Source organism: Pelodiscus sinensis, chromosome Z, assembly GCF_052426305.1.
Source record: "Pelodiscus sinensis isolate ZL-2025 chromosome Z, ASM5242630v1, whole genome shotgun sequence".
In the NCBI taxonomy this organism is placed as follows: Eukaryota; Metazoa; Chordata; order Testudines; family Trionychidae; genus Pelodiscus; species Pelodiscus sinensis.
Window position 1 is genome coordinate 2,819,930 of NC_143085.1, and position 72,089 is coordinate 2,892,018.

Consider the following 72,089-nt stretch of genomic DNA (forward strand, 5'->3'; position numbering starts at 1 on the left):
TGCATCACCACCCCTGTACCCCCACACTGTTCCCTGCACCCCTCTGGCTCTGCATCGCCACCCCTGTACCCCCACGCTGTTCCCTGCACCCCTCTGGCTCTGCATCGCCACCCCTGTACCCCCACACTGTTCCCTGCACCCCTCTGGCTCTGCATCACCACCCCTGTACCCCCACACTGTTCCCTGCACCCCTCTGGCTCTGCATCGCCACCCCTGTACCCCCACGCTGTTCCCTGCACCCCTCTGTCTCTGCATCCCCACCCCTGTACCCCCACGCTGTTCCCTGCACCCCTCTGTCTCTGCATCCCCACCCCTGTACCCCCGCGCTGTTCCCTGCACCCCTCTGGCTCTGCATCGCCACCCCTGTACCCCCCACACTGATCCCTACACCCCTCTGGCTCTGCATCCCCACCCCTGTACCCCACACTGTTCCCTGCACCCCTCTGGCTCTGCATCTCCACCCCTGTACCCCCACACTGTTCCCTGTACCCCTCTGGCTCTGCATCCCCACCCCTGTACCCCCCACACTGATCCCTACACCCCTCTGGCTCTGCATCGCCACCCCTGTACCCCCACGCTGTTCCCCGCACCCCTCTGCCTCTGCATCGCCACCCCTGTACCTCCACACTGTTCCCTGCACCCCTCTGGCTCTGCATCCCAACCCCTGTACCCCCACACTGATCCCTGCACCCCTCTGGCTCTGCATCCCCACCCCTGTACCCCCGCACTGTTCCCTGCACCCCTCTGGCTCTGCATCACCACCCTTGTACCCCCACACTGTTCTCTGCACCCCTCTGGCTCTGCATCACCACCCCTGTACCCCCACACTGTTCCCTGCACCCCTCTGGCTCTGCATCCCCACCCCTGTACCCCCGCACTGTTCCCTGCACCCCTCTGGCTCTGCATCACCACCCTTGTACCCCCACACTGTTCTCTGCACCCCTCTGGCTCTGCATCACCACCCCTGTACCCCCACACTGATCCCTGCACCCCTCTGGCTCTGCATCCCCACCCCTGTACCCCCACACTGTTCCCTGCACCCCTCTGGCTCTGCATCCCCACCCCTGTACCCCCACACTGTTCCCTGCACCCCTCTGGCTCTGCATCCCCACCCCTGTACCCCCACACTGTTCCCTGTACCCCTCTGGCTCTGCATCCCAACCCCTGTACCCCCACACTGTTCCCTGTACCCCTCTGGCTCTGCATCCCCACCCCTGTACCCCCACACTGTTCCCTGCACCCCTCTGGCTCTGCATCCCCACCCCTGTACCCCCACACTGATCCCTGCAGCCCTCTGGCTCTGCATCCCCACCTCTGTACCCCCGCACTGTTCCCTGCTCCCCTCTGGCTCTGCATCCCCACCCCTGTACCCCCACACTGTTCCCCCAACCCTCTGGCTCTGCATCCCCACCCCTGTACCCCCACACTGTTCCCTGTACCCCTCTGGCTCTGCATCCCCACCCCTGTACCCCCACACTGTTCCCTGCACCCCTCTGGCTCTGCATCCCCACCCCTGTACCCCCACACTGTTCCCTGCACCCCTCTGGCTCTGCATCGCCACCCCTGTACCCCCACACTGTTCCCTGCACCCCTCTGGCTCTGCATCACAACCCCTGTACCCCCACACTGTTCCCTGCACCCCTCTGGCTCTGCATCCCCACCCCTGTACCTCCACACTGTTCCCTGCACCCCTCTGGCTCTGCATCCCCACCCCTGTACCCCCACACTGTTCCCTGCACCCCTCTGGCTCTGCATCCCCACCCCTGTACCCCCACACTGTTCCCTGCACCCCTCTGGCTCTGCATCACCACCCCTGTACCCCCGCACTGTTCCCTGCACCCCTCTGGCTCTGCATCCCCACCCCTGTACCCCCACACTGTTCCCCCAACCCTCTGGCTCTGCATCCCCACCCCTGTACCCCCACACTGTTCCCTGCACCCCTCTGGCTCTGCATCGACACCCCTGTACCCCCACACTGTTCCCTGCACCCCTCTGGCTCTGCATCCCCACCCCTGTACCCCCACACTGTTCCCTGCACCCCTCTGGCTCTGCATCACCACCCCTGTACCCCCACACTGTTCCCTGCACCCCTCTGGCTCTGCATCCCCACCCCTGTGCCCCCACACTGTTCCCTGCACCCCTCTGGCTCTGCATCCCCACCCCTGTGCCCCCACACTGTTCCCTGCACCCCTCTGGCTCTGCATCCCCACCCCTGTACCCCCACACTGTTCCCTGCACCCCTCTGGCTCTGCATCCCCACCCCTGTGCCCCCACACTGATCCCTGCACCCCTCTGGCTCTGCATCCCCACCCCTGTACCCCCACACTGTTCCCTGCACCCCTCTGGCTCTGCATCACCACCCCTGTACCCCCACACTGTTCCCTGCACCCCTCTGGCTCTGCATCGCTACCCCTGTACCCCCACACTGTTCCCTGCACCCCTCTGGCTCTGCATCCCCACCCCTGTACCCCCACACTGTTCCCTGCACCCCTCTGGCTCTGCATCCCCACCCCTGTAACCCCACACTGTTCCCTGTACCCCTCTGGCTCTGCATCCCCACCCCTGTACCCCCACACTGTTCTCTGCACCCCTCTGGCTCTGCATCACCACCCCTGTACCCCCACACTGTTCCCTGCACCCCTCTGGCTCTGCATCCCCACCCCTGTACCCCCACACTGTTCCCTGCACCCCTCTGGCTCTGCATCCCCACCCCTGTACCCCCACACTGTTCCCTGCACCCCTCTGGCTCTGCATCCCCACCCCTGTACCCCCACACTGTTCCCTGCACCCCTCTGGCTCTGCATCCCCACCCCTGTACCCCCACACTGTTCCCTGCACCCCTCTGGCTCTGCATCACCACCCCTGTACCCCCACGCTGTTCCCTGTACCCCTCTGGCTCTGCATCGCCACCCCTGTACCCCCACACTGTTCCCTGCACCCCTCTGGCTCTGCATCCCCACCCCTGTACCCCCACACTGTTCCCTGCACCCCTCTGGCTCTGCATCCCCACCCCTGTACCCCCACACTGTTCCCTGCACCTCTCTGGCTCTGCATCGACACCCCTGTACCCCCACACTGTTCCCTGCACCCCTCTGGCTCTGCATCACCACCCCTGTACCCCCACACTGTTCCCTGCACCCCTCTGGCTCTGCATCGCCACCCCTGTACCCCCACACTGTTCCCTGCACCCCTCTGGCTCTGCATCACCACCCCTGTACCCCCACACTGTTCCCTGCACCCCTCTGGCTCTGCATCCCCACCCCTGTACCCCCACACTGTTCCCTGCACCCCTCTGGCTCTGCATCCCCACCCCTGTACCCCCACACTGTTCCCTGCACCCCTCTGGCTCTGCATCCCCACCCCTGTACCCCCACACTGTTCCCTGCACCCCTCTGGCTCTGCATCGCCACCCCTGTACCCCCACACTGATCCCTGCCCACTCTGGCTCTGCATCACCACCCCTGTACCCCCACACTGTTCCCTGCTCCCCTCTGGCTCTGCATCCCCACCCCTGTACCCCCACACTGTTCCCTGCACCCCTCTGGCTCTGCATCGACACCCCTGTACCCCCACACTGTTCCCTGCACCCCTCTGGCTCTGCATCGACACCCCTGTACCCCCACACTGTTCCCTGCACCCCTCTGGCTCTGCATCACCACCCCTGTACCCCCACACTGTTCCCCCCACCCCTCTGGCTCTGCATCCCCACCCCTGTACCCCCACACTGTTCCCTGCACCCCTCTGGCTCTGCATCACCACCCCTGTACCCCCACACTGTTCCCTGCACCCCTCTGGCTCTGCATCCCTACCCCTGTACCCCCACACTGTTCCTTGCCCCCTCTGGCTCTGCATCACCACCCCTGTACCCCCACACTGTTCCCTGCACCCCTCTGGCTCTGCATCACCACCCCTGTACCCCCACACTGTTCCCTGTACCCCTCTGGCTCTGCATCAACACCCCTGTACCCCCACACTGTTCCCTGCACCCCTCTGGCTCTGCATCCCCACCCCTGTACCCCCACACTGTTCCCTGCACCCCTCTGGCTCTGCATCCCCACCCCTGTACCCCCACACTGTTCCCTGCACCCCTCTGGCTCTGCATCCCCACCCCTGTACCCCCACACTGTTCCCTGCACCCCTCTGGCTCTACATCCCCACCCCTGTACCCCCACACTGTTCCCTGCACCCCTCTGGCTCTGCATCCCCACCCCTGTACCCCCACACTGTTCTCTGCACCCCTCTGGCTCTGCATCACCACCCCTGTACCCCCACACTGCTCCCTGCACCCCTCTGGCTCTGCATCCCCACCCCTGTACCCCCACACTGTTCCCTGCACCCCTCTGGCTCTGCATCCCCACCCCTGTACCCCCCACACTGTTCCCTGCACCCCTCTGGCTCTGCATCCCCACCCCTGTACCCCCACACTGTTCCCTGCACCCCTCTGGCTCTGCATCCCCACCCCTGTACCCCCACACTGTTCCCTGCACCCCTCTGGCTCTGCATCGCCACCCCTGTACCCCCCACACTGTTCCCTGCACCCCTCTGGCTCTGCATCCCCACCCCTGTACCCCCACACTGTTCCCTGCACCCCTCTGGCTCTGCATCGCCACCCCTGTACCCCCACACTGTTCCCTGCACCCCTCTGGCTCTGCATCCCCACCCCTGTACCCCCACACTGTTCCCTGCGCCCCTCCGGCTCTGCATCGACACCCCTGTACCCCCACACTGTTCCCTGCACCCCTCTGGCTCTGCATCGACACCCCTGTACCCCCACACTGTTCCCTGCACCCCTCTGGCTCTGCATCGACACCCCTGTACCCCCACACTGTTCCCCACACCCCTCTGGCTCTGCATCGCCACCCCTGTACCCCCACAATGTTCCCTGTACCCCTCTGGCTCTGCATCCCCACCCCTGTACCCCCACACTGTTCCCTGCACCCCTCTGGCTCTGCATCCCCACCCCTGTACCCCCACACTGTTCCCTGCACCCCTCTGGCTCTGCATCGATACCCCTGTACCCCCACACTGTTCCCTGTACCCCTCTGGCTCTGCATCGATACCCCTGTACCCCCACACTGTTCCCTGTACCCCTCTGGCTCTGCATCGATACCCCTGTACCCCCACACTGTTCCCTGTACCCCTCTGGCTCTGCATCCCCACCCATGTACCCCCACACTCTTCCCTGTACCCCTCTGGCTCTGCATCCCCACCCCTGTACCCCCACACTGTTCCCTGCACCCCTCTGGCTCTGCATCCCCACCCCTGTACCCCCACACTGTTCCCTGTACCCCTCTGGCTCTGCATCGCCACCCCTGTACCCCCACACTGTTCCCTGCACCCCTCTGGCTCTGCATCCCCACCCCTGTACCCCCACACTGTTCCCTGTACCCCTCTGGCTCTGCATCACCACCCCTGTACCCCCACACTGTTCCCTGCACCCCTCTGGCTCTGCATCCCCACCCCTGTACCCCCACACTGTTCCCTGCACCCCTCTGGCTCTGCATCCCCACCCCTGTACCCCCACACTGTTCCCTGCACCCCTCTGGCTCTGCATCCCCACCCCTGTACCCCCACACTGATCCCTGTACCCCTCTGGCTCTGCATCCCCACCCCTGTACCCCCACACTGTTCCCTGCACCCCTCTGGCTCTGCATCGCCACCCCTGTACCCCCACACTGTTCCCTGCACCCCTCTGGCTCTGCATCCCCACCCCTGTACCCCCACACTGTTCCCTGCACCCCTCTGGCTCTGCATCCCCACCCCTGTACCCCCACACTGTTCCCTGTACCCCTCTGGCTCTGCATCGACACCCCTGTACCCCCACACTGTTCCCTGCACCCCTCTGGCTCTGCATCCCCACCCCTGTACCCCCACACTGTTCCCTGCACCCCTCTGGCTCTGCATCGACACCCCTGTACCCCCACACTGTTCCCTGCACCCCTCTGGCTCTGCATCCCCACCCCTGTACCCCCACACTGTTCCCTGTACCCCTCTGGCTCTGCACCCCCACCCCTGTACCCCCCAAACTTTCCCTGCACCCCTCTGGCTCTGCATCCCCACCCCTGTACCCCCACACTGTTCCCTGCACCCCTCTGGCTCTGCATCGACACCCCTGTACCCCCACACTGTTCCCTGCACCCCTCTGGCTCTGCATCGCCACCCCTGTATCCCCACACTGTTCCCTGTACCCCTCTGGCTCCGCATCCCCACCCCTGTACCCCCACACTGTTCCCTGCACCCCTCTGGCTCTGCATCGCCACCCCTGTACCCCCACACTGTTCCCTGCACCCCTCTGGCTCTGCATCCCCACCCCTGTACCCCCGCACTGTTCCCTACACCCCTCTGGCTCTGCATCCCCACCCCTGTACCCCCACACTGTTCCCTGTACCCCTCTGGCTCTGCATCCCCACCCCTGTACCCCCACACTGTTCCCTGCACCCCTCTGGCTCTGCATCACCACCCCTGTACCCCCACACTGTTCCCTGCACCCCTCTGGCTCTGCATCCCCACCCCTGTACCCCCCACACTGATCCCTGCACCCCTCTGGCTCTGCATCCCCACCCCTGTACCCCCACACTGTTCCCTGCACCCCTCTGGCTCTGCATCGCCACCCCTGTACCCCCACACTGTTCCCTGCACCCCTCTGGCTCTGCATCCCCACCCCTGTACCCCCACACTGTTCCCTGCACCCCTCTGGCTCTGCATCCCCACCCCTGTACCCCCACACTGTTCCCTGCACCCCTCTGGCTCTGCATCACCACCCCTGTACCCCCACACTGTTCCCTGCACCCCTCTGGCTCTGCATCCCCACCCCTGTACCCCCACACTGTTCCCTGTACCCCTCTGGCTCTGCATCCCCACCCCTGTACCCCCACACTGTTCCCTGCACCCCTCTGGCTCTGCAACCCCACCCCTGTACCCCCACACTGTTCCCTGCACCCCTCTGACTCTGCATCGACACCTCTGTACCCCCACACTGTTCCCTGCACCCCTCTGGCTCTGCATCCCCACCCCTGTACCCCCACACTGTTCCCTGCACCCCTCTGGCTCTGCATCGCCACCCCTGTACCCCCACACTGTTCCCTGCACCCCTCTGGCTCTGCATCCCCACCCCTGTACCCCCACACTGTTCCCTGCACCCCTCTGGCTCTGCATCCCCACCCCTGTACCCCCACACTGTTCCCTACACCCCTCTGGCTCTGCATCACCACCCCTGTACCCCCGCACTGTTCCCTGCACCCCTCTGGCTCTGCATCCCCACCCCTGTACCCCCACACTGTTCCCTACACCCCTCTGGCTCTGCATCCCCACCCCTGTACCCCCACACTGTTCCCTGCACCCCTCTGGCTCTGCATCCCCACCCCTGTACCCCCACACTGTTCCCTGTACCCCTCTGGCTCTGCATCGCCACCCCTGTACCCCCACACTGTTCCCTGCACCCCTCTGGCTCTGCATCACCACCCCTGTACCCCCACACTGTTCCCTGTACCCCTCTGGCTCTGCATCACCACCCCTGTACCCCCACACTGTTCCCTGCACCCCTCTGGCTCTGCATCCCCACCCCGGTACCCCCACACTGTTCCCTGTACCCCTCTGGCTCTGCATCCCCACCCCTGTACCCCCACACTGTTCCCTGCACCCCTCTGGCTCTGCATCACCACCCCTGTACCCCCACACTGTTCCCTGCACCCCTCTGGCTCTGCATCGCCACCCCTGTACCCCCACACTGTTCCCTGCACCCCTCTGGCTCTGCATCGCCACCCCTGTACCCCCACACTGTTCCCTGCACCCCTCTGGCTCTGCATCGCCACCCCTGTACCCCCACACTGTTCCCTGCACCCCTCTGGCTCTGCATCCCCACCCCTGTACCCCCACACTGTTCCCTGCACCCCTCTGGCTCTGCATCCCCACCCCTGTACCCCCACACTGTTCCCTGCACCCCTCTGGCTCTGCATCCCCACCCCTGTACCCCCACACTGTTCCCTGCACCCCTCTGGCTCTGCATCACCACCCCTGTACCCCCACACTGTTCCCTGCACCCCTCTGGCTCTGCATCCCCACCCCTGTACCCCCACACTGTTCTCTGCACCCCTCTGGCTCTGCATCCCCACCCCTGTATCCCCAAACTGTTCCCTGCACCCCACTGGCTCTGCATCCCCACCCCTGTATCCCCACACTGTTCCCTGCACCCCTCTGGCTCTGCATCCCCACCCCTGTACCCCCCACACTGTTCCCTGCACCCCTCTGGCTCTGCATCCCCACCCCTGTATCCCCACACTGTTCCCTGCACCCCACTGGCTCTGCATCCCCACCCCTGTACCCCCACACTGTTCCCTGCACCCCTCTGGCTCTGCATCACCACCCCTGTACCCCCACACTGTTCCCTGCACCCCTCTGGCTCTGCATCCCCACCCCTGTACCCCCACACTGTTCCCTGCACCCCTCTGGCTCTGCATCGACACCCCTGTACCCCCACACTGTTCCCTGCACCCCTCTGGCTCTGCATCACCACCCCTGTACCCCCACACTGTTCCCTGCCCCCCTCTGGCTCTGCATCACCACCCCTGTACCCCCACACTGTTCCCTGCCCCCCTCTGGCTCTGCATCCCCACCCCTGTACCCCCACACTGTTCCCTGCACCCCTCTGGCTCTGCATCCCCACCCCTGTACCCCCACACTGCTCCCTGCACCCCTCTGGCTCTGCATCCCCACCCCTGTACCCCCACACTGTTCCCTGCACCCCTCTGGCTCTGCATCCCCACCCCTGTACCCCCACACTGTTCCCTGCACCCCTCTGGCTCTGCATCCCCACCCCTGTACCCCCACACTGTTCCCTGCACCCCTCTGGCTCTACATCCCCACCCCTGTACCCCCACACTGTTCCCTGTACCCCTCTGGCTCTGCATCCCCACCCCTGTACCCCCACACTGTTCCCTGCACCCCTCTGGCTCTGCATCACCACCCCTGTACCCCCACACTGTTCCCTGCACCCCTCTGGCTCTGCATCAACACCCCGGTACCCCCACACTGTTCCCTGCACCCCTCTGGTTCTGCATCCCCACCCCTGTACCCCCACACTGTTCCCTGCACCCCTCTGGCTCTGCATCCCCACCCCTGTACCCCCACACTGTTCCCTGCACCCCTCTGGCTCTACATCCCCACCCCTGTACCCCCACACTGTTCCCTGCACCCCTCTGGCTCTGCATCAACACCCCGGTACCCCCACACTGTTCCCTGCACCCCTCTGGCTCTGCATCCCCACCCCTGTACCCCCACACTGTTCCCTGCACCCCTCTGGCTCTGCATCCCCACCCCTGTACCCCCACACTGATCCCTGCACCCCTCTGGCTCTGCATCCCCACCCCTGTACCCCCACACTGTTCCCTGTACCCCTCTGGCTCTGCATCGCCACCCCTGTACCCCCACACTGTTCCCTGCACCCCTCTGGCTCTGCATCCCCACCCCTGTACCCCCACACTGTTCCCTGCACCCCTCTGGCTCTACATCCCCACCCCTGTACCCCCACACTGTTCCCTGCACCCCTCTGGCTCTGCATCCCCACCCCTGTACCCCCACACTGTTCCCTGTACCCCTCTGGCTCTGCATCCCCACCCCTGTACCCCCACACTGTTCCCTGCACCCCTCTGGCTCTGCATCCCCACTCCTGTACCCCCACATTGTTCCCTACACCCCTCTGGCTCTGCATCACCACCCCTGTACCCCCACACTGTTCCCTGCACCCCTCTGGCTCTGCATCGACACCCCTGTACCCCCACACTGTTCCCTGTACCCCTCTGGCTCTGCATCCCCACCCCTGTACCCCCACACTGTTCCCTGCACCCCTCTGGCTCCGCATCCCCACCCCTGTACCCCCACACTGTTCCCTGCACCCCTCTGGCTCTGCATCCCCACCCCTGTACCCCCGCACTGTTCCCTGCACCCCTCTGGCTCTGCATCCCCACCGCTGTACCCCCACACTGTTCCCCCAACCCTCTGGCTCTGCATCCCCACCCCTGTACCCCCACACTGTTCCCTGCACCCCTCTGGCTCTGCATGGACACCCCTGTACCCCCACACTGTTCCCTGCACCCCTCTGGCTCTGCATCGCCACCCCTGTATCCCCCACACTGTTCCCTGCACCCCTCTGGCTCTGCATCACCACATCTGTACCCCCACACTGTTCCCTGCACCCCTCTGGCTCTGCATCACCACCCCTGTACCCCCACACTGTTCCCTGCACCCCTCTGGCTCTGCATCCCCACCCCTGTACCCCCACACTGTTCCCTGTACCCCTCTGGCTCTGCATCGACACCCCTGTACCCCCACACTGTTCCCTGCACCCCTCTGGCTCTGCATCCCCACCCCTGTACCCCCACACTGTTCCCTGCACCCCTCTGGCTCTGCATCGACACCCCTGTACCCCCACACTGTTCCCTGCACCCCTCTGGCTCTGCATCCCCACCCCTGTACCCCCACACTGTTCCCTGTACCCCTCTGGCTCTGCACCCCCACCCCTGTACCCCCCACACTGTTCCCTGCACCCCTCTGGCTCTGCATCCCCACCCCTGTACCCCCACACTGTTCCCTGCACCCCTCTGGCTCTGCATCGACACCCCTGTACCCCCACACTGTTCCCTGCACCCCTCTGGCTCTGCATCGCCACCCCTGTATCCCCACACTGTTCCCTGTACCCCTCTGGCTCCGCATCCCCACCCCTGTACCCCCACACTGTTCCCTGCACCCCTCTGGCTCTGCATCGCCACCCCTGTACCCCCACACTGTTCCCTGCACCCCTCTGGCTCTGCATCCCCACCCCTGTACCCCCACACTGTTCCCTGCACCCCTCTGGCTCTGCATCCCCACCCCTGTACCCCCACACTGTTCCCTGCACCCCTCTGGCTCTGCATCGCCACCCCTGTACCCCCACACTGTTCCCTGCACCCCTATGGCTCTGCATCCCCACCCCTGTACCCCCACACTGTTCCCTGCACCCCTCTGGCTCTGCATCCCCACCCCTGTAACCCCACACTGTTCCCTGCACCCCTCTGGCTCTGCATCCCCACCCCTGTACCCCCACACTGTTCCCTGCACCCCTCTGGCTCTGCATCGCCACCCCTGTACCCCCACACTGTTCCCTGCACCCCTCTGGCTCTGCATCCCCACCCCTGTACCCCCACACTGTTCCCTGCACCCCTCTGGCTCTGCATCCCCACCCCTGTACCCCCACACTGTTCCCTGCACCCCTCTGGCTCTGCATCACCACCCCTGTACCCCCACACTGTTCCCTGCACCCCTCTGGCTCTGCATCCCCACCCCTGTACCCCCACACTGTTCCCTGCACCCCTCTGGCTCTGCATCCCCACCCCTGTACCCCCACACTGTTCCCTGCACCCCTCTGGCTCTGCATCCCCACCCCTGTACCCCCACACTGTTCCCTGCACCCCTCTGGCTCTGCAACCCCACCCCTGTACCCCCACACTGTTCCCTGCACCCCTCTGACTCTGCATCGACACCTCTGTACCCCCACACTGTTCCCTGCACCCCTCTGGCTCTGCATCCCCACCCCTGTACCCCCACACTGTTCCCTGCACCCCTCTGGCTCTGCATCGCCACCCCTGTACCCCCACACTGTTCCCTGCACCCCTCTGGCTCTGCATCCCCACCCCTGTACCCCCACACTGTTCCCTGCACCCCTCTGGCTCTGCATCCCCACCCCTGTACCCCCACACTGTTCCCTACACCCCTCTGGCTCTGCATCACCACCCCTGTACCCCCGCACTGTTCCCTGCACCCCTCTGGCTCTGCATCCCCACCCCTGTACCCCCACACTGTTCCCTACACCCCTCTGGCTCTGCATCCCCACCCCTGTACCCCCACACTGTTCCCTGTACCCCTCTGGCTCTGCATCGCCACCCCTGTACCCCCACACTGTTCCCTGCACCCCTCTGGCTCTGCATCACCACCCCTGTACCCCCACACTGTTCCCTGTACCCCTCTGGCTCTGCATCACCACCCCTGTACCCCCACACTGTTCCCTGCACCCCTCTGGCTCTGCATCCCCACCCCGGTACCCCCACACTGTTCCCTGTACCCCTCTGGCTCTGCATCGCCACCCCTGTACCCCCACACTGTTCCCTGCACCCCTCTGGCTCTGCATCCCCACCCCTGTACCCCCACACTGTTCCCTGCACCCCTCTGGCTCTGCATCACCACCCCTGTACCCCCACACTGTTCCCTGCACCCCTCTGGCTCTGCATCCCCACCCCTGTACCCCCACACTGTTCCCTGCACCCCTCTGGCTCTGCATCCCCACCCCTGTATCCCCACCCTGTTCCCTGCACCCCTCTGGCTCTGCATCCCCACCCCTGTACCCCCACACTGTTCCCTGCACCCCTCTGGCTCTGCATCCCCACCCCTGTACCCCCACACTGTTCCCTGCACCCCTCTGGCTCTGCATCCCCACCCCTGTATCCCCACACTGTTCCCTGCACCCCTCTGGCTCTGCATCCCCACCCCTGTACCCCCACACTGTTCCCTGCACCCCTCTGGCTCTGCATCCCCACCCCTGTACCCCCACACTGTTCCCTGCACCCCTCTGGCTCTGCATCCCCACCCCTTTACCCCCACACTGTTCCCTGCACCCCTCTGGCTCTGCATCCCCACCCCTGTACCCCCACACTGTTCCCTGCACCCCTCTGGCTCTGCATCCCCACCCCTGGACCCCCACACTGTTCCCTACACCCCTCTGGCTCTGCATCCCCACCCCTGTACCCCCACACTGTTCCCTACACCCCTCTGGCTCTGCATCGCCACCCCTGTACCCCCACACTGTTCCCTGCACCCCTCTGGCTCTGCATCCCCACCCCTGTACCCCCACACTGTTCCCTGCACCCCTCTGGCTCTGCATCCCCACCCCTGTACCCCCGCACTGTTCCCTGCACCCCTCTGGCTCTGCATCCCCACCCCTGTACCCCCACACTGTTCCCTGCACCCCTCTGGCTCTGCATCCCCACCCCTGTACCCCCACACTGTTCCCTGCACCCCTCTGGCTCTGCATCAACACCCCTGTACCCCCCACACTGTTCCCTGCACCCCTCTGGCTCTGCATCCCCACCCCTGTACCCCCACACTGTTCCCTGCACCCCTCTGGCTCTGCATCCCCACCCCTGTACCCCCACACTGTTCCCTGCACCCCTCTGGCTCTGCATCCCCACCCCTGTACCCCCACACTGTTCCCTGTACCCCTCTGGCTCTGCATCCCCACCCCTGTACCCCCACACTGTTCCCTGCACCCCTCTGGCTCTGCATCCCCACCCCTGTACCCCCACACTGTTCCCTGCACCCCTCTGGCTCTGCATCCCCACCCCTGTACCCCCACACTGTTCCCTGTACCCCTCTGGCTCTGCATCCCCACCCCTGTACCCCCACACTGTTCCCTGCACCCCTCTGGCTCTGCATCCCCACCCCTGTACCCCCACACTGTTCCCTGCACCCCTCTGGCTCTGCATCCCCACCCCTGTACCCCCGCACTGTTCCCTGTACCCCTCTGGCTCTGCATCCCCACCCCTGTACCCCCACACTGTTCCCTGCACCCCTCTGGCTCTGCATCCCCACCCCTGTACCCCCACACTGTTCCCTGTACCCCTCTGGCTCTGCATCCCCACCCCTGTACCCCCACACTGTTCCCTGCACCCCTCTGGCTCTGCATCCCCACCCCTGTACCCCCACACTGTTCCCTGCACCCCTCTGGCTCTGCATCCCCACCCCTGTACCCCCGCACTGTTCCCTGCACCCCTCTGGCTCTGCATCCCCACCCCTGTACCCCCACACTGTTCCCTGTACCCCTCTGGCTCTGCATCCCCACCCCTGTACCCCCACACTGTTCCCTGCACCCCTCTGGCTCTGCATCCCTACCCCTGTACCCCCACACTGTTCCCTGCACCCCTCTGGCTCTGCATCCCTATCCCTGTACCCCCACACTGTTCCTTGCCCCCTCTGGCTCTGCATCACCCCTGAACTCCCACACTGTTCCCTGCACCCCTCTGGCTCTGCATCCCCACCCCTGTACCCCCACACTGTTCCCTGCACCCCTCTGGCTCTGCATCCCCACCCCTGTACCCCCACACTGTTCCCTGCACCCCTCTGGCTCTGCATCCCTACCCCTGTACCCCCACACTGTTCCCTGTACCCCTCTGGCTCTGCATCCCCACCCCTGTACCCCCACACTGTTCCTTGCACCCCTCTGGCTCTGCATCGACACCCCTGTACCCCCACACTGTTCCCTGCACCCCTCTGGCTCTGCATCGACACCCCTGTACCCCCGCACTGTTCCCTGCACCCCTCTGGGTCTGCATCACCACCCCTGTACCCCCACACTGTTCCCTGCACCCCTCTGGCTCTGTATCGACACCCCTGTACCCCCACACTGTTCCCTGCACCCCTCTGGCTCTGCATCGCCACCCCTGTACCCCCCCACTGTTCCCTGCACCCCTCTGGCTCTGCATCGACACCCCTGTACCCCCACACTGTTCCCTGCACCCCTCTGGCTCTGCATCCCCACCCCTGTACCCCCACACTGTTCCCTGCAACCCTCTGGCTCTGCATCCCCACCCCTGTACCCCCACACTGTTCCCTGCACCCCTCTGGCTCTGCATCCCCACCCCTGTACCCCCACACTGTTCCCTGCACCCCTCTGGCTCTGCATCGCCACCCCTGTACCCCCACACTGTTCCCTGTACCCCTCTGGCTCTGCATCACCACCCCTGTACCCCCACACTGTTCCCTGCACCCCTCTGGCTCTGCATCACCACCCCTGTACCCCCACACTGTTCCCTGCACCCCTCTGGCTCTGCATCGCCACCCCTGTACCCCCCCACTGTTCCCTGCACCCCTCTGGCTCTGCATCGACACCCCTGTACCCCCCACTGTTCCCTGCACCCCTCTGGCTCTGCATCCCCACCCCTGTACCCTCACACTGTTCCCTGCACCCCTCTGGCTCTGCATCCCCACCCCTGTACCCCCACACTGTTCCCTGCACCCCTCTGGCTCTGCATCCCCACCCCTGTACCCCCACACTGTTCCCCGCACCCCTCTGGCTCTGCATCGCCACCCCTGTACTCCCACACTGTTCCCTGCACCCCTCTGGCTCTGCATCCCCACCCCTGTACCCCCACACTGATCCCTGCACCCCTCTGGCTCTGCATCGCCACCCCTGTACTCCCACACTGTTCCCTGCACCCCTCTGGCTCTGCATCCCCACCCCTGTACCCCCACACTTTTCCCCCAACCCTCTGGCTCTGCATCCCCACCCCTGTACCCCCACACTGATCCCTGCACCCCTCTGGCTCTGCATCCCCACCCCTGTACCCCCACACTGATCCCTGCACCCCTCTGGCTCTGCATCCCCACCCTGTACCCCCACACTGTTGCCTGTACCCCTCTGGCTCTGCATCCCCACCCCTGTACCCCCACACTGTTCCCTGCACCCCACTGGCTCTGCATCCCCACCCCTGTACCCCCACACTATTCCCTGCACCCCTCTGGCTCTGCATCCCCACCCCTGTACCCCCACACTGTTCCCTGCACCCCTCTGGCTCTGCATCCCCACCCCTGTACCCCCACACTGTTCCCTGCACCCCTCTGGCTCTGCATCGCCACCCCTGTACCCCACACTGTTCCCTGCACCCCTCTGGCTCTGCATCGACACCCCTGTACCCCCACACTGTTCCCTGCACCCCTCTGGCTCTGCATCGACACCCCTGTACCCCCACACTGTTCCCTGCACCCCTCTGGCTCTGCATCGACACCCCTGTACCCCCACACTGTTCCCTGCACCCCTCTGGCTCTGCATCCCCACCCCTGTACCCCCACACTGTTCCCTGCACCCCTCTGGCTCTACATCACCACCCCTGTACCCCCACACTGTTCCCTGCACCCCTCTGGCTCTGCATCGCCACCCCTGTACCCCCACACTGTTCCCTGCACCCCTCTGGCTCTGCATCACCACCCCTGTACCCCCACACTGTTCCCTGCACCCCACTGGCTCTGCATCACCACTCCTGTACCCCCACACTGTTCCCTGCACCCCTCTGGCTCTGCATCACCACCCCTGTACCCCCACACTGTTCCCTGTACCCCTCTGGCTCTGCATCACCACCCCTGTACCCCCACACTGTTCCCTGCACCCCTCTGGCTCTGCATCCCCACCCCTGTACCCCCACACTGTTCCCTGCACCCCTCTGGCTCTGAATCCCCACCTCTGTACCCCCCACACTGTTCCCTGCACCCCTCTGGCTCTGCATCACCACCCGTGTACCCCCACACTGTTCCCTACACCCCTCTGGCTCTGCATCGACACCCCTGTACCCCCACACTGTTCCCTGTACCCCTCTGGCTCTGCATCCCCACCCCTGTACCCCCAAACTGTTCCCTGCACCCCTCTGGCTGGGCATCCCCACCCCTGTACCCCCACACTGTTCCCTGCACCCCTCTGCCTCTGCATCCCCACCCCTGTACCCCCACACTGTTCCCTGCACCCCTCTGGCTCTGAATCCCCACCTCTGTACCCCCCACACTGTTCCCTGCACCCCTCTGGCTCTGCATCACCACCCCTGTACCCCCACACTGTTCCCTGCACCCCTCTGGCTCTGCATCACCACCCCTGTACCCCCACACTGTTCCCTACACCCCTCTGGCTCTGCATCGACACCCCTGTACCCCCACACTGTTCCCTGCACCCCTCTGGCTCTGCATCGCCGCCCCTGTACCCCCACACTGTTCCCTGCACCCCTCTGGCTCTGCATCAACACCCCTGTACCCCCACACTGTTCCCTGCACCCCTCTGGCTCTGCATCCCCACCCCTGTACCCCCACACTGTTCCCTGCACCCCTCTGGCTCTGCATCAACACCCCTGTACCCCCACACTGTTCCCTGCACCCCTCTGGCTCTGCATCCCCACCCCTGTACCCCCACACTGTTCCCTGCACCCCTCTGGCTCTGCATCAACACCCCTGTACCCCCGCACTGTTCCCTGCACCCCTCTGGCTCTGCATCGCCGCCCCTGTACCCCCACACTGTTCCCTGCACCCCTCTGGCTCTGCATCCCCACCCCTGTACCCCACACTGTTCCCTGCACCCCTCTGGCTCTGCATCCCCACCCCTGTACCCCCACACTGTTCCCTGCACCCCTCTGGCTCTGCATCGCCACCCCTGTACCCCACACTGTTCCCTGCACCCCTCTGGCTCTGCATCCCCACCCCTGTACCCCCACACTGTTCCCTGCACCCCTCTGGCTCTGCATCCCCACCCCTGTACCCCACACTGTTCCCTGCACCCCTCTGGCTCTGCATCCCCACCCCTGTACCCCCACACTGTTCCCTGCACCCCTCTGGTTCTGCATCCCCACCCCTGTACCCCCACACTGTTCCCTGCACCCCTCTGGCTCTGCATCCCCACCCCTGTATCCCCGCACTGTTCCCTGCACCCCTCTGGCTCTGCATCAACACCCCTGTACCCCCACACTGTTCCCTGCACCCCTCTGGCTCTGCATCCCCACCCCTGTACCCCCGCACTGTTCCCTGCACCCCTCTGGCTCTGCATCCCCATCCCTGTACCCCCACACTGTTCCCTGCACACCTCTGGCTCTGCATCCCCACCCCTGTACCCCCACACTGTTCCCTGCACCCCTCTGGCTCTGCATCCCCACCCCTGTACCCCCACACTGTTCCCTACACCCCTCTGGCTCTGCATCCCCACCCCTGTACCCCCACACTGTTCCCTGTACCCCTCTGGCTCTGCATCGCCACCCCTGTACCCCCACACTGTTCCCTGCACCCCTCTGGCTCTGCATCCCCACCCCTGTACCCCCACACTGTTCCCTACACCCCTCTGGCTCTGCATCCCCACCCCTGTACCCCCACACTGTTCCCTGTACCCCTCTGGCTCTGCATCACCACCCCTGTACCCCCACACTGTTCCCTGCACCCCTCTGGCTCTGCATCCCCACCCCTGTACCCCCACACTGTTCCCTGCACCCCTCTGGCTCTGCATCCCCACCCCTGTACCCCCCACACTGTTCCCTGCACCCCTCTGGCTCTGCATCCCCACCCCTGTACCCCCACACTGCTCCCTGCACCCCTCTGGCTCTGCATCCCCACCCCTGTACCCCCACACTGTTCCCTGCACCCCTCTGACTCTGCATCGCCACCCCTGTACCCCCCCACTATTCCCTGCACCCCTCTGACTCTGTATCCCCACCCCTGTACCCCCACACTGTTCCCTGCACCCCTCTGGCTCTGCATCCCCACCCCTGTACCCCCACACTGTTCCCTGTACCCCTCTGGCTCTGCATCGACACCCCTGTACTCCCACACTGTTCCCTGTACCCCTCTGGCTCTGCATCGACACCCCTGTACCGCCACACTGTTCCCTGCACCCCTCTGGCTCTGCATCACCACCCGTGTACCCCCACACTGTTCCCTGCACCCCTCTGGCTCTGCATCGCCACCCCTGTACCCCCACACTGTTCCCTGCACCCGTCTGGCTCTGCATCCCCACCCCTGTACCCCCACACTGTTCCCTGCACCCCTCTGTCTCTGCATCGCCACCCCTGTACCCCCACACTGTTCCCTGCACCCATCTGGCTCTGCATCCCCACCCCTGTACCCCCACACTGTTCCCTGCACCCCTCTGGCTCTGCATCAACACCCCGGTACCCCCACACTGTTCCCTGCACCCCTCTGGCTCTGCATCGCCACCCCTGTACCCCCGCACTGTTCCCTGCACCCCTCTGGCTCTGCATCAACACCCCTGTACCTCCCGGGGGGCGCCGTCTCCGGGCGCGGCTATGGGGGGGGCGCGCGGCTATGGGGGGGCCCCGCCCCCGTCCCCGCCCCCTGGTGCCCGGCAACCTCCACAGGTTGGGGACCACTGGCCTAGACTGTCCCCTATTCCGAAATAGCCATGCTACTTTCCAGCTTTGGAATAGGGAAATCCACGGGGGATTTAAATATCCCCCGCGGGATTGAAATAAACATGGCCGCCGCTTGGGGAAAAGCCGGAAAAAAAACATCTAGACTGGCGCGATCCTCCGGAATAAAGCCCTTTTCCGGAGGGTCTCTTATTCCTACTTTCAGAGAGCCTCCGGAAAAGGGCTTTATTCCGGAGGATCGCGCCAGTCTAGACGCTTTGTTCCGGCTTTTCCCCGAGTCGGAAAAAAGCGGCGGCCATGTTTATTTCAATCCCGCGGGGGATATTTAAATCCCCGGCGGATTTCCCTATTCCAAAGTTGGAAATTAGCATGGCTATTTCGGAATAGGGGTCAGTCTAGACGTACCCCAAGAGGGGTGACTCAGAGCTAGGGGCGACCAGCAGGGGATACAGGAATAAGCCGTGGGGCGGGTGACCTGGGAGACCAGGAAGGAGGGAGAAATAGGCCATGTGGTGGTCTCCATCTTGGTCCTCAGCTCAGCACGTCATCCCAGAGGCAGCACTGCAGGGATCGAAGAGCCGGAAAGACGTGTGAACCCATCCTGATCCGAGGATGCCCACCGAGGACTTTTAAACCAGCCGCTGTAACATCTCTGCTACAGCCTGCACCGAGAACTGGGAGATTCGGTGCATGTCATGTACGATTCCTTTAACAACCTCGCTCTCATAGGGTATGTCTACACTACAGCACCAATTCGAACGAACTGAGTTCGAATTCGTTAAACTAAGCTCATTCGAACGAACGCGTCTAGAACTAAAAAGTCGTTCGAATTAGCGTTTTGCTAAGTCGAACTAGCGCGTCCACACCGAGTGGACCCTGAAGCGGGGTTAAGGATGGCCGGAAGCAGTGCCGGCAGGGCATCAGAGGAGGACTTAGGGTATGTCTACACTACAACGTTAATTCGAACTAACTTAGTTCGAATTAGTTAATTCAAACTAAGCTCATTCGAACGAACGCGTCTAGAACTAAAAAGTCGTTCCAATTAGCGTTTTGCTAAGTCGAACTAGCGCGTCCACACTGAGTGGACCCTGAACCGGGGTTAAGGCTGGCCGGAAGCAGTGCCGGCAGGGCATCAGAGGAGGACTTAGGGTACGTCTACACTACAACGTTAATTCGAACTAACTTAGTTCGAATTCGTTCATTCGAACTAAGCTCATTCGAACGAACGCGTCTAGAACTAAAAAGTCGTTCCAATTAGCGTTTTGCTAAGTCGAACTAGCGCGTCCACACTGAGTGGACCCTGAACCGGGGTTAAGGCTGGCCGGAAGCAGTGCCGGCAGGGCATCAGAGGAGGACTTAGGGTATGTCTACACTACAACGTTAATTCGAACTAACTTAGTTCGAATTCGTTAATTCGAACTAAGCTCTTTCGAACGAACGCGTCTAGAACTAAAAAGTCGTTCCAATTAGCGTTTTGCTAAGTCGAACTAGCGCGTCCACACTGAGTGGACCCTGAACCGGGGTTAAGGCTGGCCGGAAGCAGTGCCGGCAGGGCATCAGAGGAGGACTTAGGGTATGTCTACACTACAACGTTAATTCGAACTAACTTAGTTCGAATTCGTTAATTCGAACTAAGCTCTTTCGAACGAACGCGTCTAGAACTAAAAAGTCGTTCCAATTAGCGTTTTGCTAAGTCGAACTAGTGCGTCCACACTGAGTGGACCCTGAACCGGGGTTAAGGCTGGCCGGAAGCAGTGCCGGCAGGGCATCAGAGGAGGACTTAGGGTATGTCTACACTACAACGTTAATTCGAACTAACTTAGTTCGAATTAGTTAATTCAAACTAAGCTCATTCGAACGAACGCGTCTAGAACTAAAAAGTCGTTCCAATTAGCGTTTTGCTAAGTCGAACTAGCGCGTCCACACTGAGTGGACCCTGAACCGGGGTTAAGGCTGGCCGGAAGCAGTGCCGGCAGGGCATCAGAGGAGGACTTAGGGTACGTCTACACTACAACGTTAATTCGAACGAACTTAGTTCGAATTCGTTCATTCGAACTAAGCTCATTCGAACTAACGGATCCAGACTAAAAAACTAGTTCGAATTAGCGTTTTACTAAGTCGAACGAGCATGTCCACACTGAGTGGACCCTGAACCGGGGTTAAGGATGGCGGGAAGCAGTGCCGGCAGGGCATCAGAGGAGGACTTCGAGCGTGGAGCTGCTGTCTCAGGCTAGCCAAGGGCTGCGCTTAAAGGGTCCCGACCCCCACCCCGGACAGACAGTTCTCAGGGGTGCCCCGCTTGAAAACCAGTCCTGGCTTGGATTGCCCGGAGTACCCACACTGGGCACATCACAGCACTCGGCCATCAGCCCGGCTGCACGTCTGTTACTTCGAATTAACTTTGTAGTGTAGACATACCCCCACTTTTCTTTATTGTAGTAATAAACCTTTAGACGTTAGATGCTAAAGTATTGGCTCGGCGTGATTTGTGGGTAAGATCCAGAGGGTAAATTGACCAGAGATCTGTGGCTGGTTTCTTGGAACCGGACAGAACGTGTTCGGGGTAGGTGGGATTGGGTGCTAAGACCCCCCCACCTGTGTATGAGGCCCGGGGTCATCTGGGGCATGGATATTGCTGGGGTGCCGGAGGGGTTTTGCTCGGGAGGCTTCAGCGCTCTGTGGGACTGGTTTGTGGCCTGTTTGGAGAGGTCACCAGTCTGGGGGCTGTAAGGAGCCCCGAGGTTGAGCAATTCGCCCTGAGCGGACGCCCTCAGCTGTGCCCAGACACGGCCCGGTCTGTCACAACCTCCCCCACTGTACCTTGAGCCCGTTGCTCCTCATTCTGCCCCACTGCGAACAGCCTCTCTCCGTCCCCTTTGGAACCCCCTTCAGGAAGTTGAAGGCTGCTCTCAAATCCCCCCTCGCTCTTCTCTTCTGCAGACTAAACAAACCCAACTCCCTCAGCCTCTCCTCGGAGGTCGTGTGCCCCAGCCCCCGAATCGTTTTGGTCGCCCTCCGCTGGACCCTCTCCAATGCGTCCACATCCCTTTTGTAGTGGGGGGCCCAGAACTGGACACAATACTCCAGATGTGACCTCACCAGAGCTGAATAAAGGGGAATAATGACATCTCTGGATCTGCTGGCAATGCTCCTCTTAACGCACCCTAATATGCCCTTAGCCTTCTTGGCTACAAGGGCGCCCAGTTGACTCATCGCCAGTAATAAGTAAGCAAGTGGTTACGTCTCCCTTAAGTCTCCTGGTTTCCCTTGGCTGTAAAAACGGACCCACACGGCAATCTCCCGCCGCTTGGACGCGCATATGAAATCCTCGCTACGGACAAAGCCACCGCTCGCAAGGTTGGGTACGTAAAAAGGCCGACGCCGAACGGCAGCCGCAAGCCGTCGATTTCTACGACGCGGTAACGCGGCCAACCCACGCTCATTTCCGACAAGGTCGAGGCAGCGACGGTTAACGTCTCTCTTCCGCTCGCTCCGCTACTCAGCAAGAGACGGCGGCTGCCGGGCGCGGCGCTGGGGTATTGCCGCATGCTGATTAGACACAGATGGGAGATTAATTGCTGATTTCCAAAGGCCAGGAATCCCCCTGTGGCCGAGAAACATCCCCAGGCCAACCTCACGAGCTGCGAATATTTTCTGACGCTGCAGTTCAGCACTGCAGAGACAAATGACTCTAGCATTTCCTGCAATGAGGAGAACGGCCAACCCCCAAACATTTCATTTACGGACAAAACGGGAAAAATGTACGGACAGATGCATTTTTTTAGGACCATCGTTTTTATCCTATATGAAGACGACATAAATGGCCCAAAATGAAAAGGACGCGTCGTCATTCCGACCTCACACGAACAATCTGCTATTTCACTCACGTTCATGGAATTCGCCATGGTCCTGGAAGTTTTCCGTTTCGTGACCGTACATCCGAACACGGACGTTCCCCATTGAGCTAACTCAGCATCCAATTTCCGGTGCTCCGCAGTGAAATGGCTGAAGCAGCACAGACGAAATGTCATCGCCATAAAACGGCGTTTCTTAAAGTGTGTTTCGCGGCACACCGCGGCGAGAACAGAATTCAAAATGGCCGCCCTTAAAGGGGCACGCCTCCCTTTTTTTTTTCTCAACAAAAAAATCGTAGAATCATAGAATATTAGGAGTGGAAGGGACCTCGAGCGGTCATCGAGTCCAGTCTCCTGCCCTCATGGCAGGACCCAGTACTGTCTAGACCACGAGTTCCCAAACTTTTTCGGTCCCCGTACCCCCTTGGCTTTTAGTAAACCTTCCCGTACTCCCTATTCAATATGAACGGAAATAAATTCTAGACTCTAGAATCCACAATTGTTTTCACGAACACGACTACTTTGGGAATATTGCAATTAGGATAATCGAGTTATTTACCAAATATTCACCATACCCCCGACAAGCTTCTTGTAACCCCTGGGGGTATGCGTACCCCAGTTTGGGAACCGCTGGTCTAGACCAACCCTAATAGACATTTCTCTAAGCTGCTCTTAAATATCTCCAGAGATGGGGATTCCACAACCTCCCTGGGCAATTTATTCCAGTGTCCGACCACCCTGGCAGGCAGGAACTTTTTCCTAATGTCCAACCTCAACCTCCCTTTCTGCCGTTTAAGCCCATTGCTTCTTGTTCTATCCTCCGAGGCCAAGATGAACAAGTTTTTCTTGTTGCTCTTCTCTGGACCCTCTCCAATTTCTCTACCTCTTTCTTGAAACGCGGTGCCCAGAACTGGACACAAGACTCCAACTGAGGCCTAGGCTATGTCTAGACTGCAGGCTTCTTTCGAAAGAGGCTCTTTCGAAAGCATCTTTCGAAAGAGCCTCTTTCGAAAGAGCGCGTCTAGACTGCAGGCGGATCTTTCGAAAGAGAAATCCGCTTTTTCGAAAGAGAGCACCCAGCGAGTCTGGATGCTCTCTTTCGAAGACGGCCTCTTTACATTGAAGAACGCCTTCTTTCGAAAGAGGAACTTTCGAAGGAAGGCGTTCTTCCTCGTGAAATGAGGTTTACCGCCATCGAAAGAAAAGCCACGTTCTTTCGAAATAATTTCGAAAGAACGCGGCTTGAGTCTGGACGCAGGGGAAGTTTTTTCAGGAAAAGGCTACTTTTCCCGAAAAAACCCCTGAGTCTGGACACGGCCCTAATGAGTGCAGAGTAGAGCGGAAGAATGACTTCTCGTGTCTTGCTCACAACACACCTGTTAACGCCGCCCAGAATCATGTTTGCTTTTTTGCAACAGCATCACACGGCTGACTCATATTCAACTTGTGGTCTGCTATAACCCCTAGATCCCTTTCTGCCGGACTCCTTCCTAGACAGTCGCTTCCCGTTCTGTATGTGTGACACGGATTGTTCCTTCCTAAGTGGAGCACTTTGCATTTGTCCTTATTCAACTTCATCCTGTTTCCCTCCGACCGTTTCTCCAATTTGTCCCGATCATTTTGAATTCTGACCCTTCCTCCAAAGCAGTCGCAACCCCTCCCAGCTTGGGATCATCTGCAAACTTAATAAGCGTACTTTCTATCCCAATATCTAAATCGTTGATGAAGATATTGAACAGAGCCAGTCCCAAAACACTCTTGCGATATGCCAAAATGATATTCTTATCAATCAACTAGGCAAATACAACTTAGATGGGGCTACTATAAGGTGGGTGTATAACTGGCTGGATAACCGGACTCAGAGCGTAGTTATTAATGGTTCACAATCCTGCTGGAAAGGTGTAACAAGTGTATAGCCCCAGCTAAGTTGTATTTGCCTAGTTTATTGATAAAAAATATCATGCGAGGTCGTATCAAAAGCCTTACTAAAGTCTAGGTATACCACATCCACCGCTTCTCCCTTATCCACAAGACTCGTTATCCTATCAAAGAAAGCTATCAGATTGGTTTGACATGATTTGTTCTTTACTAATCCATGCTGGCTGTTCCCTAGCACCTTATCTTCCAAGTGTTTGCAGATGATTTTCTTAATTACTTGCTCCATTATCTTCCCTGGCACAGACGTTAAACTGACCGGTCTGTAGTTTCCTGGGTTGTTCTTATTCCCCTTTTTATAGCTGGGCACTATATTTGCCCTTTTCCAGTCTTCTGGAATCTCTCCTGTCTCCCATGATTTTCCAAAGATGATCGCTAGAGGCTCAGATACCTCCTCTATCAGCTCCTTGAGTATTCTAGGGTGCATTTCATCAGGCCCTGGTGACTTGCAGGCATCTACATTTTTATCACCCAATTGTCAGAGCCTGGCGGGACCGGTTTTCGGCACAGCCATGTAGCACCTCTGGGATCTCCAGAGTGGGAGGAAAAGGCCTTTCCGCTAGAACAGGAGCCCAAGGGGGGGTTGCGTGTATCTCAAGTCTCCAGCGAGATTTCTCATCCATCGTCCGCTGGCCTGTTGGTACAGCTGGATGGGAAGACGTACCGTCTGGCTAGCTTCTCGGTGGCGTCTTCGTTCTCTGTGCTGTTCATCTCGGAGCCCTCACTCGCTAGGAAAGGAATCATGACAACAACTGGCAGTGATCCCTTCTGCCGAGCAAAGCAAAGCCTGGTAGGGCTCATATTAGGGAGACAGAGAGAGAAAAAATTGTGCACGGAGAGAGAGAGAGAATGATTATATTTCATCCTCTCTGCTACAGTGTGGTTCGTTTTGATCTCAGAGTCGCCCGAAGAGCTGACAGCAAACGGCCATTAATGTGCCGATCAGAAAATACACTTTTTCCCCGTGGGAAATGTTGACATTTTGGTAAACTCTTGTAAAAACCCAACAGTGACAACAACAAACAACGATTGCAAGCCTCGGAGTTGTTGCAATGCGACCGTTGCATTGTCCCCATCTCCCCTGAAGGCCAGGCAAACTACAATTCCCATGATGCATCGCCATAAACAGCATCAAGAAGAGGAGGTGCCTCGATTCCGTTGCTGCGGAAAAAAAATGAAGACGGAAAAGTTATTGACTTATTCCCACAATATAAGAACTCGGGGTGACCCAATTAAATGAATAGGCAGCAGGTTTCAAACAAACAAAGAGACGGTTTTCTTCACTCCGTGCACAGCCAACCTGTGGAACTCCTTGCCACAGGATGTGGTGAAGACCAGGCCTTTAACAGGTTTCAAAAAAGAGCTAGATAGATTCATGGAGGCGAGGTCCATCAATGGTTAGTGGCCAGGATGGGTAGGACTGATGTCCCTAGCCTCAGTTTGTCTGGAGATGGGTGACAGGAGAGGGATCATGTGAGGTTTCCCTGTTGTGTTCCCTCCCTCTGGGGCATCTGTGATTGGCAGACAGGACACTAGGCTGGTTGGACCACTGGTCTGACCTAGTCTGGCCGTTCTTATGTTGAAGTGCCTCGCCTTAGTGCATTGTGGGAAAGATAGTCCTGCCCGAGCGCACGGCAGATAGAAGAATCATAGACTCATAGCGTCTGAGAACTGGAAGGGACCTTGAGAAGTCATCAAGTCCAGTCCCCTGCCCTCCCGGCAGGACCCAGCCCCATCTAGACCATCCCTGGTAGATGTCTACAGAATCATAGAACTGGAAGGGACCCCAAGAGGTCATCAAGTCCAGTCCTCCGCCCTCACTGTAAGACCAAGCCCCATCTAGACCATCCCTGGTAGATGTCTACAGAATCATAGAACTGGAAGGGACCCCAAGAGGTCATCAAGTCCAGTCCCTTGCCCTCATGGCAGGACCCAGCCCCATCTAGACTATCCCTGGTAGATGTCTACAGAATCATAGAACTGGAAGGGACCTCGAGAGGTCATCAAGTCCCATCCTCTGCCCTCCCGGCAGGACCCAGCCCCATCTAGACTATCCCTGGTAGATGTCTACAGAATCATAGAACTGGAAGGGACCTCGAGAGGTCATCAAGTCCAGTCCTCCGCCCTCACGGCAAGACCAAGCCCCATCTAGACCATCCCTGGTAGATGTTTACAGAATCATAGAACTGGAAGGGACCCCAAGAGGTCATCAAGTCCAGTCCCTTGCCCTCATGGCAGGACCCAGCCCCATCTAGACTATCCCTGGTAGATATCTACAGAATCATAGAAGCCTAGAACTGAAAGGGACTTCGAAAGGTCACCAAGTCCTCCTGGCAGGACCAAGCAGCAAGCAGAAAACAACTGAACTCAATTCCCAAGAGGCACAGCGGCACCATCCTCGATCGCGATGTCGTTTCTCGGGGGTTGGGATTTGCAAGCGAAATATCTTGGTGTTCCACTGGGGAGTATAGAAAGAGAAGATGGAGAGGGGACACGCTCGCAGCTTTCAAGTACCGAAATTGGTGTTGCAAGGAGGAGGGAGAAAACCGGTTCTCCTTGGCCTCTGAGGATGAGACAAGAAGAAACGGGCTTAAATTGCAGCAAGGGAGGTGGAGGTTGGACATTCGGAAAAACTTCCTACCTGCCCGGGTGGTGAAACTCTGGAAGAAATTGCCTAGGGAGGTTGTGGAATCTCCATCACTGGAGACATTGAAGAGCAAGTTGGGTAGACGTCTACCAGGGATGGTCTAGATGGGGCTTGGTCCTGCCGGGAGGGCAGGGGACTGTACTCGATGTCCTCTCGAGGTTCCTTCCTTCTCAGGGATGGTCTAGATGGTGGTTGGTCCTGCCAGGAGGGCAGGGGATGGGACTCAATGACCTCTCAAGGGGTATGTCTACACTACCCTCCTAGTTCGAACTAGGAGGGTAGTGTAGACATACCCATTCTTGGGTTCTATGATTCTATGGACATCTACCAGGGATGGTCTAGATGGGGCTTGGTCCTGCCAGGAGGGCAGGGGACGGGACTCGATAACCTCTCGATGTCCCTTCTAGAACTAGGGTTCTATGATACTGTAGACATCTACCAGGGATGGTCTAGTTCAGGCTTGGTCCTCTGGGACAGCAAGGGACTGGAATTGATGACCTGTTGAGGTCCCTTCTGGTTCTTGGGTTCTATTGTTCTGTAGACATCTACCAGGGATGGTCTAGATGGGGCTTGGTCCTGCCAGGAGGGCAGGGGACGGGACTCGATGACCTCTCGATGTCCCTTCTAGAACTAGGGTTCTATGATACTGTAGACATCTACCAGGGATGGTCTAGTTCAGGCTTGGTCCTCTGGGACAGCAAGGGACTGGAATTGATGACCTGTTGAGGTCCCTTCTGGTTCTTGGGTTCTATTGTTCTGTAGACATCTACCAGGGATGGTCTAGATGGGGCTTGGTCCTGCCAGGAGGGCAGGGGACGGGACTCGATGACCTCTCGATGTCCCTTCTAGAACTAGGGTTCTATGATACTGTAGACATCTACCAGGGATGGTCTAGTTCAGGCTTGGTCCTCTGGGACAGCAAGGGACTGGAATTGATGACCTGTTGAGGTCCCTTCTGGTTCTTGGGTTCTATTGTTCTGTAGACATCTACCAGGGATGGTCTAGTTCAGGCTTGGTCCTTCCGGGACAGCAAGGGACTGAATTTGATGATTTCTTGAGGTCCCTTCTGGTTCCTGGGTTCCAATTTCTTTAGACACCCACCAGGGATGTTCTAGATGGGGCTTGGTCGTTCCATGAGGACAAGGGACTGAACTTAATGATCCTCGAGGTCCCTTGTAGTTTAATTGAGATTCTATGATTTCCCTGACCTCTCCCCACTCCGGGTTTCTGCACTGCCAGTATTTTTAGGCCTTCGGGGCTGTGGCACGGTTGTTTGAAGAGAACGTCTCTAGGCCAGATGGTTGGGGACAGTTCCCAAGTTGGGTGGCTGGTCACAGTGGTGTTTGTCTTGCTTGGCAGGGGTGAACGGCGTGGCGATCGCAGGCGTTGGCTAGAAAACATTGCCAATTCACGATCCCTGCCTTTCCCAGCCGGGCAGAACGGTCACTAGGGAGCTTATGAGGGCTTGACGTGTTTCCAACTCGCTAAGCAATTAGCCGGGCCTTTCTGGCTTTCACATGCAACTGTTCTTCGGCTCCAGGAGGTAGCTGCTCTCTCGCTAATTTGGAATCAGTTTAGAACGCCCGCTCTAATTACCCAGGGCCGTGTAATTAGGAGGCACGCCTCGTTAATTTTTCTAACTCCTGCAGTCGTTCAACGGGGACGCCGTTTGGGCTCGGGGAGGAAAGGAAATCCCAGGATTGTGCGGCGTGGCTCGCACACCGCCGTACCGCAAAGCTGAGCCGTGGACCGTGGCAACATCCAAGCTGGGCCAGACAATAGGTCCATCTAGCGCAGAATCTTTTCCGCAAACAGCAACCTTCCCCGCCCATGCAACTTGCCCAGGGGCCAAGCCATTCTGTAAGAACGGAAGAACAGCTAGACCAGTGGTTCCCAACTGGCGTGAGCATGCAGACCCCTTTTTAATTTATTAACATTTCATGGATGCCCCCTTTCCCTGTAGGAGAAAAGAAGAGAGAGAAAAAGAGAGAAAGGAAAAAGAGAGAAAAAGAGAGAGAGTAAAAAGAGAGGGAAGAGGAAAAAAAGAAAGAGAGCGAGAGAAGAAGAAAAAATAAAGAGAGAGAGAAAAGAGAGGGGAAAAGAAAAAAGAGAGTGAGAGAGAGAGACAGAGAGAGAGAAAAGAAAAATAGAGAGAGAGAAAAGAGAGGGGAAAAGAAAAAAGAGAGGGAAAGAGAGAAAGAAAAATAGAGAGAGAGAGAAAAGAGAGGGAAAAAGAAAAAAGAGAGTGAGAGAGAGACAGAGAGAGAGAGAAAAGAAAAAATAGAGAGAGAGAAAAGAGAGGGAAAAAGAAAAAAGAGAGTGAGAGAGAGAAAAGAAAAAAGAGAGAGAGAAAAGAGAGGGGAAAAAGAAAAAAGAGAGGGAAAGAGAGAAAGAAAAATAGAGAGAGAGAGAGAAAAGAGAGGGGAAAAGAAAAAAGAGAGTGAGAGAGAGACAGCGAGAGAGAAAAGAAAAAGAGAGAGAGAGAAAAGAGAGGGAAAAAGAAAAAAGAGGGAAAGAGAGAAAGAAAAATAGAGAGAGAGAGAAAGAGAGGGAAAAAGAAAAAAGAGAGTGAGAGAGAGACAGAGAGAGAGAGAAAAGAAAAATAGAGAGAGAGAAAAGAGAGGGAAAAAGAAAAAAGAGAGTGAGAGAGAGAAAAGAAAAAGAGAGAGAGAGAAAAGAGAGGGAAAAAGAAAAAAGAGAGTGAGAGAGAGACAGCGAGAGAGAAAAGAAAAAGAGAGAGAGAGAAAAGAGAGGGAAAAAGAAAAAAGAGGGAAAGAGAGAAAGAAAAATAGAGAGAGAGAGAAAAGAGAGAGAAAAGAAAAAAGAGAGAGAAAAGAGAGGGGAAAAGAAAAAAGAGAGGGAAAGAGAGAAAGAAAAATAGAGAGAGAGAGAGAGAGAAAAGAGAGGGAAAAAGAAAAAAGAGAGTGAGAGAGAGACAGCGAGAGAGAGAGAAAAGAAAAAGAGAGAGAGAGAAAAGAGAGGGAAAAAGAAAAAAGAGAGTGAGAGAGAGACAGCGAGAGAGAGAGAAAAGAAAAAACAGAGAAAAGAGAGGGGAAAAAGAAAAAAGAGAGGGAAAGAGAGAAAGAAAAATAGAGAGAGAGAGAGAGAAAAGAGAGGGAAAAAGAAAAAAGAGAGTGAGAGAGAGAGCAAAACGCTAATTCGAACTAGTTTTTAGTTCTAGACGCGTTAGTTCGAATTAGCTTAGTTCGAATTAACTAATTCGAACTAAGTTAGTTCGCATTAGCGCTGTAGTGTAGACGTACCCTAAGTTAGTTCGAATTAGCGCTGTAGTGTAGACGTACCCTAAGTTAGTTCGAATTAGCGCTGTAGTGTAGACGTACCCTAAGTTAATTCGAATTAGCGCTGTAGTGTAGACATACCCTAAGTTAGTTCGAATTAGCGCTGTAGTGTAGACGTACCCTAAGTTAGTTCGCATTAGCGCTGTAGTGTAGACATACCCTAAGTTAGTTCGCATTAGCGCTGTAGTGTAGACGTACCCTAAGTTAGTTCGACTTAGCGCTGTAGTGTAGACGTACCCTAAGTTAGTTCGACTTAGCGCTGTAGTGTAGATGTACCCTAAGTTAGTTCGAATTAGCGCTGTAGTGTAGACGTACCCCCAGAGAGTTACAAAGTTTTTCCCGATGTCCAATCTAAATCTCCCCTGCTGCAATCGAAGCCCAATTGCTTCTTCTCCGATCTCCAGAGTCCAAAGAGAACCATTTTTCTCCCTCCTCCTTGTGATGCCCTTTTAGAGACTCGAAAACTGCTCTCCCATCCCTTCTCCGTCTTCTCTTTTCCAAACTAAACAAGCCCAGTTCTTTCCGTCTTCCTTCGTACGTCACGTTTTCTAGACCTTTCATAATTTTGGTCGCTCTTCTTTGGACCGTCTCCAATTTCTCCACATTTTTCCTGAAATGCGGTGCCCAGAACTGGACACAAGACTCCAACTGAGGCCCAATCAGTCCAGAGTAGAGCGGAAGAACGACTTCTTGAGTCTTGAGTCTTGCATCCCAGAATCACGTTGGCTTTGTTTGCTCCGGCGTCACACTATGGAGTCATATTTAGCCAGTGGTCGTTTTGGTTGCGTTTCTCTGGATCGTCTCCAATTTCTCCACCTCATGCTTGAAATGTGGGGCCCAGAACGGGACACAGTCGTGTTTCTTGAAACACGGGGCCCAAAACTGGACACAAAACTCCAACGGAGGCCTGGTCTCTGCAGAGTCAAGAGGAAGAACGACTTTTCCTGGCTTGCTCGCCGCAATTCCTCCGGATACTCAATGCACTCTTCCAGTTGCCCCGAGTACGATGACCGTGACACCAAACAATCGGGCGTCCCGATGAATTTTCCAGGACAAATCTCTCAAAATCAGGATGACGTTGGGGCAGGATACCTGAACGATTGCAACCCGATGAGCTGGCAAAACGGAGACTAGAAGTAGACCTGCCCATCCCCATCCCCCCGACCCTCCTATTCTTGGTGGACGTGTCTCGGTTTCCTTTTCCGCCGCTCTCTCCCTTTCCTTCACCGAATGAAGTGGCAGGACTAATGAGGAGGCGGGCGCGGGACAGGGCTGACAAGTTGATTGCTTCCGCCCCAAATGAGGCTTCACCCTTCATAACGACTCGGAGCTCCTTTTACAGAGCGTGGCAGGTAATTGACTTGTGACAACACAGGTCAACGCAGATTAGCCTGACTCAGTAGGACAACTTCATTTGCGCTCCTCAGCCCGAGGGGGGAGGAAAAAACACCGTAATCCGACGGCAGGAGAAGAAATCATTAACTCGCCGCCAGCGCACGGCCGCAGACACGTCCGGCTGCATCGAGAGCAATTTGAAGGATGCAAATCGACCGGGGCTGTCACTCCATGGACCGCGTCGGCATCTGGGATGTCACGTCGCCAGGCAACGGAGCGATGGGCAGGGGTCGACGCTGGGCCGTGATTTTGGGGAGAGGGGATTGAGGTCATTCTTGGTGGTGATCGGTCATCGGGCAGGCTTGGCCCAAAAGAACAGCCCCCAAGCCCCCCATCCTTTGATGCCTTGTCCAGTCTGCTTTAGCCCAGGGTTTCCGCCGCCTCTGTCTGCAGAATGGGGACTATCCAACATCGGGGTCACTGCTTCCTCTTCCAGCATCGCTTTCCTGATCCTACCTCTACCCCTAACTCAAACCCTACCCCTACCCCTAACCCTACTCCAACTCCTAACCCTAACCTTACCCCTACCCCTACCCCTACCCCTACTCCTAACTCAAACCCTACCCCTACCCCTACCCCTACCCCTAACCTTAACCCTAACCCTATTCCAACTCCTAACCCTACCCCTTCCCCTACCCCTAATTCAAACCCTACCCCTACCCCTAACTCAAACCCTACCCCTACCCCTACCCCTAACTCAAACCCTACCCCTACCCCTACTTCTAACCCTACCCCTACCCCTACCCCTAACTCAAACCCTACTCCTACCCGTAACTCAAACCCTACCCCTACCCCTAACTCAAACCCTATGCCTACCCCTACAACTAACCCTACCCCTAACTCAAACCCTACCCTACCCCAACTCAAACCCTAACCTCTACTCTTATCCCTACCCCTAACTCAAAACCTACCCCTACCCCTACCCCTACCTCTAACTCAAACCCTACCCCTACGCCTACCCTAACTCAAATCCTACCCCTACCCTAACTCAGACCCTACCCCTACCCCTAACTCAAATCCTACCCCTACCCCTACTCCTAACCTTAACCCTACCTCTACCCCTAACTCAAACCCTACCCCTACCCCAACTCAAACCCTACCCCTACCCCTACCCCTACCGCTACACCTACCCCTACATCTAACTAAAACCCTACCGCTACCCCTACCCTTACTCCTAACTCAAACTCTACCCATATCCCTACCCCTACCCTTACCCCTACCCCTAACTCAAACCCTACCCCTACCCCTACACCTACCCCTAACCCTACCCTTACCCCATCTCTACCACTAACCCTACCCCTATCTTTACGCCTACCCCTAACCCTACCCCTACCCCTACCCTTATCCCCAACTCAAACCCTATCCCTACCCCTACCCCTACTCCAACCCTAACCCTACCTCTAACCCTATCCCTATCCCTATCCCTATCCCTACCGCTATAGCTATACCTACCCTAACCCTAACCCTAACCCTCACCCTGCCTCTGTTCCTGCCCCAACCTCTATCCCTATCCCTACCCCTACCCTTACCTCTACCCCATCCCTACCCCTACCCCTACCCCTACCCCATCCATATCACTACCCCCACCCTTACCCCTACCCCATCTTTACCCCTATCCCTACCCCTACTCCTACCTCTACCCCTACCCCAACCAATCTCTACCCTTACCCTTACCCCATTTTTTGGTCAACAACTTTTTCCTGGGGAATGGCTGCCCTTAAAGGAGCAAGCCTCCTTCTTTTTCTTCTCAGCAAAACAATCCTTGGTGTTCCCCGTAAAAAAATATTGTTTGGTGTTCCTTGGTCTTAAAAAGTTGAAGAAACGCTGGTCCAGATGGTGCTTGGTCCTAGGAGACTGGACTTGATGACCTCTTGCGGGCTCTTCAATTTCTTTGGCTCTATGGTTACCCACAAGGGAGTTTGTGCCTTCAGGGCAGGGTGTTTGTTTATGCACAATGAGAGGTTGGGTGATTAAGATAACGAAAGGCTTGTTGGTCAAATGCTTGAAGGTTCTTTTCTCTCTTTTTTCTCTTTTCTTCTTTTCTTTTTCCCTCTCTCTTTTCTTCTTTCTCCCAATCTCTCACTCTCTTTTCTCTCTTTTTCCTTTCTCTTTTCTTTCTTCTTTTTCCCTCTCCCTTTTTTCTTTTCTCTTTCTCTCGCTCTCTTTTCTTTTTTTCTTTTTCCCTCTCTCTTTTCTTCTTTCTCCCACTTTCTCACTCTCTTTTCTCTCTTTTTCCTTTCTCTTTTCTTTCTTCTTTTTCCCTCTCTCTTTTTTCTTTTCTCTTTCTCTCTCTCTCTCTCTTTTTCCTTTTCTCTCTTTTTTCTCTCTCTCTTCTCTCTCTTCTTCTTTCTTTTCCCCCCTCTCTTTTTTCTCTCTCACTTTCTCTCTCTCTCTTTTCTCTTTTTTCTCTCTCTTTCTCTCTCTCTTTTCTCTTTTCTTTTTTTCTTTCCCCCCCCCTCTCTCTCTCTCTCTCTCTCTCTCTCTCTCTCTCACACACACACACACACACACACTTTTTTCTCTATTTTTTTTCTTTTTTCTCTCTCTTTTTCTAGACCAGGGAGAGGTCTAGGTTGGAGGTTAGGAAAAACAATTTTCCGAGGAGGGTGGGGAAGCACTGGGATGGGTTCTCTGGGGAGGGGATGGACTCTCCATCCCTAGAGGTTTTTAAGGCCTGGCTTAACCAAGCCATGACAGGGATGACTTAGTCTGAAGGGCAGGTAAATGGGCCGTTGGGGCTAAAACGGGGCTATCACCATGCCCAACGGCATGACCGATGTTGCTATGGAAATGTCTCCCTAACACCATGGCATCTCCATCCCTAGAAGGTTGGAAGACCTGGCTTGACCAAGCCCTGGCTGGGATGACTGAGTTGGGGTTGGTCCTACTTTGAAGAAGACCTCCTGATGTCTCTTCCAACTCTAGAACTCCATGATGATCTAGAACGGCTGCTGGAGAGTCACATGGCTTCCAGGTTCCAGAAGTGACACCATTTTGGTGTCGTGAGATCCTTCCTTCAGAATGAAAGTTAATTTTCCCCGGGGTGGATGCACGAGAGGGCTACCACTGTAGTCACTAGCGTTGTGTTTTAGTTTGATTAGCTAAGTAAGTGCGTCCATATTTGGCCATTTCTGAACTGGGACCTTTCGGCAATTGCACAGAGCTAAGGAGAAAGCCCAAGACCTACTAGGGAAGACTGAAAGAATTGGGTTGGTTTAGTTTGGAAAAGAGAAGACCGAGACGGGACATGATCGCAGCTTTCAAGTGTCTAAAAGGATGTTACAAGGAGGAGGGAGAAAAATTGTTCTCGTTGATGATCAGACAAGAAGCAATGGACTTAAATTGCAGCAAGAGAGGTTTAAGTTGGACATAAGGAAAAACTTCTTACCTGTCAGGGTGGTTCAACACTGGAATAAATTGTGGATGGAGGTTGTGGAATCCCCATCGCTGGAGATTTTGAAGAGCAGGTTGGGTAGACATCTACCAGGGATGGTCTAGACAGTGGTTGGTCCTGCCGTGAGGACAGCAGATGGGACTTGATGACCTCTCAAGGTCCCTTCCAGATCTACTATTCAATGATTCTATGATTCTATGGACATCGATCATCAATGGATGCTGGAGATATTGAAGAGCAGGTTGGGTAGACATCTACCAGGGATGATCTAGACAGCGGTTGGTCCTGCTGTGCGGACAGCAGATGGGACTTGATGACCTCTCAAGGTCCCATCCAGATCTACTATTCAATGATTCTATGATTCTATGGACATCGATCATCAATGGACTCTGGAGATATTGAAGAGCAGGTTGGGTAGACATCTACCAGGGATGGTCTAGACAGTGGTTGGTCCTGCCATGAGGACAGCAGATGGGACTTGATGACCTCTCAAGGTCCCTTCCAGATCTACTATTCAATGATTCTATGATTCTATGGACATCGATCATCAATGGATGCTGGAGATATTGAAGAGCAGGTTGGGTAGACATCTACCAGGGATGGTTTAGACAGTGGTTGGTCCTGCCGTGAGGACAGTAGATGGGACTTGATGACCTCTCAAGGTCCCTTCCAGATCTACTATTCAATGATTCTATGATTCTATGGACATCGATCATCAATGGATGCTGGAGATATTGAAGAGCAGGTTGGGTAGACATCTACCAGGGATGGTCTAGACAGTGGTTGGTCCTGCCGTGAGGACAGTAGATGGGACTTGATGACCTCTCAAGGTCCCTTCCAGATCTACTATTCAATGATTCTATGATTCTATGGACATCGATCATCAATGGACTCTGGAGATATTGAAGAGCAGGTTGGGTAGACATCTACCAGGGATGGTCTAGACGGTGGTTGGTCCTGCCGTGAGGGCAGGAGATGGGACTTGATGACCTCTCAATGTCCCTTCCAGTTCTACTATTCAATGAGTCTATGATTCTAAGGACATCGATCATCAATGGACACTGGAGATATTGAAGAGCAGGTTGGGTAGACATCTACCAGGGATGATCTAGATGGTGCATGGTCCTGCCATGAAAGCAGGGGTGGGACCTGTCCCCCAGCACACTCATGTCATCTACTCACCAATCATCTACAAATTATGCCTTGACTTTCTCTTTACGGGAAGTATATCAAGTGCTTTGTGTCTGTTCCTCAAGGCAGGTTTCTAACCTCTGAATCTTTCCCATGGATTTTCTCTGAGGACTTGTTTGTCTCGCCACTGCAGAGATCCCTAGTGAGTTTGGGTGCTCTACTCACGTTTATTGGAAGGGGTTAGGGGTCGCTCACCAATGAGGACTGCAATAGACGCAAAAGGCCACTGCGTCTCGGAGTTCATGATACCGCGACTGTGGACAACACAAAGCCGGCAGGACACAGAAGTCTTCTCCATAGCTTCTTATTTCATTCTTTCCGTTATAGCGTACGAACAGCCTCAGCTATTGCGTCCTTAATCACAAAAAGCCCTGGCGGGCCCGTTCCTTATTTGTAAACGTTCCATGGACCCCCTGCACTACCATCGTGGACCAGCAGGGATGCGTGGACCACAGGTTGGGAACCACTGCTGTAGACCGTTTATCGTTTTCGTTGCTCTTCTCTGGCCTTTCTTCAATTTCTCCACCTCTTTCTTGAAATGTGGGGCCCAGAACTGGACCCGAGATGCCGACTGAGGCCTCATGCCAACAAAACGCCCTTCCATTCGAATTTGCCAATGCGTTCCGATGAAGATGGTTTTCCGCGGCGATTCGATCAACCTTAAAAGTCCCTCAGTAGGTCGGCAGGGTTCAGAACCTGCCTGGATTCCAGCTGACAAATTTGCTGAGCTGATGAGGACTTGAAAACCTTTGGAGTCCTGTCTTCTAAACCTCCAACCTCACGGTTTCTTGGAAGGCTGGGCTACCAACGTGTCCAAGGTCTCTGGTGGCCCAAGAAGATGGTGAGAAATTGAGGAGTGGAGGAGAAGCCACAAAGACCATTGAAGAAAGACGGCCATACTGAAATAAAGTCCTTCACGTTCACAGCCCGGGGCAGACATGCCGCCGGCTGAAAAGTTTGAATTCTCAAGTCTTCGCTTTTCAGTGAGCACGAACGTTTTCCCTTCTCTTCAGCTCAGCGTCTTCGGCGCCAACCAGAAAATCCCCCGTCAAAAAGAGATTTGCGGGATGATGTTTTGACGCTGGGTTTTTCGCTCTGCAGCGGTTTCCGAGGGCAGCTTTTCCAGCGGAGTTTATCGATTTTTTTTTCCTCGGGACAATTCTTTAGGGATGCCCCGGATTTCTCTCAGCACGCTGCAGCATACTGAAAAGGCTGCATGATCGCTTGAAAAACAAAGCCGCCGTGTGTGCCTCCTTCTCCAAATTTCAGTTTTCCATTGTCACCCCCACATTGGCTGGCTCGCTTTAACCAGGGGTACATCTAGATTACATGGTTTTTTTGAAAGGAGATATGCAAAATTTAGAGCTAATTTGCATATCTTCTTCCGACTGTTTTTTTTTTTTTTTGGAGCGTTTCTTTCCGAAAGTGAAAGCAGTTTAGACGTGGTTTTTTGGGCAAAAAAACACCCTTTTTCGAAAGAACCTTCTTCCTCCAAAATTGAGGTTTATGGGTTCTTTCGAAAAAAAGGCGTTTTTTCCCCCCGAAAGAACCGCGTCTAAACTGCTTTCACTTTCGAAAAAAAACCCTTTTTCTCCAAATTTCAGTTTTCTACTGTCATCCCTGCATTGGATGGCTCGCTGTAACCAGGGGTATGTCTAGATTATAGGGTTTTTTCGAAAGGAGATATGCAAATTCGGCAGTAATTCACATATCTTCTTCCGATCGCTTTTTCAAAAGCGTTTTTTTTTTCCGAAAGCAGAATGGCCGTGGTTCTTTAAGAGGAAAACCCTTTCTTGAAAGAACCTTCTTCCTCGAAAATTGAGGTTTACCGGTTCTTTCGAAAAAAGGTTTTTTTCCCCCGAAAGAACTGTCTAAACAGCTTTCACTTTCGAAAAAACTTCTTTCTTCAAATTTCAGTTTTCCACTGTCATCCCCGCATTGACTGGCTCACCGTAACCAGGAGTACGTTTGAACTATGGGTTTTTTTCCAAAAAGAGATATGCAAATTCAGCGCTAATCTGCATCTCGTCTTCCGACCGCTTTTTCGAAAGCGTTTTTTTCTGAAAGTGAAAGCAGTTTTCCATTTTGGTCCCTGCATTGGCTGTCTCACTGTATCCGGGGTACATCTAGACTATGGATTTTTGTTTTCAAAAGGAGATATGCAAATTCAAAGCTAATTTGCATCTCGTCTTTCGACCGCTTTTTCGAAAGCGTTTTTTTCTGAAAGTGAAAGCAGTTTTCCATTTTGGTCCCCGCATTGGCTGTCTTGCTGTAACCAGGGTACGTGTCAACGACGGATTTTTTTTTCGAAAGGAAATATGCAAATTCAGCGTTAATTTGCATCTTGTCTTCTGACCGCTTTTTCGAAAGCATTTTTTCCCGAAAGTGAAAGCAGTTTTCCATTTTGGTCCCCGCATTGGCTGTCTCACTGTAACCAGGGTACGTGTAAACGACAGATTTTTTTTCGAAAGGGGATATGCAAATTCAGCGCTAATCTGCATCTCGTCTTCCGACCGCTTTTTCAAAAGCGTTTTTTCCCGAAAGTGAAAGCAGTTTTCCATTTTGGTCCCCGCATTGGCTGTCTCACTGTAACCAGGGTACGTGTAAACGACAGATTTTTTTTCGAAAGGAGATATGCAAATTCAGCGTTAATTTGCATCTCGTCTTCCGACCGCTTTTTCGAAAGCGTTTTTTTCTGAAAGCGAAAGCAGTTTAGAAACGGTTCTTTCGAAAAAGGGGTTGATTTTTTCCCGGAAAGAACTGTGCCTAAACTGCTTTCACTTTAGAAAAGAAAGCTTCCGAAAAAGCGGTCGGAAGACGCTATGCAAATTAGCGCCGCATTTTCATCTCTCCTTTCGAAAAAAATCCGTAGTCTAGACACACCCCATGCGCTACAGACGAGACACCCCGGACTGGGCCACCTGACGTCGGTAGACCTGGAACTTCTATCTGAACATTTCTCCTGTGCCGCTGATGTGAAGACATCATATATGCCACCCGGTGCATGAACGGGAGGCTAATTAAGTGTGCATTTCCCTCAACAATGTGTCTCCACCCCATGGAGTCTATTTTCAAACTGGAGAAATGGTCTGAGGTCCATAGGATGACGTTTAATAAAGACAAATCCGCTGAGGAAGGACCAATCCGTGTCACACACACAGAACGGGAAGCGACTGTCTAGGAAGGAGTCCGGCCGAAAAGGATCTAGGGGTGATAGTGGACCAGAAGCTAAATATAAGTCAACAGTGTGACGCTGTTGCAAAAAAAGCAAACACGATTCTGGGAGGCATGAACAGGTGTGTTGTGAGCAAGACACGAGAAGTCATTCTTCCGCTCGACTCTGCGCTCATTAGGCCTCAGTTGGAGTCTTGCGTCCAGTTCTGGGGCACCGCATTTCAAGAAAGAGGTGGAGAAATTGGAGAGGGTCCAGAGAAGAGCTACAAGAATGAAGAAAGATCTAGAGAACATGACCTGTGAAGGAAGGCTGAAGGAATTGGGCTTGTTTAGTTTAGAAAAGAGAAGATTGAGGGGGGACATGAGAGCCGTTTTCAGGTATCTAAAAGGGTGTCGTGAGGAGGAAGGAGAAAACTTGTTCTCAGCCTCTGAGGATAGAACAAGAAGCAATGGGCTTAAACTGCAGCAAAGGAGGTTGAGGTTGGACATTAGGAAAAAGTTCCTACCCGTCGGGGTGGTGAAACATTGGACTAAATTGCCCAGGGAGGTTGTGGAATCTATCTCTGCAGATATTTAAGAGCACGTTAGATAGATGTCTATCAGGGATGATCTAAATCAGTGATTATTAGACTCTGTTCCAAAGCACACCAGTGTGCCACGGAGAATAACAGAATTCAAAATGGCCGCCCTTAAAAGGGCAGGCAACCTTTTTTTCTCAATAACTACCCCCCCCCCCTTACCCCACCCCAACCTTTTTTTTTTCCTCAACCAAAAATCCTTGCGGTTCCTCATAAAAAAAATTATTGTTTGGTGTTCCTTGGTCTTAAAAACTTTAAGAAACACTGTTCTAGACAGTGCTGGGTCCTGTCATGAGAGCAGGGGACTGGACTCGATGTCCTCTCAAGGTCTCTTTCAGTTCTATGATTCGATAGACATCTACCAGGGATGGTCTAGAAGGTTGTAGGGTTTCCATCACTGGAGATATTGAAGAGCAGGTTGGATAGACATCTACCAGGGATGGTCTCTAAGGTTGTAGGGTTTCCATCACTGGAGATATCGAAGAGCAGGTTGGATAGACATCTACCAGGGATGGTCTAGAAGGTTGTAGGGTTTCCATCACTGGAGATATCGAAGAGCAGGTTGGATAGACATCTACCAGGGATGGTCTAGAATGTTGTAGGGTTTCTATCACTGGAGATATCGAAGAGCAGGTTGGATAGACATCTACCAGGGATGGTCTAGGTGGGGATTGGTCCTGCCATGAGGGTAGCGGACTGGACTTGATGACTTCTCAAGGCCCCTTACATTTCTACAATTCTGTAGACATCTACCAGGGATGGTCTAGATGGGGCTTGGTCCTGCTGGGAGGGCAGGGGACTGGACTTGATGACTTCTTGAGATCCCTTCCAGTTCTATGATTCTGTAGACATCTACCAGGGATGGTCTAGATGGGGCTTGGTCCTGCCGGGAGGGCAGGGACTGGACTTGAAGACTTCTCAAGGCCCCTTCCATTTCTACGATTCTATAGACATCTACCAGGGATGGTCTAGGTGGGGATTGGTCCTACCGTGAGGGTAGTGGACTGGACTCGATGAGTTCTCAAGGCCCCTTACATTTCTACGGTTCTATAGACATCTACCAGTGATGGTCTAGGTGGGGATTGGTCCTGCCATGAGGGAAGCGGACTGGACTTGATGACTTCTTGAGGTCCCTTCCAGTTCTATGATTCGTGACCTGCCACAAAGAAAGCCACCAGGATGAGCCATACTGTTGTGGTGGCATCTCAGCAACTTCCTCAGGGCCGCTGGGCTCGGCACCCAACGACCTGGATTTGTCTCCCAATGATCAAACCCGTCTCGTTGGTGTCACCTGTCAGAAATAGGCCATCATAGAATCCTAGGGCTGGAAGAGACCTCTGGGGGTCATCAAGTCCAGCTCCCTGGACCAACCCCAACTCAATCATCCCAGCCAGGGCTTGGTCAAGGCAGGCCTTCAAAACCTTTAGAGATGGAGATTCCATCTCCCTAGGGAACCCATCCCAGGGCTTCCCCACCCTCATAGGGAAATCGTTTTTCCTAATATCCAACCTCGACCTCCCCCATGGCAACTTGAGACCATTGCTCCTTGTTCTGCCATCCAACACAACCTCTTTCCATTCTCTTTGGAACCGCCCTTCAGGAAGCTGAAAGCTGCTAGAGTAAGAGGGGTTGACTAAGTTTCTCCCCCCTTCATCCTGCTCCAAGATGATCCGTCATTGCTTCCCGCCTTCCCCCAGCCCCTGGAACGGAGCATCACTGAAACACCGCCTGCTACGATCCGCTTCGCATTGCCTCTCTCCTCAGCAGCTTCGTCTGACATCTGTTCCAGAGAGCGGCAGGGAGCCAATTATCCTTGACGGCCACCTGTCCACGGATAATTGGCACGCACGACTTTTAACGGAGAGCGTGTCAGCCGGGCGCCAGCGGTGCCTTTCCATGTGTCATGCTGCATCTCTGACGCCACGTCGGCTGCTTAGTAGGGGCGTTATCCTGTCACTTCGGCCCGAAGCATGATGCCCCTATTTAGGGGAAATACGGCCTCACGGCCTAGTCCAAAGTTCACTGCCCCTTCAGTATGGGAAATGCGGCCTCACGGCCTAGTCCAAAGTTCACTGCCCCTTCAGTATGGGAAATGCGGCCTCACGGCCTAGTCCAAAGTTCACTGCTCCTGCAGTAGGGGAAATGCGGCCTCACGGCCTAGTCCAAAGTTCACTGCCCCCGCAGTAGGGGAAATACGGCCTCACGGCCTAGTCCAAAGTTCACTGCCCCGGCAGTATGGGAAATGCGGCCTCACGGCCTAGTCCAAAGTTCACTGCCCCGGCAGCAGGGGAAATACGGCCTCACGGACTAGTCCTAAGTTCACTGCCCCTGCAGTAGGGGAAATACGGCCTCACGGCCTAGTCCAAAGTTCACTGCCCCGGCAGTAGGGGAAATACGGCCTCACGGCCTAGTCCAAAGTTCACTGCCCGCACAGTAGGGGAAATACGGCCTCATGGCCTAGTCCAAAGTTCACTGCCCCTTCAGTAGGGGAAATACGGCCTCACGGCCTAGTCCAAAGTTCACTGCCCCGGCAGTAGGGGAAATACGGCCTCACGGACTAGTCCTAAGTTCACTGCCCCTGCAGTAGGGGAAATGCAGCCTCACGGCCTAGTCCAAAGTTCACTGCCCCCGCAGTAGGGGAAATACGGCCTCGTGGCCTAGTCCAAAGTTCACTGCCCCGGCAGTAGGGGAAATACGGCCTCACGGACTAGTCCTAAGTTCACTGCCCCCGCAGTAGGGGAAATACGGCCTCGTGGCCTAGTCCAAAGTTCACTGCCCCGGCAGTAGGGGAAATACGGCCTCACGGCCTAGTCCAAAGTTCACTGCCCGCACAGTAGGGGAAATACGGCCTCATGGCCTAGTCCAAAGTTCACTGCCCCTTCAGTAGGGGAAATACGGCCTCACGGCCTAGTCCAAAGTTCACTGCCCCGGCAGTAGGGGAAATACGGCCTCACGGACTAGTCCTAAGTTCACTGCCCCTGCAGTAGGGGAAATGCAGCCTCACGGCCTAGTCCAAAGTTCACTGCCCCTGCAGTAGGGGAAATACGGCCTCGTGGCCTAGTCCAAAGTTCACTGCCCCTGCAGTAGGGGAAATACGGCCTCACGGCCTAGAGACGCACACAACGTGGGAGGACGTACCAGAGATAAGAGCGTCTCTCTTAGTTGACAACTAAGTCGTTACACCTGGCTCATCCGTCGCCGGCGTAATGACGGCAATTTACAACACCCCGGGGTAAATCATTGACGTTCATCACAGCCTCGTTGCTTAAATATACTCTCGAGGCAAGATTTCAAAGAACGGTCGGATATGGCAAGTTGGACGTGTCTGCATTACTGTATCATGATGTTCCGTGGGGGGCAAAATTGGAGCTGTCCCAGGTGCTGAATTTTCCAAAGAACCTACTTCTTTAATGCTACCTACGGATCTACAAACAGGACCTCCAGAATTCCAGCTAGGCATAAGACCCCTAGCTGAGATCCCGGCTCCGAGGGGCTACCCATGCTTATAGGTCAGGCTCATCCTTGACGGGCTTCCCGTCGAAACGGACAAGACACAGGTTGAGTCAAGTGCGAGGGGATGGGATTTGAATCAGAGAATCATAGAACACTACAACTGGAGGGGACTTCAAGAGGTCCAGTCCCCTGCCCCCACGGCAGGACCGAGCACTGTCTAGATCATCCCGGATCGATGTCTATCCAACCTGCTCTTCGATATCTTCAGAGATGGAGCTTCCACAACCTCCCTTAGCAATTTATTCCATTGTTTCACCATCTGGACAGGTAGGACGTTTTCCGAATGTCCCAACTCAACCTCCCTTGCTGCAATTTAAGCCCATTGCTTCCTGTCCTATCATCGGAGGTCAAGGAGAACAACTTTTCTCCCTTCTCCTTGGAACACCCTTTTAGATATTCGAAAACCGCTATCGTGTCCCCTCTCCATCTTCTCCTTTCTAAACTAACTAAACCCAATTCTTTTAGTCTTCCCTCTTTGGCCATGTCTTCTAGACCTTTCATCATCTTTTAGATACTCGAAAACCACTATCGTGTCCCCTCGCCATCTTCTCCTTTCTAAACTAACTAAACCCAATTATTTTAGTCTTCCCTCTTTGGCCATGTCTTCTAGACCTTTCATCATCTTTTAGATACTCGAAAACCGCTATTGTGTCCCCTCGCCATCTTCTCCTTTCTAAACTAACTAAACCCAATTCTTTTAGTCTTCCCTCTTTGGCCATGTCTTCTAGACCTTTCATCATCTTTTAGATACTCGAAAACCACTATCGTGTCCCCTCGCCATCTTCTCCTTTCTAAACTAACTAAACCCAATTATTTTAGTCTTCCGTCTTTGGCCATGTCTTCTAGACCTTTCATCATCTTTTAGGGTGTGTCTAGACAACAGAGTTTTGTCGACAAAAGTGGACTTTTGTCGACAAAACTATACCTGCGTCTACACTACCGCTGAGTTCTGTCAACCTAACGTCGACAGAACTCAGCGGTTTTGTCGACGCTGGTAAACCTCATTTTACGAGGCATAACGCCTTCTGTCGACAGAGTTCTGTCGACAGAAGGTGTTATTGCATGTAGGGTTGTGTCTAGACTACAGGGTTTTGTCGACAAAGCAGCTTGCTTTGTCGACAGAACTGAATGTAGTCTAGACACTCTTTGTCGACAGAAGCTTTGTCGACAGTATCTGTCGACAAAACTTCCGTCGACAAAAGCCTGTAGTCTAGACGTACCCTACGATACTCAAAAACCGCAATCGTGTCCCCTCTCCATCTTCTCTTTTCTAAACTAATTAAACCCAATTCTTGTAGTCTTCCCTCTTTGGCCATGTCTTCTAGACCTTTCATCATCTTTTAGATACTCAAAAACCGCTAACATGTCCCCTCTCCATCTTCTCCTTTCTAAACTAACTAAACCCAATTCTTTTAGTCTTCCGTCTTTGGCCATGTCTTCTAGACCTTTCATCATCTTTTCGATACTCAAAAACCTCTATCGTGTCCCCTCTCCATCTTCTCCTTTCTAAACTAACTAAACCCAATTCTTTTAGTCTTCCCTCTTTGGCCATGTCTTCTAGACCTTTCATCATCTTTTAGATACTCGAAAACCTCTATCGTGTCCCCTCTCCATCTTCTCTTTTCTAAACTAACTAAACCCAATTTTTTTAGTCTTCCGTCTTTGGCCATGTCTTCTAGACCTTTCATCATCTTTTAGATACTCAAAAACCGCTATCGTGTCCCCTCTCCATCTTCTCTTTTCTAAACTAACTAAACCCAATTTTTTTAGTCTTCCGTCTTTGGTCATGTCTTCTAGACCTTTCATCATCTTTTAGATACTCGAAAACTGCTATCGTGTCCCCTCTCCATCTTCTCTTTTCTAAACTAACTAAACCCAATTCTTTTAGTCTTCCCTCTTTGGCCATGTCTTCTAGACCTTTCATCATCTTTTAGATACTCGAAAACCTCTATCGTGTCCCCTCTCCATCTTCTCCTTTCTAAACTAACTAAACCCAATTCTTTTAGTCTTCCCTCTTTGGCCATGTCTTCTAGACCTTTCATCATCTTTTAGATACTCGAAAATCGCTATCATGTCCCCTCTCCATTTTCTCTTTTCTAAACTAACTAAACCCAATTTTTTTAGTCTTCCGTCTTTGGTCATGTCTTCTAGACCTTTCATCATCTTTTAGATACTCGAAAACTGCTATCGTGTCCCCTCTCCATCTTCTCTTTTCTAAACTAACTAAACCCAATTCTTTTAGTCTTCCCTCTTTGGCCATGTCTTCTAGACCTTTCATCATCTTTTAGATACTCGAAAACCTCTATCGTGTCCCCTCTCCATCTTCTCCTTTCTAAACTAACTAAACCCAATTCTTTTAGTCTTCCCTCTTTGGCCATGTCTTCTAGACCTTTCATCATCTTTTAGATACTCGAAAATCGCTATCATGTCCCCTCTCCATTTTCTCTTTTCTAAACTAACTAAACCCAATTTTTTTAGTCTTCCGTCTTTGGTCATGTCTTCTAGACCTTTCATCATCTTTTAGATACTCGAAAACTGCTATCGTGTCCCCTCTCCATCTTCTCTTTTCTAAACTAACTAAACCCAATTCTTTTAGTCTTCCCTCTTTGGCCATGTCTTCTAGACCTTTCATCATCTTTTAGATACTCGAAAACCTCTATCGTGTCCCCTCTCCATCTTCTCCTTTCTAAACTAACTAAACCCAATTCTTTTAGTCTTCCCTCTTTGGCCATGTCTTCTAGACCTTTCATCATCTTTTAGATACTCGAAAATCGCTATCATGTCCCCTCTCCATTTTCTCTTTTCTAAACTAACTAAACCCAGTTCTTTCTGTCTTCCCTCATGTGTCATGGTTTCTTTTAGACCTTTCATCATTTTAGTTGCTCTTCTCTGGACCTTATTCAATGTCTCCGCCTCTTTCTTGAAATGTGGGGCCCAGAAGTAGACACAACAGTGCAATGGAGGAATATTTTCCCCCTCGAATGCTTAAGATGTAACGTGGATGCAAAATGCTCTGTGTTCAGTTACCCTCTGACTTCAGTAGAATATCTGTCGTGTGAATAGACCCATTAACTAGCCCCAAGACCCAATCCCGGCTTGCAGTCAAGAAATTAATTGCTTGGCACTTGTCTGCCTATACATTGTTCCAGGAATGGTTTTATACGGGCATTCCCTTAAGACCTGTATAAGTATTCTGCTCATAAATACGACAGCACTGTTCTTGCTAGCAAAGGCCATATATTATAGGATAGTGCGGTAGCATCACCGCTGTAAGAGCCAATACATCAAAGGCCAAGAGAGATTGCGGGCATTCATCTCCCAGCGGGTTGTTCTGCACTTGAATGCTGATGGTCTAGATGGGCCTTGCACGGTTTCTGAGGGTATTCTGCCGATGGAATCTCTGCTCCATAGAAATGTATCCCACCGTGAGAAATGAGCCACCGTGAGGTTTTTTTAACTTCATCTCGAGGAAAAAGCTATGTCCAGGAAGACGCTGGGGTGGAGTAGGAGCACATCTTTAAAGTCATGGGTTTAAGCAACAGTCAAGAAGTCATGCCGTCCTTCCCACCGGGCATTAAACGTCAATGCAGCCAGGGGAGGGATGAATTCTTCAGTTCTAAACCCAGTGAGATGGTGAAGTTTCCAATGACCGTGGCAGCATCAGAATGGGGGTAGAAGGCATCTCAGATAGTCGGCTCTCAAGCCATAGCAGGATTCTTCGGTGAGAAAGCCACTCAAAACCTAATCAACCATGAGATGGAGAAGACACTCCCTACAACCCCTTGACTTGACGATGACATGACCGATGACCATGGCTGTACCACTGTCACAATGAATGGGGGTAGAAGGCATCTCAGATAGGCAGCTCTCAGGCCATGCCGGTTTTTCATAGGGCAGAACACCACCCAAGAACCAATAGACCATGAGACGGAGAAGACACTTCCTACAACCCCTTGACTTGACGATGACATGACCGATGACCATGGCTGTACCACTGTCACAATGAATGGGGGTAGAAGGCATCTCAGATAGGCAGCTCTCAGGCCATGCCGGTTTTTCATAGGGCAGAACACCACCCAAGAACCAATAGACCATGAGATGGAGAAGACACTTCCTACAACCCCTTGACTTGACGATGACATGACCGATGACCATGGCTGTACCACTGTCACAATGAATGGGGGTAGAAGGCATCTCAGATAGGCAGCTCTCAGGCCATGCTGGTTTTTCATAGGGCAGAACACCACCCAAGAACCAATAGACCATGAGACGGAGAAGACACTTCCTACAATCCCTTGACTTGACGATGACATGACCGATGACCATGGCTGTACCACTGTCACAACGAATGGGGGTAGAAGGCATCTCAGATAGGCAGCTCTCAGGCCATGCCGGTTTTTCATAGGGCAGAACACCACCCAAGAACCAATAGACCATGAGACGGAGAAGACACTTCCTACAACCCCTTGACTTGACGATGACATGTCCGATGACCATGGCTGTACCACTGTCACAATGAATGGGGGTAGAAGGCATCTCAGATAGGAAGCTCTCAGGCCATGCCGGTTTTTCATAGGGCAGAACACCACCCAAGAACCAATAGACCATGAGACGGAGAAGACACTTCCTACAACCTCTTGACTTGAGGTTTACCGCCGTCTACTGTGTAGACATACCCTAAGAGACTGGGCAACGAAATGGCGCATGAATTTGAATGTTGAGCAACGCAAAGTAATGCCGATTGGAAAACGTCATCGCAACGACACACACTAAGCAATGGGGTCTAATTTTCACTCATAAGAACATAAGAATGGCCGTACTGGGTCAGACCAAAGGTCCTTCTCGCCCAGTATCCTGTCTGCCGACAGTGGCCAACACCAGGTGCCCCAGAGAGGGTGGACCGAAGACAACGATCAAGCGATTTGTCTCCTACCATCCCTCTCCAGCCTCTGATAAACAGAGGCCAAGGACACCATTTTATCCCCTGGCTAAAAGCCTTTTATGGACCTAACCTCCATGAAATTATCTAGCTTCTCTTGAAACTCTATTATAGTCCTAGCCTTCACAGCCTCCTCCGGCGAGGAGTTCCACAGGTTGACCACGCGCTGTGTGAAGAAGAACTTTCTTTTATTAGTTTTAAATCTGCTCCCCGTTCATTTCATTTGGTGTCCTCTAGTTCTTCTATTTAGGGAACTAATAAATAACTTTTCTTTATCGGCCCTCTCCACACCACTCATGATTTTATAGACCTCTATCCTATCCCCCCTCAGTCTCCTCTTTTCGAAACTGAAAAGTCCCAGTCGTTTTAACCTCTCCTCATACGGGACCCGTTCCAAACCCCTGATCATTTTAGTTGCCCTTTTCTGAACCCTTTCCAAGGCCAAAATATCTTTTTTGGGGTGAGGAGACCACATCTGTACACAGTATTCCAGATGTGGGCGTACCATGGTTTTATACAGGGGCAGGAAGATATTCTGAGTCTTGGAAAGATCTTGAAGTCCTTGTGGATCGTTCTCTAAAAATATTCACTCTCTGTGCAGCGGCTGGCAAAAAACCCGACATCTAGGAATCATTCAAAAAGGGATAGAGAATAAGACAGAGACATTTTATTGCCTCTCTGTAAATCTCAGCTTCACGGCGTAGCCGAGTTAGTCTGTACAGGATCAACGTAAAAAACGAAAACTATTCGGGTAGCACTTTATCGACGAACAAAACATATAGTTGGTATCATGAGCTTTCGTGGGCGCAACCGTAGAAAGCTCCTGATACCAACTGTATGTTTTGTTCGTCGATAACGTGCTAGCAGAATAGTTTTCGTTTTTTACGTTTATAAATCAATGGTGTGCCCGCATCTTGAATACTGTGGTTGCCTCCTCTCAAAAAAGCTCTCTTCGCGTTGGAAAAGGTTGAGACAAGGGCAACAAAAATGAGTCGGGATTTGGAACGGGTCCCATACGAAGAGCGATTAAAAAGACGGGAACGTTTCCGCTTAGAAAAGGGGAGACGAAGGGATGACCCATGTGGAAAAAGTGAATCAGGAAAAGTTATTGACTTATTCCCCCGATATAAGAACTAGGGGTCACCCAAATGAAATGAAGAGGCAGCAGGTTTAAAACAAACACAAGGAAGTTTTTCTTCACTCAGTGCACAGTCAACCTGTGGAACTCCTCGCCACAGGATGCGGGGAAGGCTAGAACTTTAACAGGATACAAAAAAGAGCAAGATAGATTCATGGAGGTTAGGTTCATCAATGGTTAATAGCTGGGATGGATAGCGATGGTGTCCCTAGCTCTGTTTCTCTGGAAGTGGGAGACAGGGGAGGGATCACGTGAGGATTACCTGTTGTGTTCCCTCCCTCTGGGGCATCGGGCATTGGCCACTGTCAGCCAACTGGATCCTGAGCTAGATGACCTTAGGGAAGGAAGCCTGATGTTTGTGTCGTCTCCAGCACACCCGTTAACAATCGGCACCTGTTGGAGGACAAGCACGCACCTGCTTTTAATGCCTTCAGCTGTTCCTTCTTCTGGGACCACTTTCCAGGACCTAGACGTCCCAGCGGGCCTGGACAGTCCTGCTGGAAGGGGGACACCTGACCGATTCTGAACCAGAGAATTTTCCGGACCACAGGAGATCAATATAGTCCTATGATTCCATGGACATCTACCAGGGATGGTCTAGATGGGGCTTGGCCCTGCCGGGAGGGCGGGGTATAGGACTTGATGACCTCTCAAGGTCTCTTCCTGTTCTAGGATTCAGTAGACATCTACCAGGGATGGTCTAGATGGGGCTTGGCCCTGCCGGGAGGGCGGGATATGGGACTTGATGACCTCTCAAGGTCTCTTCCTGTTCTAGGATTCAGTAGACATCTACCAGGGATGGTCTAGATGGGGCTTGGTCCTGCAGGGAGGGTGGGGGATGGGACTTGATGACCTCTTGGGGTCCCTTCCAGTTCTATGATTCTGTAGACATCTACCAGGGATGGTCTAGATGGGGCTTGGCCCTGCCGGGAGGGCAGGGTATGGGACTTGATGACCTCTCAAGGTCTCTTCCTGTTCTAGGATTCAGTAGACATCTACCAGGGATGGTCTAGATGGGGCTTGGTCCTGCGGGGAGGGGAGGGGATGGGACTTGATGACCTCTTGAGGTCTCTTCCTGTTCTAGGATTCAGTAGACATCTACCAGGAATGGTCTAGATGGGGCTTGGTCCTGCGGGGAGGGCAGGGGATGGGACTTGATGACCTCTCAAGGTCTCTTCCTGTTCTAGGATTCAGTAGACATCTACCAGGAATGGTCTAGATGGGGCTTGGTCCTGCGGGGAAGGCAGGGGATGGGACTTGATGACCTCTCAAGATCTCTTCCAGTTCTGCTGTTCTATATCTTGACCTGAAAAATACCTAAAACCAACCAATAGTCCTGTAGCACCCGAGAGTCTAAGAAAGCACATAGAAGTTATCATGAGCTTTTGTGGCCACAACCTAAAACACTTAATCATTTAATGGACCACCATTCCGACTGTTCTGGCTGAAATTTCCCCTGCAGAAGGTCTGCTGAAAAGAACATCCCCGGACGGCTAGCGCCCAGAGAAATGTCAACTTTTCCTCCCCCGTTATTTCAGCGTGAGAGCGATTCCGCAATTATTCCAAGCCGCATCTGAGAGCAGGGTGGGTTTTTGGTGCCGGGTGGGGAGGTTTTCACATTCTGCAATGAAGCGAGGGGTTTTTCACCCCCAATTTTCAAAGCCGCAGCCGCAAACCGGCTCCCGAAATTCACAGTTCTGCCTTCGAGCAGCAGGAAAACCGCACCGCACAGCTCGCTTCGATCCAACTTTGAAGTCTGACAGCTCTTTTATGGAGAGCTCCCAAGACACTCTCAGAGTTGCTCGGTGGAAAGCAAACAAGTCGGGCCGGCAAACACAAGCCGCATCCAAATTCACTCTGGATCTCAAATATTTGCGAGCCGTCTTTTCCCCGTATTCCCTCCGCTCTGCTCGATACGTGTCGGGGCGTGAGCCAGCCGGGGAAGTCTCTGTATGCAAACGGCACACGTGGGTATACACCGCCGCTCCTGTCCTCCTGCAACATCTTTACCGAGAGTGCTGCATTGGGAGCCGGTAACTTCACTTGTGATGTGCGTTGCATCTCAAATGCATCGCCCATGAATATGCAAATCGACACCGAATAAATACAGCACGATCAGCATTTAGTGGCGACGAGCAACGGCATAAGGAACATGAAGAATCAGCTAGGAACGGCATGCTAAACTAGCGGGAGAGGTCGATACGTAGGAGGGTCGGGTTCAGGGCCCAGAGGGAGCTTGACACATTGGAGTGTTGGGCAGAAAGAAATTGGATGAGGTTCAACAAGGACAAACGCAGAGATGGAAGAATCCGAAGCATTGATACGGGCCGGGGACCGACTGTTTAAGCAGCCGTTCTGCAGAAAACGACCTGGGGATTACAGAGGATGAGACGTTGGAGATGGGTCAACAGGATGTCCTCGTCTCCAAGAAGCATTAGGAGGAACGTTGCCGGCAGATCTAGAGGAAAGATTAGTCCCCGTTATTTGGCACTGGGGAGGCCACATCTGGAGGACTGTGTCCAATTCTGGGCTCCGGATTATAGAAAGGAGGTGGACGTATTGGAATAAAGTCCAGCGGAGGGCAACGAAACTGATACGGGGGCTGGAGCACATGACCTACGAGGAGAGGCGGACGGATTTGGGGTCATCAGTCTGCAGGAGAGAAGAGCGAGGGGGAATTTGAGAGCGGCCTTCAACTCCCTGAAGGGGGTTCCAAGGAGGATGGAGAGAGGCTGTTCTCAGTGGGGACAGATGCAGAACAAGGAGCAATGGGTTCAAGTTACACTGGGGGAGGTCTAGGTTGGATATTCGGAGAAACTATTTCCCGAGGAGGGTGTGGAAGCGTGGGGATGGGTTCCCTAGGGAGGGGGTGGAATCTCTCTCCCTAGAGGTGTTTAAGTCCCATCTTGACCAAGCCCTGGTTGGGATGAATAAGTTGGAGTTGGCCTTCAATACAACCCACATGGGAAGAATCGGGACTTGGACCAAGCATCCTGTCCCTCCATCTGTGCACCCTAAGCCAGCGAAACTCACTCACATGCCCGGGCAAAAGGTGTCACCTGATCACACCCTCTGGTCCCACCCCCACACCTTGGGCCTGTGAACATGCTGGCCTACACTACACCAACGATCTACGCTGCCACAGGTGATCTTCCGGGGTTCGATTTCGATTGAACCTCTCTAGTCCAGGTTGGACCTCTTTAGTCCAGAACTCTCTAGACTGGAAACATCCATCATCCGGAAGGATGTGAGTTCACCAGATGTCCACTTTTCATGGGTATGGCCAAATTTCCTGTGGTCCCATCGAGTTTTCTTACAGTCCCCAGTCCTGGCTTTTAGTGCTGCTAGACCATACTGACCTCCCATGGTCCGGCAAATTCTCCGGTTAGGTGCTGAAGGTGCCGGTCTACAGAAATTCAACCAGTCCTTGCGTTGAGAGATTTCTGATTCTCAAGGGCTCCTAACCCTAGCAGAGACAAATGGTTGATGCCCCAAAATTTCTAATTGGAGGTATGGCTCACATATGTACCAAAGTGGGTAATCTACCCCTTGGAACAGATCTCTGAGGGGTTTGGTAGGTTCTTCATCACTTGGGTGTTGACGGGTCCTTTTCAAAGACCAGCACTGACCCATCAAAGTGTTGGAATGGATGGAGAAGACCTTGGGTGGAGTCTCTGGTCTGTGTCTTGCCCAATGATTTGGACTTCAACATTAGGACCTTTCAAGGTCCCTTCTAGTTCTATGATTCTGTAGACATCTACCAGGGATGGTCTAGATGGGGCTTGGTCCTGCCATGGGGGTAGGGGACTGGACTTGATGACCTCTTGAGGTCCCTTCTAGTTCTATGATTCTGTAGACATCTACCAGGGATGGTCTAGATGGGGCTTGGTCCTGCCATGGGGGTAGGGGACTGGACTTGATGACCTCTTGAGGTCCCTTCTAGTTCTATGATTCTGTAGACATCTACCAGGGATGGTCTAGATGGAGCTTGGTCCTGCCATGAGGGTAGGGGACTGGACTTGATGACCTCTTGAGGTCCCTTCTAGTTCTATGATTCTGTAGACATCTACCAGGGATGGTCTAGATGGGGCTTGGTCCTGCCATGAGGGTAGGGGACTGGACTTGATGACCTCTTGAGGTCCCTTCTAGTTCTATGATTCTGTAGACATCTACCAGGGGTGGTCTAGATGGGGCTTGGTCCTCCCATGAGGGTAGGGATTGGACTTGATGACCTCTTGAGGTCCCTTCTAGTTCTACGATTCTGTAGACATCTACCAGGGATGGTCTAGATGGGGCTTGGTCCTGCCATGGGGGTAGAGGACTGGACTTGATGACCTCTCAAGATCCCTTCCAGTTCTATGATTCTATAGACATTAGGAATCGATATTTGGCAACATGGTCTCCACCAAGCCCGACGTAGGCGGTTTGGCAAGTTGATTGCAGCAGATACAGAAGTAGAACGGCACTTCTTGGAGGCCTGGTCTACCCTACAGAGGAAGATCAGAGTAAGATACGCAACTCCAGCTACGTTAATTACGAAGCCCGCGTTGACCTATCTGAAATCACATTTCCACGCTGTGCTCAGAGCAAGAGGCCGATAGCTTCTCTTACTCCTCGCGAAAGGAGGAGTACCGGACCCGGATGTCTGACATACGAGTCCCTACTTGAACATCAGAAGATCGATCTCCGCGATGTGTAGACGTGCCCCGTCTGCCATCTTCTCCTCGCCGGCGAGCCTCCAATTAGGCAGGCCGACACATTCTGAGGCAGCCGAAAATCGGCATCTTAAAAGACACAATTTGAATTCCGTTCAGTTCAATCCACCTTAATGAAGTTACCCACAACAGGCCTTAATTTGATAGTGGCATAAAATTCATTGGAACTGTGATACTAGAATACCGATGTACCAACATAGAAACGAACGGTCCCCCTGTTAATTAATACCCTAGGGTTATTACGATCCCCCTATCCTTAATAAAGAGGCCCCTTTATGACTACAACAGAGATAAGTTTTCAACTCATTTCTATGTGAGTTGCATCCTGCTTCTTACGAGGAATTTCACCAAGGCCGTCACCAATAGCAACTGTGACAAAGACATGATACATCCAGCGAGCACTGGAGAAGAGGTACAGTGTAAAATCGCTTTATAACAATACAAGAAGCATCCATCACGCCGGCGGTTCATGGGAGACATTGAGCCGAGTGTTTTAAAGGCCCCCACTAGAGCGAGAGAGAAACCACGTAGGGAGAGGCTCACAACGGCCCTCAAAGTGCATTCACAGACCCCTGCAGGAAATCTCACTAGTTTCACAGTGCCGATTCGGATTTCAAAGTCGGTGTCCACAGCGGATGCACCAGGTCTGGAAGAGCGCAGGCTCCCGCGGGGGGAATTTCGCTCCTCCGGACACGTGGAGCTGGAGAAAAGGCCGGAGAGTTAGATCTTGTTGTGGAATCTCCATCACTGGAGATATTGACGAGCAGGTTGGGTAGACATCTACTAGGCATGGTTTGGATGTAGCGTGGGCCTGCCAGGAGGGCAGGGGACTGGACTTGAAGACCTCTCAAGATCCCTTCTAGTTCTATGATTCTGTAGACATCCACCAGGGATGGTCTAGATGGGGCTTGGTCCTGCAGTGAGGGCAGGGGACTGGACTTGATGACCTCAGGATGTCCCTTCCAGTTCTAGTGTCCTATGATTCAGTAGACATCTACCAGGCTTGGTCTAGATGGTGTTTGGTCCTGCTGGGAGGGTATGGGACTTGACTGGATGACCTCTCAAGGTCCCTTCTAGTTCTGTGATTCTGTAGACATCTACCAGGGATGGTCTAGATGGTGCTTGGTCCTGCCGTGAGGGCAGGAGACTGGACTTGATGACCTCAGGATGTCCCTTCCAGTTCTAATGTCCTATGATTCAGAAGACATCTACCAGGGATGGTCAAGATGGTGTTTGGTCCTGCTGGGAGGGCAGGGGGACTTGACTGGATGACCTCTCAAGGTTCCTTCTAGTTCTGTGATTCTGTAGACATCTACCAGGGATGGTCAAGATGGTGTTTGGTCCTGCTGGGAGGGCAAGGGGACTTGACTGGATGACCTCTCAAGGTTCCTTCTAGTTCTGTGATTCTGTAGACATCTACCAGTGATGGTCTAGACGGTGCTTGGTCCTGCCGTGAGGGCAGGAGACTGGACTTGATGACCTCAGGAGGTCCCTTCCAGTTCTAATGTCCTATGATTCAGTAGACATCTACCAGGGATGGTCAAGATGGTGTTTGGTCCTGCTGGGAGGGCAAGGGGACTTGACTGGATGACCTCTCAAGGTTCCTTCTAGTTCTGTGATTCTGTAGACAGCTACCAGGGATGGTCTAGATGGTGCTTGGTCCTGCCGTGAGGGCAGGAGACTGGACTCGATGACCTCTCGAAGTCCCTTCCCCTTCCAGTATTCTACTATTCTATGGTTCTATAGACATCTACCAGGGATGGTCTAGACGGGGATTGGTCCTGCCGTGAGGGCAGGGGACTGGACTTGATGACCTCACGAGTTCCTTCCAGTTCCAGTATTCTACTATTCTATGATTATATAGACATCTACCAGGGATGGTCTAGATGGGGCTTGGTCCTGCCATGAGGACAGGGGACTGGACTTGATGACCTCACAAGGTCCCTTCCAGTTCTAATGTCCTATGATTCAGTAGACATCTACCAGGGATGGTCGAGATGGTGTTTGGTCCTGCCGGGAGGGCAAGGGGACTTGACTGGATGACCTCTCAAGGTCCCTTCCAATTCTGTGATTCTATAGACATTTATCAGGGATGGTCTAGACGGGACTTGGCCCTGCCAGGAGGTCAGGACACTGGACTTGATGACCCGTCGAGGTCCCTTCCCGGTCTAATGTGCTATGAATCGCTGATCTGTCGGCACTGGAAAAGCCTGCGCTAGGAGCGTGCATTTCCGGCGGATGAAACCGCAAGCCGCAGCTAGCCCCTTGCTAATTAGGAACTCCCTGTGCTGTCGAAACCCCCTGCATTTTAATCCTGGCCGCTTCCTCTTTGTGGCGTTTGGCAAAGCGCCGGGTTTGATTTTAATTGGCTTCTCTCGCCGGAGTGACAGCCGCTTGGAAGCCCCCCCACCGTCTGATTGGGGCCGCCAGCCACGAGGGACCGGCTCCCGGAGGTCACAGGCTGCCCAGTAATGAGGACTCGGCTGTCCCCGGGCTCTGCGTTCGGCGGAGGGGAGGAGGGAGTTGGCTGTCACATCCCCGGCTCGTTAACGCGCCCTGTCACCGTCACGTGCGGCAGATCCCGGGCTGCCTGCGGCTGTCACCGCGCTGCCGCTCTCAGCCTGCCGGGGCCGGAGCGAAGCTCATTATACCGGCTCATTAGAGACACTGGCCCGGTGGTAGAGGAATCCGGCGGCGGCTAAGCCGGGGGTGGACTGCCACGCCGATGAGTGACGCCCCGAGGGGGGAGACCGCAGCACCCCTCCGCTGGGAGAGGGGAGGCAGGAAGGGCCCACGGCGCCACGGGGAGGGGCGGTGGCCGGCAGGGGCGAGCACCGTTGTGAACGGCCTGAGGAAGGCTGACGCCGCCGGCCCCCACCGTGCACGGGGGGTTGGACTCTGCGGGCGTGGACACTAAACCGCCCGGGATCGTCCGCCCCCGCGCACGCCACCGCCGGCCTTAAGAGAAACCCAGAAAACTCCCACGGCCTCTCACCCCCGTGGGGTGTGGGTCGGTCGCAACAATCTTTACCCTGGCCGGACCCCTAACCCTCTCTCTAGCCCTGACCACGTCCCCACCCCTACTCCTACTCCTACCCCTACCCCTCTCCCTCTCCCTCTCCCTCTCCCTCTCCCTCTCCCTCTCCCACTCCCTATCCCTACCCCATCCCCATCCTTACCCCTACCCCATCCCTCTCCTCTCTCCCTAACCCTGACCCTGTCCCCATCCCTACTCCTACCCCTACCCCTACCCCTCTCCCTATCCCTACCCCATCCCCATCCTTACCCCTACCCCATCCCTCTCCTCTCTCTCTCCCTAACCCTGACCCCTTCCCCACCCCTACTCCTACCCCTACCCCTACCCATACCCCTCTCTCTAACCCTGACCCCGTCCCCACCCCTACTCCTACTCCTACCCCTACCCATACCCCTCTCCCTCTCCCTCTCCCTCTCCCTCTCCCTCTCCCTCTCCCTATCCCTACCCCATCCCCACCCCTACCCCTCTCCCTATCCCTACCCCATCCCCATCCTTACCCCTACCCCATCCCTCTCCTCTCTCTCTCTCCCTAACCCTGACCCCATCCCCACCCCTACTCCTACCCCTCCCATACCCCTCTCCCTAACCCTGACCCCATCCCCACCCCTACTCCTACCCCTACCCCTACCCCTCTCCCTAACCCTGACCCCGTCCCCACCTCTACTCCAACCCCTATCCCTACCCATACCCCTCTCCCTAACCCTGACCCCATCCCCACCCCTACTCCTACCCCTACCCCTACCCATACCCCTCTCCCTAACCCTGACCCCGTCCCCACCCCTACTCCTACCCCTACCCCTACCCATACCCCTCTCCCTAACCCTGACCCCGTCCCCACCTCTACTCCTACCCCTACCCCTACCCATACCCCTCTCCCTAACCCTGACACCGTCCCCACCTCTACTCCTACCCCTACCCCTACCCATACCCCTCTCCCTAACCCTGACCCCATCCCCACCTCTACTCCTACCCCTACCCATACCCATACCCCTCTCCCTAACTCTGACCCCGTCCCCACCTCTACTCCTACCCCTACCCATACCCATACCCCTCTCCCTAACCCTGACCCCATCCCCACCCCTACTCCTACCCCTACCCCTACCCATACCCCTCTACCTCTCCCTACCCTATCCCCATCCTTACCTCTACCCCATCCCTCTCTCTCTCTCTCCCTTACCCTGACCCCATCCCCACCCCTACTCCTACTCCTACTCCTACTCCTACCCCGATCCCTATCCCTATCCCTATCCCTATCCCTATCCCTATCACTATCCCTATCCCTATCCTGGTCCCAACCTATCCCTAACCCCCTCGCCATCTCCATCCCCATCCCCATCCCCACCCCTACCCCTGTCCCTCTCCCTCTCCCTGTCCCTCTCCCTATCCTGGTCCCTACTCCTACCCCTACCCCTATCCCTACCCCATCCCCATCCCCATCCACACCTCTACCCCTGTCCCTGTCCCAGTCCCTTCCCCTACCCCTACCCTACCCCTACCCCTACCCCTACCCCTACCCCTACCCCTGCCCCTACCCTTACCCCATCCCCATCCCCATCCCCACTCCTAACCCTACCCCTATCCCTACCCCTGTCCCTCTCCCTCTCCCTCTCCTGGTCCCTACTCCTACCCCTACCCCTACCCCTATCCCTACCCCATCCCCATCCCCACTCCTACCCCTACCCCTGTACCTGTCCCTCTCCCTCTCCCTCTCTCTCTCTCCCTATCCTGGTCCCTACTCCTATTCCTACCCTATCCCCATCCCCATCCACACCTCTACCCCTGTCCCTGTCCCAGTCCCTTCCCCTACCCCTACCCTACCCCTACCCCTACCCCTACCCCTACCCTATCCCTAACCCCTACCCCTACCCTATCCCTAACACTATCCCTATCCCTATCCCTATCCCTAACCCTAACCCTATCTCTACACCTACTCTTACCCCTACCCCACTCCTACCCTTACCCTTACCCTCTCCCTCTCCCTACCCCATCCTCTCCCTCTCCCTCTCCCTACCCCTATCCCTACCCCCATCCCTATCCCTGTCCCCATCTCCATCTCTAACCCTATCCTTCTCCCTCTCCCTCTCCGTCTCCCTACCCCTACCCCCATCCCTATCCCTACCCCCATCCCTATGCCTATCCCTATCCCTATCCCTATGCCTATCCCTATCCCTATCCCTATCCCTATCCCTATCCTTATCTCTAACCTGAACCCTGGCCATTCTGTCTAATCAGTATCGATGGACCCGTCCTCCATGAATGTATCTTGTTCTTTTTGGAACCCTGTTAAAGTCCTGGCCCTCACAACATCCTCCAGCAAGGAGTTCCACAGGTCAGCTGCGAAAGGCAAGAAGAGGCATTGTGGGAAGGGAGCCAGAGGCCAGGCAGGACACAGTACTCCACGGTGTCCACGCTGGTACCCCCGTGCTGCACCCAGCGAGTAGCAAGCTTTCTGCTTCTTATTGAGACGACCTGCTAGAGCGCGCAGCCGGGGACTTAGTGCGCACAAAGTGACTCGCCTGGGCACGCAGCTAGCACGGTGCAGCATTGCGGGCAGCTCAGACGCATCCTCTCCACTCAAGAAGCCAACCCGGAGATTTGTCGTGGCGTTTTCGGCTTTCATTAGCGTATGCAAATCAGATCATTACTTGCTTCCCCGCGCAAACACAAAAGCAAATTGTTCTCTGCCGGCGCCGGGGGTGAAGAACAATTGCTAAAGATCCCACAGCCCCCAAACCAAAGTCCCGAGCCAGGCGACCTGGAGACCTTGTCAACCTCCCCTATTACGCGGCAACCGTGGCAAAACTAGTTCAAGACTCTTCAACAGGCCTCCGGGCCTGGGGTGTGTTTGCTGAAACACACTCAGTCCTGCCTAGATGAGGAAGAGGAGACGTGAGACCAGCCCGGATCCGTTCCACCCATGGTCGGTTTCTTCCAAGCTCTGAGGACGAGCCACCGTCGGGTCCCAAACTGGGAGGCACGTCCCCCGGGGGAGCATGACGAAATTCTGGGACTGGGGGTGCGAGGCCATTCAGCCCCCCTCCGTCAATATCCCTCCCCCCTCCGCCAAGAATAGAGTTGTCAGGTGTCTGGTATTGACATGGACTGTCCGGTATTTTCGCCTCGGTTGTGTCTACACTGGCCAGTTATTCCGGAAAATCGGCCGCTTTTCCGGAAAAACTTGCCAGCTGTCTACACTGGCCGCTTGAATTTCCGGAAAATGACGATCTCCTGTAAAATCATCAGTGCTTTTCCGGAAAAACGATGCTGCTCCCGTTCGGGCCAAAGTCTTTTTCCGGAAAACTGTTCCGGAAAAGAGCCAGTGTAGACAGCACCGTTGTGCTTTCCGCAAGAAAGCCCTGATCGCAAAAATGACGATCGGGGCTTTTTCCCGGAAAAGCGCGTCTAGATTGGCCACAGACGCTTTTCCGCAAAAAATGCTTTTCCAGAAAAGCGTCCTGCCAATCTAGATGCGCTTTTTCCGAAAATACGTTTAACGGAAAATTTTTCCGTTAAACGCATTTCCGGAAAGTCATGCCAGTGTGGATGTAGCCTTCCTGTCTGGTAAAAAAAATCAGAAAATACCGGACACCTAAAATGTCCCATATTTCATGGGTGGAGAAAATTCTGAGTGATTTCCTGGTTTCTTCCAGTTCTATGATTCTGTAGACATCTACCAGGGATGGTCTAGATGGGGCTTGGTCCTGCCATGAGGGCAGGGGGCTGGATTCGATGACCTCTCAAGGTCCCTTCCAGTTCTATGATTCTGTAGACATCTACCAGGGATGGTCTAGATGGGGCTTGGTCCTGCCGGAAGGGCAGGGGACTGGATTCGATGACCTCTCAAGGCCCCTTCCAGTTCTATGATTCTGTAGACATCTACCAGGGATGGCCTAGATGGGGCTTGGTCCTGACGTGAGGGCAGGGGACTGGATTCGATGAGTTCTCAAGGTCCCTTCCAGTTCTATGACTCTATAGACATCTACCAGGGAGTGATTTCCTGGTTTCTTCCAGTTCTATGATTCTGTAGACATCTACCAGGGATGGTCTAGACGGGGCTTGGTCCTGCCGGAAGGGCAGGGGACTGGATTCGATGACCTCTCAAGGTCCCTTCCAGTTCTATGATTCTGTAGACATCTACCAGGGATGGTCTAGATGGGGCTTGGTCCTGCCGGAAGGGCAGGGGACTGGATTCGATGACCTCTCAAGGCCCCTTCCAGTTCTATGATTCTGTAGACATCTACCAGGGATGGCCTAGATGGGGCTTGGTCCTGATGTGAGGGCAGGGGACTGGATTCGATGACCTCTCAAGGTCCCTTCCAGTTCTATGATTCTGTAGACATCTACCAGGGATGGTCTAGATGGCGCTTGGTCCTTCCGTGAGGGCAGGGGACTGGATTCGATGAGCTCTCAAGGTCCCTTCCAGTTCTATGTTTCTGTAAACATCTACCAGGGATGGTCTAGATGAGGCTTGGTCCTGCCGTTTGGGCAGGGGGCTGGACTTGATGCCGTCTCGAGGTCTCTTCCAGTTCTATGAGATAGATATATCCCCTTCTGGGTGGTAATTACATAAGCAAATCCCCTTAGACAGCTTTATCCAGGCCAAAACTCCTACACAGAGGAGAGGTTATGAAAACCTATCTCACCAACTCCAAACAGGTTCTCCCAGTCCCAAAGGACCGGCCACAGTCCCAGGGTAATTTAGACCTCCGGTCTTACTCAAAAGAGGCCGCTGGGCCAATCTCCTTTAGCACAGAGTTTCTTAAACTTTTTATGGGGAACACCAAGGATTTTTTTTCAGAAAAAAAAAGAGGTGCTTGCCCCTTTAAGAGCAGCCCTTCCCCAGGGAAAAATTGACCCAAAAAAAACACACACACACAAAAGGAGGCTTGTCCCTTTAAGGGCAGCCATTTTGAATTTTGTTCTCTCCGCAGCACACCAGTGCGCCGCGGAACACACTTTAAGAAATGCTGCTTTCGCATCTAAAACCAAAAGGTTTACTAATAAAAACCTGTGGAACTCCTTGCCAGTGGAGCACCCTTTAAGAAACGCTGCTTTCGCATCTAAAACCAAAAGGTTTACTAATAAAAACCTGTGGAACTCCTTGCCAGAGGAGCACCCTTTAAGAACCGCTGTTTTCGCATCTAAAACCAAAGGTTTCCTAATAAAAAACCGTGGAACTCCTTGCCAGAGCAGCACACTTTAAGAAATGCTGTCCTAGGCCATTTTGAATTCTGTTCTCTCCACAGCACACCTTTGACTGCCCCATGGCACACCAGTGTGCCACGGAACACACTTTAAGAAATGCTGCTTTCTCACCTAAAGCCAAAAGGTTTATTAATAAAAACCTGTGGAACTCCTTGCCAGAGGAGCGTACTTTAAGAAACGCTGCTTTCGCATCTAGATCCAAAAGTTTACTCATAAAAAACTGTGGAACTCCTTGCCAGTGGAGCACACTTTAAGAAACGCTGCTTTCGCATCTACAACCAAAAGTTTACTAATAAAAACCTGTGGACCTCCTTGCCGGAGGAGCACACTTTAAGAAACACTGCTTTCTCATCTAAAACCAAAAGTTTACTCATAAAAACCTGTGGAACTCCTTGCCAGAGGAGCGTACTTTAAGAAACGCTGCTTTCGCATCTAAAACCAAAAGGTTTACTAATAAAAACCTGTGGAACTCCTTGCCGGAGGAGCACACTTTAAGAAACACTACTTTCTCATCTAAAACCAAAAGTTTACTCATAAAAACCTGTGGAACTCGTTGCCAGAGGAGCACATTTTAAGAAATGCTGTCCTAGGCCATTTTGAATTCTGTTCTCTCCACAGCGCACCTTTGACTGCCCCATGGCACACCAGTGTGCCACGGAACACACTTTAAGAAATGCTGCTTTCGCACCTAAAGCCAAAAGGTTTATTAATAAAAACCTGTGGAACTCCTTGCCAGTGGAGCACATTTTAAGAAATGCTGTCCTAGGCCATTTTGAATTCTGTTCTCTCCACAGCGCACCTTTGACTGCCCCATGGCACACCAGTGTGCCACGGAACACACTTTAAGAAATGCTGCTTTCGCACCTAAAGCCAAAAGGTTTATTAATAAAAACCTGTGGAACTCCTTGCCAGTGGAGCGCACTTTAAGAAACGCTACTTTTGCATCTAAAACCAAAAGTTTACTCATAAAAAACTGTGGAACTCCTTGCCAGTGGAGCGCACTTTAAGAAATGCTACTTTCGCATCTACAACCAAAAGTTTACTAATAAAAACCTGTGGAACTCCTTGCCGGAGGAGCACACTTTAAGAAACACTGCTTTCTCATCTAAAACCAAAAGTTTACTCATAAAAACCTGTGGAACTCCTTGCCAGAGGAGCGTACTTTAAGAAACGCTGCTTTCACATCTAAAACCAAAAATTTACCCATAAAAACCTGTGGAACTCCTTGCCAGAGGAGCACACTTTAAGAAATGCTGTCCTAGGCCATTTTGAATTCTGTTCTCTCCACAGCGCAGCTTTGACTGCCCCATGGCACACCAGTGTGCCACGGAACACACTTTAAGAAACACTGGTTTGGCATCTAAAACCAGAAGTTTACTAATAAAAACCTGTGGAACTCCTTACCAGTGGAGCGCACTTTAAGAAACGCTACTTTTGCATCTAAAACCAAAAGTTTACTCATAAAAAACTGTGGAACTCCTTGCCAGTGGAGCGCACTTTAAGAAATGCTACTTTCGCATCTACAACCAAAAGTTTACTAATAAAAACCTGTGGAACTCCTTGCCGGAGGAGCACACTTTAAGAAACACTGCTTTCTCATCTAAAACCAAAAGTTTACTCATAAAAACCTGTGGAACTCCTTGCCAGAGGAGCGTACTTTAAGAAACGCTGCTTTCACATCTAAAACCAAAAATTTACCCATAAAAACCTGTGGAACTCCTTGCCAGAGGAGCACACTTTAAGAAATGCTGTCCTAGGCCATTTTGAATTCTGTTCTCTCCATAGTGCAGCTTTGACTGCCCCATGGCACACCAGTGTGCCACGGAACACACTTTAAGAAACACTGGTTTGGCATCTAAAACCAGAAGTTTACTAATAAAAACCTGTGGAACTCCTTACCAGTGGAGCACACTTTAAGAAATGCTGCTTTCGCATCTAAAACCAAAAGTTTACTCATAAAAAACTGTGGAACTCCTTGCCAGTGGAGCACACTTTAAGAAACGCTGCTTTCGCATCTACAACCAAAAGTTTACTAATAAAAACCTGTGAAACTCCTTGCCGGAGGAGCACACTTTAAGAAACGCTGCTTTCGCATCTACAACCAAAAGTTTACTAATAAAAACCTGTGGAACTCCTTGCCAGTGGAGCACACTTTAAGAAATGCTGCTTTCGCATCTAAAACCAAAAGTTTACTAATAAAAACCTGTGGAACTCCTTGCCGGAGGAGCACACTTTAAGAAACACTGCTTTCTCATCTAAAACCAAAAGTTTACTCATAAAAACCTGTGGACCTCCTTGCCAGAGGAGCGTACTTTAAGAAACGCTGCTTTCACATCTAAAACCAAAAATTTACTCATAAAAACCTGTGGAACTCCTTGCCAGAGGAGCACACTTTACGAAATGCTGTCCTAGGCCATTTTGAATTCTGTTCTCTCCACAGCGCAGCTTTGACTGCCCCATGGCACACCAGTGTGCCACGGAACACACTTTAAGAAACACTGGTTTGGCATCTAAAACCAGAAGTTTACTAATAAAAACCTGTGGAACTCCTTACCAGTGGAGCACAGTTTAAGAAACGCTGCTTTCGCATCTAAAACCAAAAGTTTACTCATAAAAAACTGTGGAACTCCTTGCCAGTGGAGCACACTTTAAGAAACGCTGCTTTCGCATCTACAACCAAAAGTTTAGTAATAAAAACCTGTGGAACTCCTTGCCGGAGGAGCACACTTTAAGAAACACTACTTTCGCATCTACAACCAAAAGTTTACTAATAAAAACCTGTGGAACTCCTTGCCAGAGGAGCGTACTTTAAGAAACGCTGCTTTCCCATCTAAAACCAAAAATTTACTCATAAAAACCCGTGGAACTCCTTGCCAGAGGAGCACACTTTAAGAAATGCTGTCCTAGGCCATTTTGAATTCTGTTCTCTCCACAGCGCAGCTTTGACTGCCCCATGGCACACCAGTGTGCCACGGAACACACTTTAAGAAACACTGGTTTGGCATCTAAAACCAGAAGTTTACTAATAAAAACCTGTGGAACTCCTTGCCAGTGGAGCACACTTTAAGAAATGCTGCTTTCGCATCTAAAACCAAAAGTTTACTAATAAAAACCTGTGGAACTCCTTGCCGGAGGAGCACACTTTAAGAAACACTGCTTTCTCATCTAAAACCAAAAGTTTACTAATAGAAACCTGTGGAACTCCTTGCCAGAGGAGCGTACTTTAAGAAATGCTGCTTTCACATCTAAAACCAAAAATTTACTCATAAAAACCTGTGGAACTCCTTGCCGGAGGAGCACACTTTAAGCAACGCTGTCCTAGGCCATTTTGAATTCTGTTCTCTCCACAGCGCAGCTTTGACTGCCCCATGGCACACCAGTGTGCCACGGAACACACTTTAAGAAATGCTGCTTTCGCATCTAAAGCCAAAAGGTTTATTTATAAAAACCTGTGGAACTCCTTGCCAGAGGAGCGCACTTTAAGAAATGCTGTCCTAAGCAAACAGCCCTGGGGGACCTGCCAGTCTGCATGTTCCCAGAATTCCTCCAGTGTTTATTAGCAACTCTTAAGGCCCATTGTATCACTATGCATTGTGTGATCGCCACTTGCAGTGGGGGGGTGCTGTCTCCCAGACACCAAACATGTAAACTACAAGCACAGAGCCAACTCTATGTACAAAAATCATACATGTCCCTAAGAAGCATCCCCAAATCAGAAGGGCACACCGCTTTCACTGGGGCGTGTCCGCACTAGGGAAGTATTTCGAAATAGCCACCATCGATTTCACAACAACCGAAACAACATCGAAAGAGCGATGAGTCCGAGGCAGGCTCCATTGTTGTGGAAACACTGGGGGCCGATTACAGAGAACAGCTCGGGGAGTAACTATTTCGAAAGACGGGTTGAACCAGGACTTTCAGATCTGGCGGCATCCATGCTCCGGCAGGATGACGCAGTCAACCTGTGGAACTCCTCGCCGGAGGAGGCGGTGAAGGCTAGGACTATAACAGAGTTTTAAAAAGAGCTAGAAAATTTCATGGAGGTTAGGTCCATAAAAGGCTATTAGCCAGGGGATAGAGACCCGGCTGTGGGGAGGGGACAGCAGTGGTACCGGTAAGACCCGTCCCCAGCGAGATCCAGCTAGGTGGGGCAGCAGCAGGATTGGTAAGCCCCATCCCCAGGGAGACCTGTCCGGATGGGGCAACAGCGAGACCAGTAAGCTCTGCGCCCAGGGAGACCAGGCCGGGCAGAGCGGCAGCAGGACTGGAGAGATCTGTCCCAGCGAGACCCGGCCGGGTGGGGCAGCAGCAGGATGGGTGAGACCAGTCCCAGTGAGACCCGGCCAGGTGGGGCAGCAGCGGGACTGGAGAGACCCGTCCCAGGGAGACCCGGCCGGGCAGAGCAGCAGCGGGACCAGTGAAACCCGTCCCAGGGAGACCCGGCCGGGCAGAGCAGCGGCGGGACTGGAGAGACCCGTCCCAGGGAGACCCGACCGGGCAGAGCAGCGGCGGGACTGGAGAGACCCGTCCCAGGGAGACCCGGCCGGGCAGAGCAGCGGCGGGACTGGAGAGACCCGTCCCAGGGAGACCCGACCGGGCAGAGCAGCGGCAGGACTGGAGAGGCCCGTCCCAGGGAGACCCGGCCGGGCAGAGCAGCAGCAGGACTGGAGAGACCCGTCCCAGGGAGACTCGGCCGGGCAGAGCAGCGGCGGGACTGGAGAGACCCGTCCCAGGGAGACCCGGCCGGGCAGAGCAGCAGCGGGACTGGAGAGGCCCGTCCCAGGGAGACCCGGCCGGGCAGAGCAGCGGCGGGACTGGAGAGGCCCGTCCCAGGGAGACCCGGCCGGGCAGAGCAGCGGCGGGACCAGTGAAACCCGTCCCAGGGAGACCCGACCGGGCAGAGCAGCGGCGGGACTGGAGAGACCCGTCCCAGGGAGACCCGGCCGGGCAGAGCAGCGGCGGGACTGGAGAGACCCGTCCCAGGGAGACCCGGCCGGGCAGAGCAGCAGCAGGACTGGAGAGACCCGTCCCAGGGAGACCCGGCCGGGCAGAGCAGCGGCGGGACTGGAGAGACCCGTCCCAGGGAGACTCGGCCGGGCAGAGCAGCGGCGGGACTGGAGAGACCCGTCCCAGGGAGACCAGGCCGGGCAGAGCAGCAGCGGGACTGGAGAGGCCCGTCCCAGGGAGACCCGGCCGGGCAGAGCAGCGGCGGGACTGGAGAGACCCGTCCCAGGGAGACCCGGCCGGGCAGAGCAGCCGCGGGACCGGAGAGACCCGTCCCAGGGAGACCCGGCCGGGCAGAGCAGCCGCGGGACCGGAGAGACCCGTCCCAGGGAGACCCGGCCGGGCAGAGCAGCCGCGGGACCGGAGAGACCCGTCCCAGGGAGACCCGGCCGGGCAGAGCAGCCGCGGGACCGGAGAGACCCGTCTCAGGGAGACCCAGCCGGGCAGAGCAGCCGCGGGACCGGAGAGACCCGTCCCAGGGAGACCCGGCCTGGCAGAGCAGCCGCGGGACCGGAGAGACCCGTCCCAGGGAGACCCGGTCGGGCAGAGCAGCGGCGGGACTGGAGAGACCCATCCCAGGGAGACCCGGCCGGGCAGAGCAGCGGCGGGACTGGAGAGACCCGTCCCAGGGAGACCCGGCCGGGCAGAGCAGCGGCGGGACTGGAGAGACCCGTCCCAGGGAGAGCCGGCCGGGTGGGGCAGTAGCGGGACCAGAGGGACCCATCCCAGGGAGACCCGGCTGCCCCACAAGGCTCCGCTTTCGAAAGGGAGATCGGAAGACGAGAGGCCAATACTGGCGGAATCGGCAGCGCCTCTTTCGAAAAATAGCGCTTGGTCTAGATATGGCCACAGGTTGGACCTCCCTGGTCCGGCACGAACGGGACCTGACCTGGCTTGAAGGAGGAATTTTGCCGGCTCCCGCGGAAATAGAAAGTCGGGTAGATGTCTCATGTACGGGCATGGAGGTGCTATTTCGAAGGAAGCCAACATAAGAACGGCCGTACTGGGTCAGACCAAAGGTCCATCTAGCCCAGTATCCTGTCTGCTGACAGTGGCCAGCACCAGGTGCCCCAGAGAGGGTGGACCGAAGACAATGATCAAGCGATTTGTCTCCTGCCATCCCTCTCCAGCCTCTGACAAACAGAGGCCAGGGACACCATTCTATCCCCTGGCTAATAGCCTTTTATGGACCTAACCTCCAGGAAATTATCTAGCTTCTCTTTAAACTCTATTATAGTCCTAGCCTTCACAGCCTCCTCCGGCGAGGAGTTCCACAGGTTGACTCTGCGCTGTGTGAAGACAAACAGAAGCTAGGGACACCATTTTATCCCCTGGCTAATAGCCTTTTATGGACCTAACCTCCATGAAATTATCTAGCTTCTCTTTAAACTCTGTTATAGTCCTAGCCTTCACCGCCTCCTCCGGCGAGGAGTTCCACAGGTTGACAACACGCTGCGTGAAGAAGAACTTCCTTTTATTCATTTTAAACCTGCTCCCCATTCATTTCATTTGGTGTCCTCTAGTTCTTCTATTATGGGAACTAATTAATCACTTTTCTTTTATTTACCCTCTCCACCCCACTCATGATTTTATAGACCTCGATCCTATCCCCCCTCACTCTCCTCTTTTCGAAACTGAAAAGTCCCAATTGCGTTAACCTCTCTGCATAGGGGACCCGTTCCAAACCCTCGGTAAGAAATTGCCAAGGGGGGATCGTGGAATCTCCATCTCTAGAGATATTGACGATCAGGTTGGATAGACGTTGACCAGGGATGGTCTAGATGGGGCTTGGTCCTCTATGAGAGCAAGGGACAGGATTTGATGACCTTGCGAGGCCATTTCTGGTTCTAGTGTTCCATGATTTTAGGATTACATTCCTGATTAGACCGAGACCGCACTCATTCCTGCACTTTGGCGGCCGTCGAAAAACAGGACCAGCAGGGGTTCGTTCCAGAAATGCCCAGCTGTAAATAAATGGAGCAAGACAGGCTCCACATTGCCAAGTGGAAATGGTAGTTAAGTGCCTGCTAAGTGAGGTCAATTGGCGCAGACTCACCGGGCGCTCGTTCCATGAAATGAGCAGAGGAAATCAAAAAGTGCCAGGGGATTTTCGGACACGGAGGCATGCCACGGCATCTGCTGACAGGACACGTTTCTTAACAAACAGCAAAGCATTCGCATGAGGTAGCACAGCTTAAGGCGAGCGACAAAGAAAGAACGAATAGAAAGTCTCTGAGAGGTAGAAAGGAAGACAAAGAAAGACTAAAGGAAGACAAAGAAAGAACAAATAGAAAGTCTCCAGGAGGTAGAAAGGAAAACAAAGAAAGACTAAAGGAAGACAAAGAAAGAACAAATATAAAGTCTCCAAGAGGTAGAAAGGAAGACAAAGAAAGACTAAAGGAAGACAAAGAAGGAACAAATATAAAGTCTCCAGGAGGTAGAAAGGAAGACAAAGAAAGTCTAAAGGAAGACAAAGAAAGAACAAATATAAAGTCTCCAGGAGGTAGAAAGGAAGACAAAGAAAGACTAAAGGAAGACAAAGAAAGAAGGAAAAGAAAGTCTCCAAGAGGTAGAAAGGAAGACAGAGAAAGAACAAATAGAAAGTCTCCAAGAGGTAGAAAGGAAGACAAAGAAAGACTAAAGGAAGACAAAGAAAGAACAAATAAGAAGTCTCCAAGAGGTAGAAAGGAAGACAAAGAAAGAACAAATATAAAGTCTCCAAGAGGTAGAAAGGAAGACAAAGAAAGAACAAATAGAAAGTCTCCAGGAGGTAGAAAGGAAGACAAAGAAAGAACAAATAGAAAGTCTCTGAGAGGTAGAAGGAAGACAAAGAAAGACCAAAGGAAGAAAAAGAAAGACCAAAGGAAGAAAAAGAAAGACTAAAGGAAGACAAAGAAAGAACAAATAGAAAGTCTCCAGGAGGCAGAAAGGAAGACAAAGAAAGAACAAATAGAAAGTCTCTGAGAGGTAGAAGGAAGACAAAGAAACACCAAAGGAAGAAAAAGAAAGACTAAAGGAAGACAAAGAAAGAACGAATGGAAAGTCTCCAAGAGGTAGAAAGGTAGACAAAGAAAGACTAAAGGAAGACAAAGAAAGACTAAAGGAAGACAAAGAAAGAAGAAATAGAAAGTCTCCAAGAGGTAGAAAGGTAGGCTGTGTCCAGACTCAGGGGTTTTTTCGAAAAAAGTAGCCTTTTTTCGAAAAAACTTCACCTACGTCCAGACTCAAGCCGCGTTCTTTCGAAATTAAATCGAAAGAACGCGGCTTTTCTTTCGATGGCGGTAAACCTCATTTCACGAGGAAGAACGCCTTCTTTCGAAAGTTCCTCTTTCGAAAGAAGGCGTTCTTCAATGTAAATAGGGCTTCTTCGAAAGAGAGCATCCAGACTCACTGGATGCTTTCTTTCGAAAAAGCAAGCCGCTTTTTCGAAAGTTCAACGTGCAGTCTAGACGCTCTCTTTCGAAAGAGGCTCTTTCGAAAGTATCTTTCGAAAGAGCCTCTTTCGAAAGAGGCTTGCAGTCTAGACATAGCCGTAGACAAAGAAAGACTAAAGGAAGACAAAGAAAGAAGAAATAGAAAGTCTCCAAGAGGTAGAAGGAAGACAAAGAAAGACTAAACAAAGACAAAGAAAGAACAAATATGAAGTCTCCAAGAGGTAGAAAGGAAGACAAAGAAAGATCAATGGAAGACAAAGAAAGAACAAATATAAAGTCTCCAGGAGGTAGAAATGAAGACAAAGAAAGAACAAATAGAAAGTCTCCGAGAGGTAGAAAGGAAGACAAAGAAAGATCAAAGGAAGACAAAGAAAGAACAAATATTAAGTCTCCAGGAGGTAGAAAGGAAGACAGAGAAAGCCTAAAGGAAGACAAAGAAATATCAAATAGAAAGTCTCCAAGAGGTAGAAAGGAAGACAAAGAAAGAACAAATATAAAGTCTCTGAGCCGTGCTCTGTGTTAGGACTTTATTTCAAAACAACCTCCCTTAGGTCAAATTTGCAAGCAGAGCAGCAACACGACTGCGCCCGTTATTTTGAAATAGTGCTTATTTTTGAAATCTGCTCTCCTGCTTTTCTTAGGGACTAACGCTATTTTCAAAATAGTGTTAGCGTGGACGCTTCACACTGCTATTTCAAAATAACTACT